Below are 68,732 nucleotides of genomic sequence, written 5' to 3' on the forward strand. Positions count from 1 at the left end.
TATACCTTTTCCAAACTGCACCCATTAAACTAAATAGGACCTTTTTCAAAAACCTACACACAAAAATTCGCAAATTCATATGGACAAAAAAAAAGGCCAGGATAAAACTTAAGGACCTACAAGACCATAGGTCAAGGGGTGGTTTTGGGTTACCAAACAATGGAACTATACTACCATGCCTCAATTGTAAACCTACTGAAAGAATGGATAATACTTAAAAATTCTAGAATATTAACACTTGAAGGCTATGACCTTCAATCCGGATGGCACAAGTTTCTGATGACAGACATAGATAAAATACCAACATATTTCAGATCACACTACATCCGAAAAACCTTAATTAACACCTGGCACTTCATTAAAAAAAACCACTACCTCTGCATCCCAAAATGGATTTCACCAACAGAAGCCATTATATACCGAATGCATTAACCCCTGATAAAATTATAACATACGACCAACTACTAAACGAAAATAATGAGCTAATTCCCTAAGCAAAAACTCACGGAAAAAGGTATTAAAGTAGATTGGTTACACTACCTACAAATAAAATCAAAATATAATGAAGATAAGAACAAATCAGACTTCCAAAAAAATAACCCCCTCGATAAAATAATTTTTGGTCCACAAAAAAAGCAAATATCAAATATATACAATATCCTCCTTCAACACGATACTGTTGAAGAAATAGTTAAAGGATCTATGATAGCGTGGTCACAAAACTTTGGGTACACAATTTATTAAACGAATGGGAAAAAATTTGGACTGCTAACTATAAACTAACGATGGCAACCTCATATAAGGAAAAACCATTATAAAATGTTCTACAGATGGCACTTGCACCTGCCAGACTTGCAAAAATGTATCCAAATCTATCACCATTATGTTGGAAATGCAGAGAAAAAACCAGGTACATATTACCACATCTGGTGGACATGTGAAACCACCCAAAAATATTGGGGAAAAATTAAAACTATACTAGAACAAATTACCTCTCAGACTATCCATGCGAAACCCGAACTATTTCTACTAGGAATCACAAGACAAAATTTTAGTAAAGAAAACAGATATATTATAATCCATATTATTACAGCCGCACGGATTTTATATGCACAATTTTGGAAGCAAGAAAAAACCCCAACTACTCTATCACTCTTGATTAAAATAATGGAATGCGCAGAAATGTCCAAACTAACAATGGAACTGCAAAACAAGGATGAGACAGATTTCTACAAAGCTTGGGATAAATGGTACCTCTGGTTAAAAAAAAGGAATTATCTAAAAATTACCCATCAAGAAAAATATCCAACAAAAACAACTTGAAAAAATAGCAATTTACATCACAAATCATAACATCAAACTGAAACAACAAACTGTAAACATCGATCGACACGAACTCCAACTTTACAAAGAAAATAAACCCCTAAATGAATTATATATATTGGCACTAAAAACTACATTCAAAACATATCAATAAAGCCTTAGGGTAAAACACACCAACTACGAACTCAAACTACAGGCCGCAAACCATGAAGACCCAGCTCTAACGCTGGTTTTCGCCTCTCTATCCCCCCCTCCTTCTTCTCCCTATCCTCCTTCCTTCTATATCTACTTCCATCCCTTCTCCCACTCCCCAATTACTACATAAGTAGAGTGTAAAAAATGTACAATATGCATATCTCTTTTGTCTTTCTGTATCTGGTTTTTATTGTATATATTTAATAAATTTATTTTCAAAAAAAAAAAAAAAAAAAACTCATGTTATGTCAAACTATGACTAAAGTGGACCAGATTTTAACATTGGCAAAGAGGGACACCATTGACGGGGGTAGGGGACACCTTGATTAAAATTTTGGTCTAAACAGAGCAAAAAAAAATCTTTTTCTTTTTCTTTCTATCTCTCTTCCTCCTTTTCTCTCGCTTTCTCCCCCTCCCTTTTTCTTTCTCTTTTCCTTCTCTTTTTCTCTTTCCCTTCCTCCATCTCTTTCTCTCTCCCTCCTTCCCCTCCCTCTCACTCTCTTTCTATCTCTTCCTCCCTCCCTATTTTTTCTCTCCCTCTCTCCCCTTTTTCTCTCTTCCCCCTTTTCTTTCTCTCTTCCTCCCCTCCTTTCTCTCTATTTCTCTTTCTCTCCCTCCCACCTTTCCTCTTTCTTTCTTTTTTTCTTTCTTTCCCTTCCTTTTTTCTCTTTCTCCCTATTTTTCTTTCTTTCTCTCCCTTCCTTCCCTCCCTCTCATTTTCCCTTCTTTCTTTTCCTTTTCTCTCCTTCTCTCTTTCTTTCTGTCTCTCTCGCTCCTTCCCTTCCCTCTCTCCTTCCCTCTTTCTCTCTCCCTTTCTATTTCTCTCTCCTTCTCACTCCTCCCTTTCTTTCTTTCTCTCTCCCTCCCTACCCTCTCTCTCCTTTCCTTCCTTCCTTCCTCTCTTTTTTTCTCTCTCTGCAACTTTTCCACTCCTTCCCCCTTCTAGCTACTGCGAGGTTGGCGGCCCTGAAACTGCTACCTTTCGGCTGCTGCCTCCTTGCAAAAGAAACGTCCCGCGCCGCACCCACCCCCACCCCCCCGCACAGTCTTCAGCCTCAACAAAATTGGTGGCCGTCACTCTCGTCATCCCACTGCCCCTCCCCCTGCCGTTTCCTTCCCTCGCTGAAAATGAAGTCTGGGGGGGGGGAGGCAAGCTACGAGAGACCGACCGTTGTAGAAAGTTCCCTCGAGCCACCCAAACGAAGCAACAGAGCGCAAGCGCAGGGCACGTCAGGTGGGCGGGGGGGGGAAGAGAGGCTCGAGGCCATGAAGGGGGAGGGCTTCAAGACTCTCCAGAACAGCAGAGGCTGAGGTGGGAGGGTGGGCAGAGGTTGAGCAAAGGCCAAAGAGGAGCCAGGTTTCCTCAGACTGGCGTCCCATCCCCTCCCCTCCCCCGTCTTGAGAGGGTGGGAGGAAACGCAGGCAGACCCAAAGCCAAAGGAGAAAAATAATTGCCCTTTCCTGGTTACCTCAGGAAAACATACGTAAAGGGTCTGAACCCGAGGGCCTCTCCAGAGCTCAGCGCTGTGGACGCCGGCTGCTACGGTGGCCCCTGAGCACCATGCGGGCTCGCGCTCTGCAGAATACCCCACCCCCCAAGCGCTGCCTTTGACCCAGTGTTTCCCAACCTTGGTAACTTGAAGAACGCTGGCTGGGGAATTCTGGGAGTTGAAGTCCAAATATCTTCAAGTTGCCAAGGTTGGGAAACACTGCTTTAACCAACCAAGTCACGGTCAGCATGGCTTGCTGGGGGCAGGAAAAAGACCTCGCTACCGAGGAGGAGGAGGGAAGAGGGGAAGAATTGAAAACACGCCCCTTCCCTCCTGCTCTCCCCCCTCCCGACGCTGGCTCTCCCCCTCTTCCATTCCAAAATTGGGACATTTTGGAACCCCGCGGGACAAATGATTGGAAAGCGTGTCTGGTCACCTTAACTATAACCAATATAAAATATTTGTGGTGGGGGGGGAGGAATGTCGAGAATTTAATATCAAATTCTGGAAGAAAAGGTGGGGTTGCTATCTAAAAGTTCTCAGTCTTTGTTCCAAATTTTTGCAGAGCTCTTCCTTTTATACAATTAGCTGGAGATTTTTCTGTTGTGTTTCTGTCAATTATGAAGAACAGATAGAAATTAGACTCATTGGCCTTTTTTACTTGAAACTCTTAGATTAAATAATATTAAATATAATTTCATGTCTTTGTGTGTAGCTGTGCAGATAAAAATCCAATATTGCTATTTCTGCCATAACAATCAGAACTTCTCCTTACAGGAAAAAGAGGTGCAATCATTTATCAGGTATATTAGAAATGCTCAGGGAAACCGACAGATCAGGAAATGTTTACACGGCCATGTTCCTCTACTTTTTGATTGTTATTTTTCCACCTAAAAGATTTCAAATAGAGTTTCAGTAAATTGAATAGCTTACTTATTGTACTAAAGGTGGAGGAAAAAATGATTTATTTTTGTTTGATTTTTAAAAAATTGCATCTCAGAAACATCTCTGCAGACTTTCTATGTCCACCACGAAGGAAGTCCCTTGACTTGCAACCATAGTGGAGCCGAAATTATCTATTGCTAAGCAAGACCATTGTTGAGCGAATTTTGCCCCATTGTATGACCTTTCCTGTCACAGTTGTTGAGTGAGGCCTTTAAATCATAACCAGCCTCCTTAGGCAGTGAGTTGGACAACTAAAGCTGGCAAAGACCCATCTGGTTTTCTTTAGGCCCATTCTCACAAGGCCTTTTGAATATGTTTGTTTGAAGATAAATAAATATTGGATTGTGCAGATGTGGTCACATGTAAAACTACATCACCCAGAGTGCAATTTCACTACATTTCCCCTAATGAAAATGTCTTTAAGAAACATGTCTCAATACAATCTGACTATTTCTGCCTGTGGTGACTTTTTGGGGTCCGAGGATGGCCACAGATGATTGTGGGGGAAAGGAGGCCTTTCCCCCCTCCTGCCTGCCTCCCTCCCCCTCCCTCTGGGAAGCATCTTGAAGGGCTTTGGGCCTTTTGCGGCCCCTGTGAGGAAAAGGCCTTTCCATCTAGAGGCGCCTTGGGAGCATAAATACAGGCAACCCTCAAGTGACGACGGTTCCTTTAGAGATTGTTTGTAGAAAGAAGGGACTCAGGACCATTTTCCACCCTTGTGACCCTTGCAGCACCCCCAGGGTCACGTGAATGACTTTCTGATGCTGACTCACATTTCTGATGGTGACAGTGTCTGGGAGTCATATGATCCCCTTTTGGGACTTCCTGACAAGCAAAGTCAATGAGAAAGCCAGGTTCATGTCACATCCCATGAGTGCTGACTGGAATTCTGAGAATTGAAGTCCACTCATCTTCAGGTTGATAAGCTAGCCAGTTTTTTTTTCTAACTTCTCTCTGGGGGGTTTTTTGTCTGTGTGTCTATTTGTGTGTGTGTGTGTGTCTGTGTGTGTATGTGTGAGAGAGAGAGATAAAGGTTTTTTTAACTGCAAAGTTCTGCCAACTAGGTTTTCACTAAAGTTGCATCAGCCCTTTTGTGTGGAGCCTTTGACCTTTAACGTTCAAAATAAAGTTAAATACATGTTGGCTTTAACTCAGCAGGCAGTTATTTCAGATCTGTGAGATGCTCTGGCATTAACTGGCCCCTGGGATTTTGTCTTCATGCCAACAACTCTCAGATTTATTTGTTTCTTCAGCCACAGTTGCCGTGTATTCCCTCCGGGGTCAGTTTCAAGCGTGGAGCTTCCAAACCTCTCAATTCTAGATGACCGATTTAATTCCATCTCTGCCCCTGCCATTATGAGCCATATGGGGATTATTTCCCTTTCATTTCTCTCCAGAGAATTCCCCAAAGTTGAATCATCCAGGGATCTCTCCTGAGAGGGAAAATTATGATCAAAGTTTCAGCTCTGCCCTTTGGCTGAATCCTCCAGGGGAGACTTTGGGCAGAGAAATATGGAGTTTGGGGACAGGCAGAGTCTGTGCTCTTCCATGTACATCTCCCTCCTTTCCACACCAAGCTGTGTTTCAATCAGGAAAGCAACTAGATCATATTCCACCTTGTGAGAATTTTCTGAGTTCTTCTAATTCTTCTTTAGGATCAGGAAGGAGATTGATTGAGTCAGCCCATGAATTATGGACCTCCTGCTTCTGCTACTGATGCTGCTTTTGTCCCATCCAGTCTCTGGGAAGCTGAGAAGGAAATGCCCACTGAGTTTGGAGCACCAGGATGGAAAACAACCACAGAGCTTTTACAGCCCAGGAGACCATCTCATTGGCATAGTCATCAATGAAAAGGAAACATTGCATGTAAAGTTGCTTTTCAACGTGGCTCCTTCTCTTCAGTTTGTTTTCCGTGATCCGTAAGTCATTCAGAGTGATGGAGTTGCACTCACTCTGTTCTAACATTCTCCTTCTTTTTTGTCCCCCCCCCCCCATTTATTCCTCTATTGGGGAATATGTCTAATTTCCTGAATGATTTTGATTTCCACGGCTTCTGTCTCTTGTCTGATTTTGTGAACAAAACTCAAAAAGTGGTCTAAGAAAGAGAAAAGCTAAAAGGGCTGCAGATTATTTTCCTCTCTCTGTTCAATCCTTAATTTATCCCTTGAATAATGAATTTTATTTAAAGTAGTGCTGGAATCAGTTGTAGTTGCCGTATCTCAGCCAATTTCAATATTTGAGTAACTAATCATTGCTTTTGGTTCAATGTTGCCTTAAGGCTCAGTAGGCATGTGGAAGAGTATACACTGTTCAAAAAAATAGAAAAGAAAAGTGAACACTTAAACAACAGAATATAACTCCAAATAAATCAAACTTCTGTGAAATCAAACGGTCCATTTAGGAAGCAACACTGATCGTGTTGCTTTTCACATGCTGTTGTCAGCACATTCAACTTTGTACCAAACAAAGTATTCAATGAGAATATTTCATTCATTCTAGGATATGTGAGTGTTCCCTTTATTTTTTTGAGTAGTATATATTAAAACAAGTACCAGTATTTGTTGTTGCTGTTGATTATAATAGCATTTTTTTATTTGTGTAACTGATCATTGTTCTTGGTTCAATGCTGGCTTTTTTGCTCAAAAAAATAATAAAGGGAACACTTAAACAACAGAATATAACTCCAAATAAATCAAACTTCTGTGAAATCAAACTGTCCACTTAGGAAGCAACATTGATTGTGTTGCTTTTTACATGCTGTTGTTAGCACATTCAACTTTGTGTAGAACAAAATATTCAATGAGGATATTTCATTCATTCAGATCTAGGATGGGTTCTTTGAGTGTTCCCTTTATTTTTTTAAGTAGTATATGAAAGCCTTCCGCCCTCCCCCGGTGGGTCGCCCTCTAGGGAGGCACAGCAGGCCATGACTGCCACATCAGAATGAAATGACAGAGAGAAAGTTTTCTCAGAGGACGACCCAGAATGGATCCAGGTGTCTCCTATTTATTGTGTATTGACAGTTCTGACATGTGGTACAGAATAACCAATTCGCGAACATCACATACATTAAACCAGCACCATATAAAGCAAACTTCTCTTATGGCTTCTCTATTGATAATTAACCAAAGCTACAATCTTTGCCCTTTTCCTTGAATGTGTTTTTAACAGTGATTATCAAAGGAATGTGCAAGGCATATATTTCTTTATCATGATTCTGCAGGATGCTTGCTCAGCCTGGACTTTGGTGCCTGCCTTTCCATAGAGGAAGAATAAAGGTCTTATTCAGCACATAATTCAGGCCTAGAATATCACTTTCCAGTAACATTTTATTCCCAAATTCCAGTGCTTATAAACCTATGATTACAACAAGTATATATTAAAAGAAATATTTGTTGTTGCTGTTGATTATAATGACATTTTTTTACAATAGGGATGTTTATGAATTTTTCTCTGGCTTAGCATTAATTTTCAACATTCAACTGATCAACAAGAATTCCCAGTTCATGCACAACCTTACACTGGGCTACAATATCCAGAACAACTATATGAGCACTTTCCACACTTCAGATGCCTTGCTAGACATTCTCTCCACTGGAGAAGCCAATGTCCCCAACTACAGTTGTGGAAGAAAGGACAACCTTCTGACTCTTCTTGATAGAGCTAAAAGGGAAATCTCCATCCAGATGTCAACATTAGGAGGCACCTACAAAGTCCCACAGGTTTGTGTGTTTTTTTCTCCATTTAGTAAAGTGAGTGGTGGGTGAGCAATAGATGCAATCATGTCTTCTCTATGAAATTCAGGAGCTGCTTTTCTCCATATTAGCAAAAATCTCAATATTTTATCCCATTATATTCATGTTGAGATTAATCATAAAAGGTCTAAAATGCAAGCTGTACAGTCCCTGGAGAAGACATTCTACCAACTATTTCATCAAAATTCATCCCTGGTTGTTGGGGCTTCTATTGACATCTTCATATTCACATACAAATAAGACTCGCCCTATCCACCTGGATTGAAGTGGGCAATGGTAGCATTTTATTTATCTAAAATGAGGAATAAAAAGGACTCTAGCAATTATAGACCAAATGGACTAGCAGATATTGTTTGTTTGTTTGTTAGATTTCTATGCTGCCCTTCTCCTTGGACTCAAGGCAGCGCACAGCAAATTGTGGCTAAAATTTATGCCATGATCCTCTTTGTTAAACTCAAGAGAAATGCATTTGTTGCAGAAGAACCAGAATGTTACAGGTAGAGTTAAAAGCTATATAGATTTTATAATAAATAATGCATGTTATTAATCATATATTGGCTTAAATAGCTGCTGGGTATGGCCATGGCTATACCTGAGGCTTTATTCGTTGTTCCTTGTTTGCTTTTAATAAAGAGAGTTGCCTGTTCCCTTGCATCAGCTTCCTTACTGAGAGGACCAAACAGTTACTGGGAGGGGTAGTTGTATGAGAGGGAAAGTTACTAGCCACAACAAATTCCTTTCTCAGAGTCCAAGGTCATCCTTTCTTCTGCATCGGTGGATGTAAGGAGGAGGTCAGTGGAACCAAACTGGTCCTCATGATGAACTTGTGGGTGTGGGGACGAGGGGTGAACCTTAACCTGGGTAGGTACTGGAAGGAAGTTAGTATCGGGATGGCTAGAGTGTAACTAACATGGCTCAGTTAATAAATTGAACCTTGGATGAGAGAATTGGACTGGAATCTGATTTATTTCTCAGATGCTATTTGGGGCACTGACATCAAGGAGAGAAGCAACTTAGAACTAAGGAGACCTTTCCTGACACTTAGAATAATTAATCGGTGGAATAACTTGTCTCCAGAAGTTGTGAGTGCTCCGACCCTGGAGATTTTAAAAAAGAGACTAGACAGTTACTTGTCTGGAATACTATATTTATTTATTTATTTATTCATTTATTTATTTAATCATTTTTTTTAATGCCGCCCTTCTTCTTAGACTCAGGGCAGCTTACAACATGTTAGCAAAAGTATTGTATCGTATCATATAGTATAGTATCGTATAGTATAGTATCATATAATATAGTATAGTGTCCCCTAATTGAGGAGGAGGTTAGACTGGAAAACCTCCAAGGTCCCTTCCAATTCTTTTATTCTATTTTAAGTTCTTTTATAGGTACATATTTCAACTAGATAAATACCTATTGGAACACACTAAATTTACACTAACAAAATGATATTAGCATACTTACACATTGGATTGTATATCCTGTGAATAAGACTTGGATTCTTCTCTCATAATAATTATTTGATAATTAATCAATCAAGTGGAAAAGTTACAGTCTTTGGGAAATGACATGGTAGCCAACTTCCTGTTCAGCCAATAGAGCGTGTAACACCTTTCCTTACCTGGGGTTTTTTCTCTGAATCTGAATCTGGGACTCTCATCATCAAAGGAGCTCAGTGAGAGAAAGGCATGAGTAAAAGTGGTGCTTAAATGAAAACCTCATAACTTTCCAACTTCCTCAGCCCCAATTATCGAAGTATAAGAGGCCATCCGATGTTTGGGGCATCAGAGAGAAATCACTAGCAGAACCAACCCAATCACAGTCTCTGAGGAGTATCTTGGGGTGGGTAAAAGGACTCCAGCTTACGCAATTTCTGCTTTCTCTAAATTCAGAAAATATGGATATTGGCATAAAATGTAATCTATGGAAACTGTCAGTCTCTGAAAAGAGAGAAAAGTTCAATTAAAGAGAAATCTTGGATTATACAACTGACAAATTGTATTAGGAACTGAGGTCTCCCTGTTTCTTGTATAACTGGAGAAGAAACTAAAAAGAATCTTCCAGAAAAAATCTGGGATCCAGAAATAGAAAAAGATGCACCAATCCTCAAAAATTATAACAGGCCTTTTATTGGAATATAATACTTCAGTCAGTATTTCAGTGTGTTAATCTAATTGTGGTAAATTGTAGAGGTGATACAGTAATATTATTCACATTGTTTTTAGTTTTTAAAATCGATTATTTCCCATTTTTATTAGACACTCTTGCTAATATTGTGTCAATATTTCAATAATGTCTAACTACAAATTGTTCTAATACATTCATGAGAAGAAGGCTGGATTTATTAAAATCTAATATTTTGGATTTGATCTGACCCCAAATATAACACAACATTCTTCATTGCTTTTTCAGATCAATTATGGAATTGCTTCGGAGGCTCTGAGTGATAAAAGCAAATTCCCCTTTTTCCACCAGATGTTTCCCAAAGAAGGGATCCAGTACCCAGCCATTGTCCAACTGCTCCTCCATTTCAGATGGACCCTGATTGGCCTCTTTGCTTCAGACACAGAGAAGGGAGAGAATTTCATGAGGACTTTCCCTCCTGTGCTTGTCAGGAATGGAATTTGTGTGATTCTATCACAACAATTCTCAACAACTGAACCTACAGCCTCCCTCAGGGATGCCCTCTCTAAGTGGAGACAAGTCAATGTCTTTTTTCACTTCATGGAATTTGATTCTATTTGGGACAGAATTCTTCCTTTCCATGAAACATTTCTACGCTTGCCGGGACTCATTGAAGAGAAAGTCTGGATCATCACAAGTTTTGCATTGCATAAAATAAACAAGCGCAGACTTCTCAAATACATCCACAGTATTTTGATGTTTGGTTATCTGTTCAAAGAAAGGCCCAAAGATGAAGCCTTTGAACCCCTTTTATTTGTGGAAGAAAAGTTTCAAGATCTTTATTTTCTCTGTTCTCTTTCAAAGAACGTCTTTTCTGTCAAAGGCCGCAGGAGATGCACCCAGAAAGCCCCACTGGAGACCCTGGAGAAAAGGAACAGAAGAGGAATCAGAAATGACTATTCATATTACAGCCTCATGAAGACTCTGGCCCATGTCTTGAATGCTGCCTATTCCCCCAGATGGAGGAGGAGAAGGACGGAGGGAGAAAAGAGGTCGGGGTCTCCAAGGCTGCAGCCATGGCAGGTAGGGGGTCCCGATATGGATCCATGAATCTCAGATCCTTTGGAGGAGGAATCCAGAGGAGAAGGAGGGGAACCACCTCAACAGATCTGCCCTATTTAATTACTCAGGGAATAATGGTTCCAAAGCGGTGGGGGGGGGGAGTGTTTTCTAATTTTTTTACTACCACTCTGTGGGCGTGGCTTATTTTGTGGATGTGGCTTGATCGTCATGTGACCGGGTGGGAGTGGATTACAAGCCATGTAACCAAGTGGGCGTGGCTTGGCAGTTGTGACTGGATGGGAGTGGCTTTATGGTCATGTGATTCAGCAGGCGAGGCTTGGTGGTCATGTGACTGGGTGGGCGTGGCCAACTCAACTTCACTCACATCAAGGGGTGCCTCGCCTGGCCCCTCCCCTCCTAGCCTTTCCTTCTCACCCTCACCCTCAATGGATCTACAGTTCTGCAACAATGTTGTTTGCCTTTTTTCCAAGTTTACATACTCTAGATCAGTGTTTCCCAACCACTTTTGAGCCAGGGGACATTATTCATATTTTCAAAATCCTGGGGAACATAGAGCTGGGGGGCGTGCTAAAAAAAAGTTTAGACAAAAAAATATATATATCTTCCTCCCTTTCGCTCTATTTCTCTCTCCCTCCCTCTTTCTCTCTTCCTTCCTTCCCTTCTTTCTCTCTCTCCATCCCTCTTTCTTTCTCTCTTCCTTCCTCTCTTTTTTGCTCTCTCTCTCCCTCCTTCCCTCCCTCTATGTCTTTCTCTCTCCCTCCTTCCCCCCTCTCTTGCTCTCTCTCTTGCTTTCTTTCTCTCTCTCTTTCTCTCTCTCTCTCTTTCTCTGTCCCTCTTGCTATCTCTCTTTCTTTCTTTCTCTGTCTCTTGCTATCTCTCTCTTTCTTTCTTTCTCTCTCTCTCTCTGCCTCTCTTGCTATCTCTCTCTCTTTCTTTTTCTCTCTCTCTCTTTCTGTCTCTCTTTCTATCTCTCTCTTTCTCTCTGTCTGTCTCTCTTGCTATCTTTCTCTTTCTCTCTCTCTTTCTGTCTCTCTTTCTCTCTCTCTCTTTCTCTCTCTCTTTCTCTCTCTTGCTATCTCTTTCTTTCTCTTTCTCTCTCTCTTTTGCTTTCTCTCTTTCTCTTTCCTCCTCTCTTTCTCTTGCTATCTCTTTCTCTTGCTATCTCTCTCTCTTTTGCTTTCTCTCTCTTTCTCTCTCTCTCTTTTGCTTTCTCTCTTTATCTCTCTCTTTTTTGCTTTCTCTCTCTTTCTCTCTCCCCTCTCTCTCCCTCTCTTTCTCTCTCGCCCTCTCTTGCTATCTCTTTCTCTCTCTTCTCTCTCTTTCTTTCTTTCTCTCTCTCTTTCTCACACACCACGCCGCACCAGCGGCATGGGGCAGTAGCCGTGGGGTGGCGGCAGGGTGGTCAGCTGTGAGGTGGAGCTCCAGAACGGAGGAACTGATGGCGGTGGCTGGACGTGTTGCTAGATGCTGTACATGCTGGCGTTGCGCTGGGTATGGCCGTGGGGCTGGAGCCTCCGTCCCGGCCCAGCCAGCAGGCAAGTGCCAGTCACGCAATGCCAGCATGTATGGCGTACAGCAACATGTCCAGCCGCCGTCGGTGCCTCCGTTCTGGAGCTCCGCCTCACAGCTGATCACCCTGCCGCCGCCCCATGGCTACTGCCTGGTGCTGCTGCCACCGCCCTCCTACCAGGCCCCAAAGCTCACCTGCTGCCGCCGCCAGGGAAGCTCCAGCCGGGCGGGGCGCTGCAGTTGCCGGAAAACTTGGAAGGCGCAAAGAAGGAAGCTCAGCTTCCGGTCTCACAACTTTTTGCTCTTCGCACTCTCAGCAAAAAGTTGCAGGACCATAAGCTGAGCTTCCTTCTTCACAGCACACCTGACCATGTCTCACGGCACACTGGTGTGCTGCGGCACACCGGTTGGGAAACACTGCTCTAGATGTCCTTTCATGGACCCCTGAAAGGAGGAAATGGCCCCCATGCTTTGCCCAGGAGTGTGAGAGGCAAAAGGCCCTTAAGGGGCTGCCAGAAAGAAGGGGGGGGCAATGTATTTTCCAAAGCACCAGAAGGCAAAACAAGAAGCAATGGACAGAAACTGAAGAAAGAGAGAAACCACCTAAAACTAAGGAAACGTTTCCTGACAGTGAGAACCAATAGAGGTGCAGAAATATTTCAGTCATAATTTCACATATAAATAGCCTTAACCCTCCCCCTCCGTGCCCTGTTTTGGGCCTAGGAAGCCTTCCTACATCCCCCTGGGAGCCAAAAGGGGCAGGGGGGGACTGTGGAAGCAGGGGTGGGTTGTGATTTACCTTGCTACCAGTTTGCTTCCTCCTGCACAGTGTGGCAAAAAAAAAAAAAAAGCCGAAAAACAGATGGCAGCCATAGGTAAGTTCTGGAACTCAGCTTCTGCACATGCTCAGAAGGAGAAAAAATTAAAAGAAATTAAAAACCCGCCCAAAACAAAAGGGTGATGCTTGCACACTGCTGATTCTACACATGCTCAGGAGAAGAAAAAATAAAGAAATCCCTCCAAAATTGAAAACTTTTCAAAAAAAATTGGCGGCCTTTAAGGACTGGTTTCAGGTGGGATGACATCATCATCAGGCTGCTACCGATGCTCCCGGACCAGACCGGTAGGACCCACCCCTGTCAAAGACTAGATCCCATGGCATTTCGATATTAAACACTGTTAATTGAAAATACTGCATTCTTTTTCAAAAGCAAATCCTGTACGTATAGGTTTGTGATGAGTGTTGTGGAATTTTACCTTTATAAATTTGAAGGGGACCCTGAGACCATCTAGCCCACCCCCTCCTCTCTGCAGGAATCCCAGTTAAAGCTTGGTGCCTGCGAGGGGACCTTTTCCTTGAGTTGGGGTCTCCCCAAGCCAGAACGTCCACTTCCTGAGATTGTTATGGCTGCATTTGCCTTCTTTCCAAGAACATCTACCTCCTGACCCAGATAACTATGATTTTGAGGTCTTTTTAACAAACATGCATATCAAGTTTGGTGTCCCTCATCCTTCTTCTAGTCCATCACTAATGTTCTTATGTGAGATTTTCTTGTTACTCAAGTCCTAGTTGCTTAAAAAAACAGATGTTTTTCTACTGCTTTTTACTCCTCCACCCTTCTCTCTGTGGAAATCATAAATATTTTTTCTGCAAATATTCCTCTCATTAAATTTTATCTTATTCAAAAAAGGTAAAAAACAAGTTTCAAAAATGGAAACATTTAAAAATCCATATTTTTTTTGCCTTTCTCCTTCCTAAGCTGTACTAGCTCATTCCAAGGAATCTATTTATTTAATAAGACCCCTCCCCAAAGTGAAAAAGAGCCCAAACTTCCTTGCCACTTGCCTAACTTAATTACAACAGCAGCTTCAGGCTCCTCAAAATAGGCCATTAAAAAAAGAATGAAAGAAACAGGATTTCCTTCAAAATAACTTCTGATCAGAGGGCACAGAAGTTGTGAGAGGCTGAGAGAGGCTGTCAATCAAGGCCCCTCCCTTCTCCTCTCTAGGGGCCCACATGGGTCCTTCCCCTTCGGTTCCTACCAAAGGCTTCTGGCTTTGCAGAGCTGTGAGTGCCTGCCAGCAGGGGAAGCGGCCAGGGGAGGGAGGGGAGACCAGCCTCCTTCTTTTAGTTAGTTGGGATTTTAAGCCGGAAGGAGAATTCAAACTGATTTGCTTCTGGCCACACTTGTGCATTTGTATCCACACACATGAAAGCTATCAAAATTGTCCAGAAACCAATTGGGTGGATGTACTTTATATATGGAAAGAACCAAAGCAGTGGGTGAGTTCTCCTCCAGGCTTTATACTGCGGTTGCATTTGAATGAGTGTTAGCCAACTTCAGCTGATTTGGAAAAAGCTAGGAGACATGGAGACATGTCCCCCACCCACCCACCCACCCACTTTTAAAGGGCTACTTTTCAAAGCAGCCCCTCCCCTACTCCCCCCCCCCCCCCCGGCAGCAGCTGTGTCATCAGAAGGGCAGCTCAACCAGTGACAGAAGTGCCACTGGAGTAGATGCTCCCGGGAAGATAAGGCCAATGGTGAGGGGTGGGGCAAAGGGAGGGGCTTAATTCCACTACTCCGTGCACTGGATACTTTGCATTGGTGGGCCATATCCATCCCTTGGACTGTAGTTTGAGGGTCCCTGTATTAGAACATAGAATAATAGAGTTGGAAGGGACCTTGGAGGTCTTCTAGTCCAACCACCTCCCTAGGCAGGAAACCAAACACCACTTCAGACAAATGGTTACCCAACATCTTTAAACCTTCGAGGGTTGGAGCATTTGCAACTTCTGGAGGCAAACTGTTCCACTGATTAATTGTTCTGTCAGGAATTTTCTCCTTAGTTCTAAGTTGCTTCTATCCTTATTTAGTTTCCACCCATTGTTTCTTGTCCTGCCCTCAGGTGTTTTGACTCCCTCTTCTCTGTGGCAACCCCTGAGATATTGGAACACTGCTATCCTGTCTCCCCTGGTCCTTCTTTTCATTAAACTAGCCATGCCCAGTTCCTGCAACCATTATTCATATGTTTTAGCCTCCAGTCCCCTAATCCTCTTTGTTGCTCTTCTCTGCACTCTTTCTAGAATCTCCAGATCTATTTTACATTCTGGCAACCAAAACCGAATGCAGTATTCCAGGTTTGGCCTTAAACAGTCATTATAAAGGGGTATTAACATTTCAGGTGATCTTGATTCTATCCCTCTGTTTATGCAGCCTAGAACTGTGTTGGGTTTGTTTGGCAGTACTGCACACAACTGGCTCATATTTAAATGGTTGTCCACTAGGATTCCAAAGATCCTAGTGATAATAGAGACATGCATGGGTTTTAAAACTGTTTTAAATTGTTTTTAGGGTTTTTTACATTTTACATTGGTTACAGGAGTTTCTTATCTACCATAGGCTACAATCATTATCTCTGATCCATCCAGAATCTGATCCATCCATTGATTAAATTTCTTTGTTACATTCTTAATATTAATAGATGCCCTTCAAATTTTAATTAGGATCTTTTCCAACAACTACATTCCACTCCCCAAAGTCATAGGAGTTCCTGTAAATTGAAACATGGCAACTCTTAAGATTTGTTTTCCAGTTAAATATGAGAATTCCATTCACCCATCTCCCTCGATCTTCTTGAAAGGATTCATTTCATCAGTCATCAGTTCACTTTGAATCTTCAGGATCCACAGCCTCTCCAGCCATCTCCAAGCAGCCTGCCTTCAAAGCAGATTCCTTTTTCAGGGATGCCAGCAGCAAATTAAGTTCCAGTTCATTTGACCATCCACCCATCCATCCAATCTATCCGATTGAACAAATGTTGCTTGCTTCTAATTATCATATTTAAAGTGATTTAAAACAATTGTTATTATATAAAACTTTTAAAGTGAAGTTTCAAATAAGGCTTGCAAATTGAGACTTATATTTTAAAATCACATCAAATTAGCTTTTAAAAATTGACGACCAATAGCAAATTGTTATTTATAACTTTCAGTTTCATAGGAAAAGTTAAGAAAGATTAAACATCAGTTCAGCATTATTTTGAAGACAATTTTTTGTCCACTTAGTTATCATACCATCCAACCCTCAGGTTTCTAATCACATCACATAATTGTTTGTGAGTCCTTTACTGAAATCCAGTTCTATCACCAGAGTTCCCATAATCTAGTGTATTTTTTGCACAAGATTTCAAAGAGGTAAATAAGGAAAAAAAGGTTTTGTCGTCTGCCAGCCCTCAGGAGCACTCTGCAGACCTCCCAAACCCTCTGCACATCTGTTTTCATGTGGGAGGTCAAAAATGGCTGCATTTGGTGTATGTGATGCACCAACATTTCCACCTCTTTTTTGGTGGGGGGAGGAAGTGCATCATACTCTGAAAAATATGGTGTTTAGGAAGTGTAATGATAGCTGAGAATGACTTTAGGGATGAGGAGACAAGAGGCTGCTTAGGGAAGGATCGGATCAGAGGGGAGAATCCTGCAGCTGCATAATGGGAGAGAAGGAAACTCAGAAAGGATCCTGGCTAACTTTTCAGGCAGAGAAAAGAATTGGTGGGAAATTTGTTCTTTCAGACTTGCAACATTTTGTTAATGGCACATTCCAATCAAGTAGAATTAGCACATCTGAAGGTGTTTTCCATCAGGATGTCCAGGGAGAAGATTAGCCTGACACCTTTCTTCTTGATAAAGCCCCATGCTTTCTGGGAATCTACCTGTGGTTTCTAAAGAGTTTATGAATCATCTTTTTTTCCCCTCTGTGTTGATTTTATTTGTCATCTGCTCTCAAAAGTTCCCTATAAGTGACCAATTGTGTAAATAGTGGCAGTATTATTTAATCATACTTGGAGATTAGACAATTGTAGAAAGAAGGTTAAATATGGGCTAAGAAACAATGTTGTCTGTATTTCAAATTCCTGGATGTTTCCATTCTAGTTTCATCCCTTTCTGGAGAAGAATGAATATTGGAATATTTCACACTTTAAACTGTACTTGGACCAAAATGGAGAGATAAAAGCTGATCTGATCATTGTCTACTACTTGGTTCTCCCCAAGGAGGATCCCAGGAAAAAGAATCTGGCATATTTTATAAAAGAGAGATTTTCTATTGAACAAAATGCTCTTTCACGGCTAAAGTTGCTTAATAAGGTGGGAGAAATTTTGCTGTCTTTTCTCTGTTTTCCAAAGCCTGAGGTCCCATTTCAAGTGGGGAAAGCCTAGAGTCTCCAGGGTGGTTGGCCTTCCATGTCAGTTGGTGTCATCTAATGGAAGTTCTTCAATAGACAGGACCTAAGTGGAGCAGCTTTGCCATGTTTTATGGAAATCTTTCAAGATCTTACTGGTCAGAGGTGTCTTTTTTCCTCATAGTTTTCTTCCACATTAAATAACCTGAATGAAATAAAAGTTTCCTAAATCTTTTACAGTAAAGTTTTAATATGAATATACCATCATACTTAAATCTTTTTTTTTTTTGCAATTCCATCTCTTCAGACTTTATTAAATATAAAAATACTTTATGGTAATGTTAAATTCCAAAAGCAAACGGGAGGAATTAAATGAAGAATCTGCCAGTTGTTATACCTCTTGCATCTGTTTAGAAGAAGTCAGAGATTTCGTATTAACCTCAGGGAAGACCAGAGGCTAATTGTCTCTATCCATTTTTACCTACGATTTCTATAGATCGAGAGTCCTAACATATTTCCTAACACATTCTCTTTTTTCTGCTCAGTCCCTGCCTGAGTCCAAATGTGTGGAAAGGTGTCATCCTGGATTTGTCAAGAGGGCTCGAGAAGGAGAGCCAGTTTGCTGCTACGACTGCATTCCTTGTCCGGAGGGGACCGTCTCCACTCAGGAAGGTGGGTGACACTGAGGAAAATGGGAAGATTTGTGGAACTGGATCCATCCAGAACATTTTCATGAAAGTACAAGTACAAGAAGATTGAAGCAAACCTGGTTTTTAAATTTTAACGTGCACCATTTCTTATCTAAAATGCAGTAAATCAAAAAGACTTTGAAGGAGGCTGAGAAGAGATGGGAGGAGGGGGTGGCAGACTGGGCAAGCTTTACTAACAGCACAGGAAATGCCACATTTTTCAGTGTATAGGACGCATCTTTTTACCTCAAAAAATGTGTCAAAAATTGGGTGTCTTATATGCTTGGCGGGAGGCTGGTGGCTCGGTTCTGGGCATGCCCCCAAAAGCAGGAGATTGGGGTGGGGGCTGATGGAGCTGAGCCCCCTCCCACTGGACAATCCTGTGCTGCCTGGATGTGCCAAGGGGATGCCCTGCCCCCTTCTCAGCAGCTGCATGTGGGGAATCCTCCTTGGGAGGGGCTCCCGGAGGCTCCACTCCACACCAGGTTAAGACCCAGCAGCAAAGCATTTATTTATTTATTTATTTATTTGATTTTTATGCCGTCCTTCTCCTTAGACTCAGGGCAGCTTACGACACGTTAGCAATAGCACTTTTTAAAAGCAGAGCCAGCACATTGCCCCCACAATCTGGGTCTTCATTTTACCCACCTCAGAAGGATGGAAGGCTGAGTCAACCTTGAGTCGGTGATGAGATTTGAACCGCTGACCTTCAGATCTACAGTCAGCTTCAGTGGCCTGCAGTACAGCACTCTACCTGCTGCGCCACCCCGGCTCATTCCAGGTGGCTGCCCGGGGCCTCTGGCTGGCAGAGACAAGGCAGGTGCGTCTCCTGAGTTAGATGGTCGCAGAGGAACAGCAGCACTGGGAATGTCTAGGCCCTCAACAGTCAGGATTCAGGCCCAGCTACAGCATGAAAACTGCTTTGGTCGCGCTGATGGATGATCTCTAGTGGGCCCTGGATAGGGGTTTATCCTCTATCTTGGTGCTCCTTGACCTCTCAGCGGCTTTCGATACCATCGACCATGGTATCCTTCTGCGCTGACTGGAGGGGTTGGGAGTGGAGGGCATCATTTTACGATGGTTCTCCTCCTACCTCTCCAGTCAGTCACAGTCGGTGTTAGTAGGGGGTCAGAGGTCGACCTCTAGGTCTCTCCCTTGTGGGGTATCTCAGGGGTCGGTCCTCTCTCCCTTGCTGTTTAATATATACATGAAACCGCTGGGTGAGATCATCCAAGGGCACGGGGTGAGTTACCATCAGTACACTGATGATACTCAACTGTACATCTCCACCCCGTGTCCACCCAGTGAAGCAGTGGAAGTGATGTGCCAGTGGCTGCTGATTGGTTTCCAGACACAATTCAAAGCATTGGCGATGATCTTCTAAGCCCTACATGGCATTGGACCAGATTACTTATGGGACCGCCTTCTCCTGCATAAATCCCTGCTGCCGGTTTGATCCCACAGAGTTGGCCTTCTCTGGGTACCATCAACCAGACAATGTTGTTTGGCAGGGCCTAGAAGAAGAGCCTTTTCTGTGGGGTGCCGGCCCTCTGGAATCAGCTCCCCTCAGAGATTCGTACTGCCCTCCACTCTCCTCGCCTTCTGCAAGGGCCTCAAGACTCACCTATGTTGCCATGCTTGGGGCAATTGGACCTTACCCTTCTAACCAATAAATGTGATGCCTGGTGTGATTGGACTGCATGATTGTGTATTACACAGGGTTTTTAGACATACTTTTTAATATATTAGATTTGTTCTATATGCTTGTTTTGTATTTATTCTGTGAGCCACCCTGAGTCTTCGGAGAAGGGCAGCATACACAATTGAATTGAATGTCACATCTATGCCCACCGCCGCCACCGCCTCTCTTTCTTTTGGCTGTTTTTTGGACCATTTCTCAGGCCATTTTCAGGCTGTTTCCCAGTGGTCCAGTGCCTGCAAAGACTGGCATGTGCACTGGAAACCAGAAGATAAGCTGGCAATAGCACACATGCCCACAGTGAGAGCTCTGCCTGCCACCTCTGGCACCCATGCCATAGTTTGCCATCACAGACCTATACCATTTCAGAGAAGTAACTGTCCAGTCTCTTCTTTAAAACCTCCAACATTGAAATACACAAAACTCTGGAGGCCAGCTGTTCCACTGGTTAATTGTTCTCACTGTTAGGAAGTTTCTCCTTGATTTCATATTGCTTCCAGATATTATAGGATACTCTAGGCATCCTCAAAGTCCCATATATTAACTGCCTATAATAAAATAGGTTACTATGAAGATTCTACACATTACACAGAAAATAATTAACATCCTAGGACTCCCCTCAACTTCATATACGTGGCTAGATTTTTAAAAAAATATCCTTCTTGGTTCTTTTTAATGGAATTGTTTAGAAATATGTCTTGGAAAATGTCCCTGGAATTAGGTGTAGTCGAAAAACTGTATTTCTTGAAATGTAAAAAACCAAAATATTAAAGAAAATATTGCATTTTATTTTTTAGATACTGAAAAATGCACCAAGTGTCCAGATGATAAATATCCTAATGAGCACAGAGTCCAATGTATCCCCAAAGTTATAACCTTCCTATCTTATGAAGACTTTCTGGGCATTATCCTGGTTACCTTTGCCCTACTTTTGTTCCTAAGCACAGGCCTTGTTTTAATCATCTTCATTCAGTACCGAGAAACCCCCATTGTGAAAGCCAACAACCGGGACCTCTCCTACATCCTCCTGGTCTCCCTCCTGCTTTGCTTCTTGTCTTCTTTTTTCTTCATTGGTCAACCAAAGAAAGCCACCTGCCTTATCCGACAAACAGTTTTCAGCATCATCTTCTCAGTTGCTATTTCTTCTCTCTTGGCCAAAACCATTATGGTGGTGCTGGCTTTCCTGGCCACAAAACCAGGAAACCAAATGAAGAGATGGTTGGGGAAGAGTTTGGCCAATTCCATCATCCTTTCTTCTTCTGCTGTCCAAATTGTCATCTGCTCCATCTGGTTGGCAGTTTCTCCCCCCTTCCCTGAATCTGACCTCCACTCCCAGCATGGAGAGATCATCCTGCAATGCAACGAAGGGGCTGTTGTCATGTTCTACATCACCCTCAGCTACATGGGCTTCCTGGCTGCCATCTGCTTCACAGTGGCTTTCCTGGCCAGGAATCTGCCTGGGACCTTCAACGAAGCCCAGCTGATCACCTTCAGCATGCTGGTCTTCTGCAGTGTCTGGGTGACTTTTGTGCCCACCTACCTGAGCACCAAAGGGAAATACATGGTGGCTGTTCAGGTCTTTTCCATCCTGGCCTCCAGTGCTGGTCTGCTGGGCTGCATCTTCATCCCCAAGTGCTACATTATCCTTCTGAGGCCAGACCTGAACACAAAGGAGCATCTCACAGCCAGAACAAATGTAAAAACATGATATATAACATCAGTCTGTTATTGGAAATATGCTTAATGTGACTTTTATTTGATTTCCATTTAGATAGTATGCAGGAGTCAAAGAAAACCATATCTATATGTTTCAAAATTGGAAATTGTTGAACAATGGGTATTCTTGCAGCTCCGTCCCCTTTCAATAAATCTTGCAAAAGAGATCTCTGTAAACTTCAGAGGAATTCGGCTGTTGAACAACACTACTGAATGTGAAAGCTTATAGAAAATAATGAGTAGGAAAAGAGGTCAGGAGGAAGCTGTTGGGTACAAGTACCAGCCTGGTTGTCTGATCCTCTCTGTGAGAATGCCAGAATGATGTGAAATGTCAGGTTTGATCTGTTCTCAGCTTGGAATGGAAATCTTGATCCTTCTTATAGAATTCTTTCCTTTTAAAAAGTTTTTTTTAATTTTATATAATTCTTTATTGATTTCCTGATAAAACCTCCTTTGCAGAAAGTGTTCAGCAGAACAGCTGTTTGTGATTTCAGTTTAAGATTATTATTATTTTGTTTCTGTACTTCGCACCAAAATAAAAAAAGTAAATTAAAAAATAAAGTTTCTCATGAAATTTCCACTGAATTTTTTCTTTCAAGCAGAGAAATAAAATAGCAGTACAGTAGATATTTTTTCGAAAAGGGCAGGGAAACTGTTTGTTATTTTAATTTCTGCCTTGCTTCTAATCAAATTAAAATATAAAGCTCCCGCTGCTCCTTCTCCTAAAAACACACACGCAGGCAGAGTGGAAGGGGATGAAAAGGAACGAATCCTCTGATTGGCTGACACGAAAGTGTCCCCTGCGTTCAAAAGGCCAGGGCAAGAGTGCTTTTGAGCCCCTTCCATAAAAGGGCCAGGAAGAAAAGGCAGCACCGAATGGCTGGGGGGCAGAATGGGGGGCGGAAGGCTGGGGACGAAAGAGGCTCGGAGAAGTGGAGGAGGCAAAAAGTCCCATTCCAGCTCCAGCTACCCTCCTGATCAAGTTAGTGGAACTGCAGATGTCACCTCTGTACAGACTATGGGAAAAGGTGCTGTGTCTGTTTAAATGCTGGCCTTTTCTAGCTAAATCCCTTTCACCTGCATTTAAGTAAAGTTTGCTGTCTCTACCTTGTTGCTCTTTTCCCCCCCCTTCTCTTCTCCTCCTTATTGCATACACGCAGGGTCGCTGATAGGGCGGTACTACTGGGAGTGGCGTCACGGGCCCGGCCAAATTGAACAATGAGGGGGCCCCGGTTTTGCCCGCCGGCCTCCTGACGCCTACAGTAATTTGTGCCCAGTGAGCAGCTCCTCGCACATGCACAGTACCGGCCCTCTCTTGCTGGCCGCCTGCCTCACCAACGAAAAAGGCGGGCCCTCTGGCCCTCGTGAGGCAGGACTCGAAGCCCCAATGGAGCCTTTGGCAGCGCGGTCCTCCAGTCCCAGAATAAAGCGTGCGGCGAATTTAGGAGCCCCTTCGGGGTGGTGGTTGCGCTTGTGTTAGTTGGGCTTGTGTTAAATTTTTTTTTCCTAAGCAGCCTTCTGTGTAAAAAAATCCATTTGGGAATTTATTTATTTTTATTATTTATTTTATTACTTAGATTTGTATGCCGCCCCTCTCCGAAGACTCGGGGCGGCTCACAACATGTAAAAACAAATCATAAGTAAACAGACAGTTTAAAAAATATTTAAATATTTTAAAAAGCCCCATATGCTAACAGACACACACACAGACATACCATGCATAAATTAAACATGCCCAGGGGGAGATGTTTCAGTTCCCCCATGCCTGACGGCAAAGGTGGGTTTTAAGGAGTTTACGGAAGGCAGGAAGAGTAGGGGCAGTCCTAATCTCCGGGGGGAGTTGGTTCCAGAGGGCCGGTGCCGCCACAGAGAAGGCTCTTCCCCTGGGGCCCGCCAACCGACATTGTTTAGTTGACGGGACCCGGAGAAGGCCCACTCTGTGGGACCTAATCGGTCGCTGGGATTCGTGCGGCAGAAGGCGGTCTCGGAGATATTCTGGTCCAATGCCATGAAGGGCTTTAAAGGTCATGACCAACACTTTGAATTGTGACCGGAAACTGATCGGCAACCAATGCAGACTGCGGAGTGATGATGAAATATGGGCATACCTAGGTAAGCCCATGACTGCTCTCGCAGCTGCATTCTGCACGATCTGAAGTTTCCGAACACTTTTCAAAGGTAGTCCCATGTAGAGAGCATTACAGTAGTCGAACCTCGAGGTGATGAGGGCATGAGTGACTGTGAGCAATGAGTCCCGGTCCAGATAGGGCCGCAACTGGTGCACCAGGCGAACCTGGGCAAACGCCCCCCTCGCCACAGCTGAGAGATGTTGTTCTAATGTGAGCTGTGGATCGAGGAGGACGCCCAAGTTGCGGACCCTCTCTGAGGGGGTCAATAATTTCCCCCCCAGGGTAATGGATGGACAGATGGGGTTGTCCTTGGGAGGCAAAACCCACAGCCACTCCGTCTTATCCGGGTTGAGCTTGAGTCTGTTGACACCCATCCAGACCCCGACAGCCTCCAGGCACCGGCACATCACTTCCACCACTTCGTTGACTGGGCATGGGGTGGAGATGTAAAGCTGGGTATCATCCGCATATTGATGATACCTCACCCCATGTCCTTGGATGATCTTGCCCAGCGGTTTCATGTAGATGTTAAATAGCAGGGGGGAGAGGACCGACCCCTGAGGCACCCCACAAGGGAGAGACCTAGGAGTCGACCTCTGACCCCCCACTAACACCGACTGCGACCGGCCAGAGAGGTAGGAGGAGAACCACTGCAGAACAGTGCCTCCCACCCCCAGCCCCTCCAGCCGGTGCAGAAGGATACCATGGTCGATGGTATCGAAAGCCGCTGAGAGGTCAAGGAGCACCAGGACAGAGGATAAACCCCTGTCCCGGGCCCGCCAGAGATCATCCATCAACGCGACCAAAGCGGTTTCCGTGCTGTAACCGGGCCTGAAACCCGACTGCCGGGGACCTAGATAATCGGCTTCTTCCAAGGACCGTTGGAGCTGGAGCGCCACCACCTTCTCAACAACCTTCCCCATAAAGGGAAGGTTGGAGACTGGACGATAGTTATTAAGGACAGCTGGGTCCAGGGAGGGCTTCTTGAGGAGGGGGCGCACAAGCGCTTCTTTATAGAGTGATGGAAAAACTCCCTTCCCCAAGGAAGCATTGGTAATCTCCTGGGCCCAGCTCCGTGTCACCTCCCTGCTGGCCGAAACCAACCAGGAGGGACACGGATCCAGTAAACAGGTGGCGGAACTCACAGCTCCAATGGCCTTGTCCACTTCATCAGGTGTCACCAGATCAAACTCTTCCCAGACAGGTGGACAAGTACGTGCCCCAGTCACCTCGACTGACTCGTTGTCAGTCGACTCTGTTGTACAATTGGAGTCGAGGTCGGCCCGAATCCGAGCGACTTTATCAGCGAAAAACGTGTTAAAATCCTCGGCACTACTCTGCAAGGGCTCCCCAACTCCCCCCTGATTAAGAAGGGAGCGGGTCACCCTAAACAGAGCGGCCGGGCGGGATTCCACTGATGCAATCAAGGCGGCATGGTACGCGCATCTTGCCGCCTTGAGCGCCACTTTGTAAGTCTTAATAAAAGCTCTTACAAGTGTTCGATCGGATTCAGACCTACTCTTCCTCCATCGCTTCTCTAGACGTCTCTTTTGGCGTTTCAACTCCCGGAGCTCCTCGTTGAACCATGGGGCTCTACGGGGTCTGACGCCTCGGAGAGGTCGCAAAGGCGCAATCCGGTCAAGAGCCCCCGCTGCAGCCGTGTTCCAGGCCTCCGCGAGAGACTCCGCCGAACTGTGGACGAGTGCCTCTGGAATAACCCCAAGCGCCGTCTGAAAGCCCTCTGGGTCCATCAGGCGTCTGGGGCGGAACATCTTCATTGGTTCCGCCTCCCTGCGGGGGAGGATTGGAGTCAGGAAGTCAAGCCGTAGTAGAAAATGGTCTGACCATGACAAAGGCAATACTTCTAAGCCCCTTAGTCTCAGACCATTACTCAATTGCTCGGAAAGGAATACCATGTCAGGTGCGTGCCCTCCCTCGTGAGTCGGACCCTGTATTACTTGAGTCAGGTCCACGGCTGTCATGGTGGCCATGAACTCCTGTGCCAACCCAGAGGTTTCGCCGAGTGATGGCAGGTTGAAGTCCCCCAGGACGATGAGTCCGGGGAACTCCACCGCCAACCCGGCTACCTCCTCGAGTAGCACAGGCAGGGCTTTTGACATGCAGCTGGGAGGCAGGTACGTGAGAAATAAGCCCACCTGAACCCCTAAGTCCAACTTCATCAAGAGAGACTCGCAACCCGCAATTTCTGGAGCAATGAGTCTACGCAGGCAAAGGCTCTCCCTGGCTACAATAGCCACTCCTGCCCCCCTTCCCTGGGGTCGAGGTTGATGCCATATCTGAAACCCGGCTGGGCAAATTTCAGAGAGAGGAACACCTCCCTCCGGGCCCAGCCAGGTTTCAGTAATACATGCCAGGTCGGCCTCCCCATCCAGGATCAAATCCCGGATGAGGAGAGCTTTATTTACTACCGACCTGGCATTCAGCAGCAGCAACCTGAGTCCAGGGCCAGAGTTACACTCACCACCAGTACCCAAGATTGGGCTCACAGAGCCAGAACAAGGGACCGTTATTAGGCAACGATCCCTCGTTCCCCTGGAACGGCTAACTCTGTGGCCCCCGCCATATCTGCCTCTCCCCAGCAACACAGGGATATTCCGACCCTCTGGCCCCCCAGAGATCGGCGACCCCCCCTCTCCTGCCTCCCGGGCGTCAGGTGGGCCAGACCTATCATTCACACTACTATCAGTAAATTCATCCATACCGCCCACACCCCCACCCCCACCCACCCAATCAAACCGGTCGTTCCATTCATAACCACAAGCAAATTTATCCCAATCATCCATTACTTAGAACCCTAATTATGTTAAAAATCAATTAAATTAATGATAGTATAAAATGGCAGTTAATAACACTTTAAAAACACTAAAAGCCGTTAAAATATCACTATATACAATATACACTAAATTATAAGTTAATATAAATTAATGTAAAATTAATTTCGTTGATGGTATGAACAAATCTTAAAAATGAGTCGTTCCCAAATGGATTTTTTTACACAGAAGGCTGCTTAGGAAAGAAACAAAATTTAACACAAGCGCAAGTTGTAGGCTTCGCACGCGTGCGCCAGCATCCCCCAAAAGGCCCCCCGTGAACCCATTTCCAAGGGCGCGCACGAAGCTGCGGCCACCCCCGCCCCCTGCACCTCTAGCCCCCTCGCGCCCCCTGGCTACTCGCCGCTGCCCTCGCCCGCCCGCCCGCTCCGCCTCTCTTTCTTCTCTGCAGGCATTTTCATAGCGGGGGCCGCCGGCCGGCGAAGGCGATTTTCAATGTCGGGCGTGCGGGCTGACACGCTCTCTCTCCATCTCCCTGCCAGGCTGCCCGGAACATTCAAAGTAAGAGCGAAGGTTTTTCTTACTTTGAATTTTCCGGGTTGGGCTGGCAGCAGGGGGATGAGGAGAGCGCGCGTCAGCCCGCACGCCCGACATTGAAAATTACTTTCGCCAGCCTCCAGAGAACGAGAGAGAGTGAGAGCGACGACAGAACAAGATAGAGAGAAAGTGAGAGAGAGAGAGAGAGAGAAATAGGGGGAGAGAAAGAGATAGAAAGAGAAAGAGAACGAGAGAGAGAAAGAGTGTGAGAGAGAAAGCAAGAGAGAGAAAGAAAACAAGAGAGGGAAAGTGAGAAAAAGAGAGAGAGAGAAAGAGGGGGAGAGATAGAGAAAGAGAAAGAAAAGAGAGAGAGATGTGAGAGGAAGGAAGAGTGAGAGAGAGGAAGAAAGCAAGATAGAGAAAGAGAGAGAGAAAGAAAGTAAGAGATGAGAGAGGAAGGAAGAGAGTCAGAGAGAGGAAGAAAGCAAGATAGAGAAAGAGAGAGAGAGAAAGAAAGAAAGAGAGGGGGGGGAAGAAAGCAAGATAGAGAAAGAAAGAGAGAGAAATGAGAGAGGAAGGAAGAGAGTGAGAGAAAGAGAAAGAAAGCAAGAGAGAGAAAGAGAAAGAAAGAAAGAGATGAGAGAGGAAGGAAGAGAGTGAAAGAGAAGAAGAAAGAGAGGGAAGAGTGGAAGGAAGAGAGAGAAATGATAGAAAAAAGGGGAGAAAAAAAGAGAAATGAGAAAATGATTGAGGCAGAGAATGACAGAGAGAAGTGATTCTTGATTTAAAGCATATGGTAAACGCACTTAAATAATAACAGAGAAAAAAACCCAGCCCTCACCTGTTTTTATTAATAGTTTTGCTGGTTGTTTTAGTTTTAATAGTAATAGATTTTGGTTTTTTTAAATTATTATTGACAAAATTGAACGGGTCCAAAGACGGGCTACAAGAATGGTGGAAGGTCTTAAGCATAAAATGTATCAGGAAAGACTTCATGAACTCAATCTGTATAGTCTGGAGGACAGAAGGAAAAGGGGGGACATGATCGAAACATTTAAATATGTTAAAGGGTTAAATAAGGTCCAGGAGAGAAGTGTTTTTAATAGGAAAGTGAACACAAGAACAAGGGGACACAATCTGAAGTTAGTTGGGGGAAAGATCAAAAGCAACCTGAGAAAACATTATTTCACTGAAAGAGTAGTAGATGCTTGGAACAAACTTCCAGCAGAGGTGGTTGGTAAATCCACAGTAACTGAATTTAAACATGCCTGGGATAAACATATATCCATCCTAAGATAAAATACAGGAAATAGTATAAGGGCAGACTAGATTGACCATGAGGTCTTTTTCTGCCATCAGTCTTCTATGTTTCTATGTTTCTATTAATTTCTTTTAATAAAAAAGAAGGGATTTATTTATTTATTTATTTTTTATTTATTTCTATGCCGCCCAGTCCCAAGTTTTTCCTTATTTCCAGATTGCATTTCTTCTTGGTGAGGTTCCGCCCATTGCTTCTTGTACTACCTTCAGGTGGCATGGAGAATAAATAGATGCCATCTACTCTGTGGCAGCCCTTTAAGGATTGGGAAACTACTATTATATTCCCCTTCAGTTTTCTATTTATTGAGCTAAACATACTCATTCTCTTAGCCCTTGGTCATAGGATTTAGCCTCTAGGCCAGCGGCGTCAAACTCAATTTCATCAGGGCTGTGTTTGACCTCAGAGGGCCGGGGGAGGGCTTGCCCAGGGTGTGTGGCCATGGTGGGCATGGCATGGGATTTGGGGGGCAGTAGTTTTTAAATGGCCAGGGGGGGGGCAGACACTTAGGCTGTATGGGGCCCCAAAATTCCTGATGGTGGCCCTGGGTCAAAGGCCACACTTGGGGGTGGGGTATTCTGCAGAGCGCGAGCCCGCATGGTGCTCAGGGGCCACCGTAGCAGCTGGCACCGCGGCGCTGAGCTCTGGAGAGGCCCTCGGGTTCAGACCCTTTACGTATGTTTTCCTGAGGTAACCAGGAAAGGGCAATTGTTTTTCTCCTTTGGCTTTTTGTCTGCCTGCGTTTCCTCCCACTCTCTCAAGGCGGGGGAGGGGAGGGTATGGACGGCCAGTTTGAGGAAATCTGGCTCCTCTTTGGCCTTTGCTCAACCTCGCCCCCCTCCCACCTCGGCTGTTCTGGAGAATCTTGAAGCCGTCCCCCTTCATGGCCTCGAGCCTCTCTTCCCCCCCCCCCCCGCCTGACGTGCCCTGTGCTTGCGCTCTGTTGCTCCGTTTGAGTGGCTCGAGGGAACTTTCTACAACAGTCGGTCTCTCGTAGCTTGCCTCTCCCCCCCCCCCCAGACTTCATTTTCAGTCAGGGAAGGAAACGTGGGGGGGAGCGGCAGTGGGAGGACGAGGGTGACGGCCACCAATTTTGTTGAGGCTGAAGACATGCGCGGGGGGTGGGTGGGCGTTAAGCGCGGGACATTTCTTTTGCAAGGCAGCCGAAGCCGAAAGGTAGCAGTTTCAGGGCCGGCAACCTCGCAGTAGCTAGAAGGGGAAGGAATGGACAAGCTGCAGAGAGAGAAAAAAAGAGAGGAAGGAAGGAAGGAAAGGCGAGAGGTAGGGAGGGAGAGGTAGGGAGGGAGAGAGAAAGGGAGGAGTGAGAAGGAGAGAAATAGAAAGGGAAGGAGAGGGAAGGAAGGAGCGAGAGAGACAGAAAGGAAGAGAGAAGGAGAGAAAAGGAAAAGAAAGAAGGGAAAGAGGGAGGGAAGGAGGGGAGAAAGAAAGAGAAATAGAGAGAGAGAAAAAAGAGAGGAAGGGAAAGAAAGAAAGGAAAGGTGGGAGGGAGAGAAAGAGAAAGAGAGAAAGGAGGGAGGGAGGAAGATAAAGAAAAGAGGGAAGAGAGAGAAAGAGAGGGGGAGAGAGAGAAAGAAAATTAGGGAGAGAGGAAGAGAGATAGAAAGAGCTAGGGGAAGGGAAGGAGGGAGAAAGAGAGGGAGGAAGGGAAACAGAAAAAGAGGAAGGAAAAGAGAAAGAGGGAGGGGGAGAAAGAAAGAGAAAAGAAGGGAGGAAGAGAGATAGAAAGAAAAAGAAAAATTTTTTTTTTTGCTCCATATAGACCAAATTTATAATCAAGTTCCCCCCCACCCCGGTTAATGGTGTCCCAGTTTGCCAGAGTTAAAATCTGGTCACTTTAGTCATAGTTTGACATAACATGAGTTTTTATGGATCAGCTCTTGGACCACATCAAAATGCAAAGTTCCAGAAACAAATAATTATTAAAATTTGATAAAACAGTTGAAAATTGAATTTAATATAATACAATTTAAAATGAAATTGGAATACGATACGATTTAAAATGAAATTGGAATACAAGATGATTTAAAATGAAATCGAAATACAATATGACATAAAATGAAGTTGGAATAAAATACATTCTAAAATTAAATTTAAAAAAATACAATAATTTAGATACAGATAAAACATGATAATATTGTACTTTGGTGTTTACATAAATAAATAGAGAAGTGGTGCGGCCATCCAGTGAGAGCCCACCCAAGTTCCTTGGAGACCCTGGAAAGTGACATTGTTCGTCTTTGGGGTCTGTGTATTGTTTGACCTCTAAGTTCAGGGTGTTGTGTCACCAGAACCACCAGCTGAAGATGAGGAGGCGGCCTCCATCACTGTGGAATCCACATAAAGCAATCCATCAATTCCCACATCACCATAATTGATGAAAGAGGATGTCAAACCTTCAGGCCTGGTCCACAATGTGATGGTTGCAGCAATTTGTCCTTGGGCAAAAGAAGCACAGATTGAACATTTTAATAATAATGAAATAGTAAGCAAGAAACAAAACAATGGATAAAACCGAGCAACCAAATTAACATTAAAGGATTCTAGTTTTCTTTCCTGTTAACTTCCATAGTCCAAGCAACCCTACCGAAAATGCCAAAGCAAGAAATTCAAAACCGCAAAACGTATTAAGAATTAAATAAGAGCAAAAACAATAACTTGGGTTATATTTTACGATTGGGTAGAATTTTTTTTTTAAAAAGTAAAATTAAAGAATTAATAAATGTCAGATAATTTGGAGAGTAAATGTCACAAAAGAATAAGATCTTTGCTAAAACTTGATGTATATTATGTAAATATACTGCTCAAAAAAATAAAGGGAACAAACAACACAATACAGTATAACTCCAAGTAAATCAAACTTTTGTGAAATCAAACTGCCTACTTAGGAAACAACACTGATTAACAATAAATTTCACATGTCAGCACATTCAACTTTGTACAGAACAAAGTATTGAATGAGAATATTTCATTCATTCAGATATAGGATGTGTTCTTTGAGTATTCCCTTTATTTTTTTGCGCAGTGTATAATCCGTGTAGTAGTAAATAAACTGTTAGAATTGTATTACAGGCATGTCACAAATTGTCCAACATTTATTTTAATGTTGAGGGGTTTTTTCTGTGTGTGTTTTATTTTTTGTACTTTGTCTGTTATAAATAGTTTATTTTTAATTAAAAAAACCAATAATAGAATATATTTAAAAAAGAAAAATAGACAACCAAAATAGTTCAAACACTTACCAAACATTACATTGTCATGCAAAGCAGAAGGTCTGGCATCCATCGTTCATCAGTTATGGTGATGTTGGGGTTGATGGATTCGGGGATGTAGGGTTCCACAGTGATTATGGCAGCCTCCACATCTTCCCTTCGTGGCTCTGGTGACACTTGCAGACACCAATTTCTGTGGATTGAAGAAAAAAATGAATTAACTATAACTGACTTGTTTTCTTAACAATGCTAATAAAGCTTATTCTTAAAAGGGGATCCATTGCTGGAGCTTTTAAAGAAAAGATTGTGGGTTAGACTAGAAGACCTTCAAGGTCCCTTCTAACTCTGTTATATTCTGTTAAATTCTGCCTACTTGAAACTGCCAGCAACCAGCCGTGGCAGGCAAAGCACAGATCTTACCCCAACTCAGGGATGGAAGGCTAAGAATAAGCCACCTTTGGTGTTCTTGCCTGGGTCACGAAGCAGAGCCCAGAATGTGGACCCTAGGATGGCCAGGTTGTGTGGGGCTTTCCCAGAAGTGACCATCTAAACCTTGGTTCAACCCCACCTGTGTCCATGGACTCGGCCATCAAATAATATCCATCACCCACGGCAGAAACCTAATTCCCCCAAAACAGGCCTGGCAGGTTCACTGCCTATTTGCCAAGGGAACCTCAGGCACAAGACCCAAGGTGCAGCCTAAAAGAAAGGCTCTTCCACTTCATCCCTTTGCCTTGTTCAGGGACGGAAAAGACTCCGAAAGCCCCATCCCTCCTAGGGGCCTCTTCAGCGCAGATCCCAAAGGAGCTTTTCAAAAGACAGGCGGGATTTCTTGGGTTTTTCTCCTTGAAAACGTTTCGCTTCCCATGCCAGAAGCTTCTTCAGTTCTTTAAAAAAAATATTGGCTTTTTAAAGACAAAAATAAAATACAATGACAACAAAAAACAAAAAATAATATGCAGCAAGAACATTAAGTTTGAGAATATATTTACAATTACATTTCTGTTTCTTTGGTTTCCCCATTTTTTGGACCAATTTATACTTAACTTATTTCTCACTTTCCCTCAATCCAATTATAAAGTTTATCCCACACAGTGTAATATTCTTCTTCCTGTTTATTCTGGAACTCTAGAGTAAGTCTACTCCATTTTGCGCATTGTAGTATTTTTTTAAATTACCATATCCTTGGTTGGTACGTTCCCCCCCCTCCCCCAGTTCTGTGCAAAGATCAGTCGGGCCGCCATTAATACATGTACTGTACTACCAAATAATAGTTAGCTTTTTCATGTTGTCCTCTGATTATTCCTAGTAAATATATCTCGGGTTTAAATTCTAATTTTAACTTTAATATCTCTTTTACCATATTTTGAACCATAATCCAGAATTTCCTTGTTTCTGGGCATAACAAACACATGTGGTAGTAAGTACATTGCATTGACTTACATTTCCAGCAATCACTTTTACTTTTGGGTAAATTTTGGCTAACTTTGCTGGGGCATGGGCCATTGGTAAATTCTCTCTGTATGGACCTGAGATTGTTAATTTGAAATTAACTTTCCAGATCTTTTCCCAATCTTCTAGTTGAACAGTGTAGCCAAAGTTGGTCATCCAGGCAATCATGTTTTCCTTTACCACTTCTTCTACTTTTTCATAATTTAACAAAAAAATATACATCTTGATAATAAAATGGTTATAAACACAAGTAAAAATATCACTAAAATCACTATATAATTTAAAAAAACCATAAATACTAACAATCGTTCTTAATTCCAGGCCTTCTTCTATCTTCTTTCCTTTCTTTTCCCTTTCCAGCCCCAGAGGAAGAATCCGTGGTTCTGCATTGGAGGTGGGAGGGGCCAGAACGAGGGACAGCACCAATGGGAATTCTCCCTGATTGAGCGTCATCGGTTTCTAAGCAGAGTCCTTTGTGGCTTCACCTGAAGGAGGAGAGAGAGAAGTGGGGAGAGTGGGAGGGAGGAGGGAGGGGGATCTTAGCCTGAAGAACCAACTGAAGCTTCTTCTCTGGACGGAACTCTCTCCTCCAGGGAGTGAAGTCAAGGTAGAGTCTACATAGGATGGAACTCCCAACCTCCTGAACCAGGAAGAGCCAGCTAAATCCCACGACTCCTCCCTTCCCTGTATTTTCTCTTTCCTCCTCCCTCTTCCTCTCTCTCTCTCCTTCTCTCGCCCTCCCCAAGTCATTTAGCCCAAAATCTTTCCAAGACCTTTCACTCCCCGTTTTTTCTATTCATTCCACAGACTTTAATTTTTTTTTTAAAAAAATCTAAAATAAAATTTTAACCTATGAAGATCTATTAGATAGAAAAGGATATCTCAAGACCAGGAAAAAAAATTAAAAATGAAGGGAAATAAATTGATTGGTTAGTACTATCAAATACAGAGTAGATATAAAAAAAACTTGGTAGAATTTGGAATTAGTAAAAAAATTATATAATAGACAAATTTTTATTAGGTTCAGAAAGGAAATTTATTACCAAGCTGTATAATTTTTTGTTAAATTATGAAAACTCAGAAGAAATGGCAAAGGAAAACATAATTGCCTGGATGACCAACTTTGGCTACACTATTCAACTAGAAGATTGGGAAAAGATCTGGAAAGTTAATTTTAGCCCAGAAAGAGGTGATGTAATTTTTTTTAAAAAATATTCAGGTTAAAAAGTTATTTTAAAAATTATCCTAAATCTTATTCCAAGATTCCTTTGATTCCTATTTTATTTCATTATCAAATTTTAATGTCTATCATGAAATTATTTATGTCATGTTATCTGTCATATTACCTTTTAGAATTCTAAATCCTAGAGTCAGCCACGGAAGCTAACAAGCAAACACATAAAACTGAAGATCTCTTACCTCAAATATGGCATTTCCTACATAATAGAGGAAAGTATCCATGATGGAAATAAAGTAAACCCTAACTAAGCGAAACTACTGTTTAATATATTAAACAAATATAATATACGAAATATATGGAAACAAATATAAATATATATTTATTATATATTTATAATATATATATGAAGTAAATAGATGAATAAGTAAACAAATAAATTTTGAAAAATAGAACAAACCTAAACTACATCAATAAAATTAAATAAAAACTGAAGCAACTCAACCAACCAATCCTCAGTAACTAAGTAAAGCACCCACACAGAGATAAAAGCTCAGGTGAATAATACCTTTCATTCAGCCCACCCAAAGGTTTCATTTACTTCTCCTTTGTGAGCTCATGCACCTGTCAGAAGGATTATGAGGCATGACCTCATGAGGGAAAAGCCAAGCAAACTGAATAGCTGAATTAATGCTACTCAGTGTTTTATCTATTTTTCAATTTTGGTAGAAAAATAAATACCAAATCCTGCTGATGCGTTTGGTGGAACAAGAGGCTGAAGTAACAAGAAAAATGCAACAGAAAAATTAGTGTCCCTGAAGAAAGCAGGGAGATGTCTGGAGAAATACGCACCGTTAAGAGTGTAAAAGTGGTAAAAGAGCAGGAGTTATTTATGTCTGTGGGAGAGCAAATTACGCTGTGGACGTTGCTCCTACAAACTTCAAGAAATACACAGTATTTTAACTTAACCATTCAGAGCGTCCCTTTATTTTCGGGCCTGAGCTGATGAATTACATAGAGATAGTCCTCAATTTACGACCACAATTAAGCCCAAAATTTATGTTGCTTTGTGAAAAATTTGTTGAGTGAATTTTGCTCCATTTTAGGAGTTTTCTTTCTACACTTGTTAAGAGAATCACTAAAGTTGTTAAATTAGTAACATGGTTTGTTAAGTGAATCTGGAAGGTAAAATGGAAAGAGAAAGGGAAAGGAGTGGAGTGGAAGGGCTGAAAAGCCAAGTCTCAGGATCTCATGGATCCCTTTGGCTCAGGCAGTGGGATTCCTCGCAGGTTTCCCCTCTGCACAAAGCGAAGGGGTCGTGGAGAGGCTGCCCAGCCCAGAATGGGGCTTCAGGCGACGCCCGGCCGCAGAAATGCCGGAGGGGACGAGAAAGGCCGCCTACAACCAGCCAAGCCCGTTGTGCGAGGAACCCCGGAAGCCCCTGCGGCTCTTTCGGGAGGGATGGAGAGGATGCGGCCGCTCAGCCCCAAATAGGGGGGGCTGCATTGTTGGGGAAGCATCTGCCTGGAACTTGGAAGAGGGAGGGCCCAGAAAAGCGGGAGGGCCAATGGGAATCCCCCTTTCTTCAGCGTCATCGGTCTCCGGGCAGAGTCTCCCTGGACTTCACCTGAGAGAGTCGAGTTCAGGGGCAGAGAGAGAAGTGGAGGGAGGGGGAGGGAGGGAGGGGGGATATTCTCAGTCCTGGGGGGCTCCAGCTCAAGGGGGGGTCATGGCAGCCCTGGAGGGAGAGTGGACTTCCTCCTGCCCTCCCCCCATCCATCCATCATGCAGTGGGGCTGCAGGGGGTGACTGAAGGGGAGACTCAGCCCCACAGCCAGGGAGGACTTGGGGGTCTCAGAGGGCGGACTGAGGAGTCCCTGGCAGTGGTGGGATTCAAAGAATTGAACAACCGGTTCTGTGCCCTAATGAGGATTTTAACCCTCCCTCCCTCCATCCCTCCCACAGCTGCCTGCCATCTGGTGGGACCCCCTTCCTGGGGATGTTCCTCCCGGCCCTTCCCTCCCTATTTTGAAACAGACAAATCAATAACAAATAAAAATAATGAAAAACAATCAATCAATCAAACAAACAACAACAAAAGAAATTATAATATCAGCAAACCTTCAGTATTTCTGCATTGATACATCGGATATTTCATGAAATCCTATAATAATATACATATTAATTAATTACGGTAATATTCATATGATTTCATACAATCACAAAATCCCTATTCAAATCATTCATCAATCACAGGTGATTTAGCGCTTCGGATGATAATGAGTCTCTTATTACTTTTATTCATTTTTCAACACTACATAGTTGCCCTGCCTGGTTGATGCTCTCGGGACGAACTATATAAAATAAACACCATCCTCATTCTGATGCTCTTAAATCTGCTCTTCTCTATAATCCACTTTTCTCTCTGCCCCTGAACTCGACTCCCTCGGGTGAAGACCAGGGAGTCTCTGCCCGGAGACCGATGACGCTAAAGAAAAATGAATTCCCATTGGTCCTTCCGATTTTCTGGGCCCTCCCTATTGCGAACTTCCAGGCAAACGCTCGGTCTCTGGAGCTGAGTGGCCGCATCCTCTCCCTCTCTCCCGAAAGAGCCGCCGGGGCTTCGGGGGTTCCTCGCACAACTGACCTCGCTGGTTGTAGGCGGCGTTTCTCGGCCCCTCCGGCGTTTCTCCGGCCGGGCGTCGCCTGAAGCCCCATTCTGGGCTGGGCAGCCTCTCCGCCATCCCTTCGCTTGGCACAGAGGGGGAACCCGCGGGGAATCCCACTGCCTGAGCCAAAGGGATCCCGGAGATCCTGAGACTTGGCTTTTCAGTCCTTCCCTTCCTCTCCCTTTCTGTCCTTTCTCTATCTATCTTCCTTTCCCTTTCCCTCCCCTTCCTTTCTCTTTCCCTTTATTTTCCCTTTCGTTTCCTTTCCTTTCTCTTTCTTTTCCTTTCTTTTTATGTCCTTCTTCTATCTTCCTTTCATTTCAATTTCTTTTTCATTTCTTTCTTATCTATCTATCTATCTATCTATCTATCTATCTATCTATCTATCTAATCTATTATTTCATTTATATGCTGCTCACTCCAAAAGGGACTCTGAGCGGCTAACAATGGTTATAAACACAAGTAAAAACAGTAAAAATATCACTAAAATCACATACATAATTTAAAAAAAGATAAACACTAACAATCGATCTTAATTCCAGGCCTTCTTCTATCTTCTTTCCTTTCCCTTTCTTTTTCCTTTCCAGCCCCAGAGGAAGAATCCGCGGTTCTGCAAGGGGAGGGGGTCGCGAAGAAGCGTTTATCTCGGCCGTTGGAGGTGGGAGGGGCCAGCACGAGGCACAGCACCAATGGGAATTCTCCCTGCTCGAGCGTCTTCGGTTTCTAGGCAGAGTCCTTTGTGGCTTCACCTGAAGAATATGAGAGAGAGAAGCGGGGAAAGTGGGAGGGGGGAGGGAGGGGGATCTTGGCTTATTCTCAGGGCGGAACTCTCCTCCAGTGGGTGAAGTCAAGGGAGACTCTGCCCGGAGACCGATGACGCGGCAGAAGGGAGAATTCTCATTGGTCCTCCTTTCTGGATGCTCCCAATTCCTAATTTTGAGGAAGCCCCATTCTGGACTCCGCAGCGTTTCCACGATTCCTTGGTGCAGAGAAGGAACCGGCGGGGAATCCCACTGCCTAATCCAAAGGGACCCACGGGATCTTGAGACAGGTCCTTTTCTGGGGGGCGGGGGGGCTCAGGAGGGGAGGGATAAGGCAGGACGGGGTCATGCAAGGGAGCCCAGAAGGAGGGGACAGACCAGGCAATTCAGCTGGTTCAGATGAACACAAAAACAGAGTTGAAAGGGACCTTGCAGGTCATCTAGTCCAAACCTCTGTCCAAGCAGGAGACCCTACATCTGGCTCTATCTAGGATCGAACTCCCAACCTCCTGAACCAGGGAGGACCATCTAAATCCCACCACTCCTCCATTCCCTGTATTTTCTCTTCCCTCCCTCCTTCCCTCCTTCCTCCTCCTCTCTCTCTCCTTCTCTCTCCAAGTCATTTAGCCCCAGATCTTTCCAAGGTCTGTCACTCCTTGCTTTTTCTTTTCATTCCACAGACTGTTTTAAAAAATAAAAGCTAATTTTAATTTAACAGTTTTAAAAACATATAAATACCTATGGATAAAACCAACTTTCAAAAGACACCACATAACATTACATAACACAACAAGATCTAAACAGTAAAAATTAATATTCATTTAGCAATGTTGCATATCAGTATATCTTCTGTGTATCTATAACACTTATTCATTAACTTATCTATATTCACATAATTCATTAAAATCCAACCCATTACAATTATCTCTATCTCATAACATCTACATCTATTCATCTTCCACCTTATTTCCTTTGTTATTACTAATTATTTAACTTTGTGTCTTTATTCCAAGCAATTATACCAATTATTCCACATTTTATAAATTTCTGTTTCCTCGTTAACATGAATTTCTATGGCTAATTTGCACATTTCCAAGCATTTTAAAATTCTAACATCTGAATGTCTGACATCATTCATCAATTATGGTAATGTGGGAATTGATGGATTGCTGTATGGGGGTTCCGCAGTGATGGAAGCCACCTCCTCATCTTCAGATGGTGGTTCTGGTGATGCAACACCCTGAATACAGAGACCAAGCCATACATAGACCCCCAAAGATGAACAAGGTCACTTTCCAGGGTCTCCAAAGAACTTTGGTGGGCTCTCAGTGGATGGCCGCACCAGTTCTCTATTTACTTATGTAAAGATCAAATTATAATTTTATCATCTCTTATCTATATCTTAAATTATTGTATTTTGTTCAATTTAATTTTAGAATTGTATTTTATTCCAACTTCATTTTAAATCGTATTGTATTCCAGTTTCATTTTAAATTATATTATATTAAATTCAATTTTAAATTGTTTTATCAAATTTTAATAATTATTGGTTTCTGGAACTTTGCACTTTGATATGGCTCAAGAGCTAATCAATAAAAACTCATATTATGTCAAACTATGTCAGTGTAGAATATTAGTTTGGGGGTGGGTGGGGAAACTGTCGAGAATTTAATATGAAATTCTGGGGGGAAAGGCAGGGTTGCTATCTAAAAGTTCTCAATCTTTATTCCAAATTTTTGCAGAGCTCTTTATTTTGTGCAATTAGTTGGAGATTTCTCTGTTGTGTTCCTGTCAATTATGAAGAACAGAGAGAAATTAGACTCATTGGGCTTTTTTACTTGAAACTCTTAAATAATATTACATGGAATTTCATGTATTTGTGTGTAGTTGTGCATATAAAAATCAAACTTTCCTATTTCTGCTATGACAATCAGAAGGTGTCTGGCTGACCAGCTGTCTTTCTTTCTTTCTTTCTTTCTTTCCTTCTTTCCTTCCTTCCTCCTTCCTTCCTTCTTTCTTTCCTCCTTCCTTCTTTCTTTCCTTCCTTCCTCCTTCCTTCCTCCCTTCTTTCTTTCTTTCCTTCCTTCCTCCTTCCCCCTTCCTTCTTTCTCTTTCTTTCTTTCTTTCTTTCTTTCTAATTGTATTTACGGTATATGCTGCTCACTCCAAATAGGACTCAGAGCAGCTAACAATAATCATAAATACAACAACGATAAAAATACTGTATAGCAATAAAATCAGCAATGGAATAAAAACAATAATATCCTGCAAAACCATTCCTACTTGCAGTCAATCCTAATTCCAAGCCTGCCGGAAAAGTCAAGATTTAACGGCTTTCTGGAAGACATTCTACTTTCCCACATCCACCTTGCAACCAACCACACACAAGGATGAGGAACAAACTGATTTCATTGTGATTTGCAGATTGTGCTGTGTGTACACACTTCTGCCCTCAAACCTCCTAAACTTTACATGCAACAAATGTAAATTAATCCAACTAATTGAGGAAAAAAATAGAAAACCTAGAGAAAAACCTAAAAAGTCTGAAACACAAACATCAAAATGAGAAAGTCCAACAAACTCCTAGTAGAGCCAACACCTCAGAGGAGCAAAACAGAATCAACCCCCCAGAGCAGTGATGGCAAAACCTTTTTTCCTTGGGTACCAAAAAAGCATTGCTTGCTTGCGCGAGTGCCCACACCCATAATTCAATGCCTGGGGAGGGCAAAAACAACTCCCCCCCGGAGACCCTCTGGAGGCTGGAAACGGCCTGTTTCCCAAATTCTGGAAGCAAAAAAAATCCCCTCCCAGAGCTTCTATGTGAGCCAAAAACCAGCTGGCCGGCACACATATGCATGTTGGAGCTGAGCGAGGGCAACAGTTCATGTGCCAGTAGATGTGGCTCCACCTGCCACCTGTGGCCCCCGTGCTATAGATTCGCCATCTCTGCCCCAGAGGATGAAAACGAATGGACACATGTCAAACCAGGAAGGAAAAACAAGCCAAATACAAAACCACTACCAATTCCAACACCCCCCCTCCCAAACCCACTGCCTACAAGCAACAAATACCTGGGACTCCTCACACAAGAGAACCCACAGATAATTGACAAAGAATCACCAGAAAGAAAGCACAATAAACAGCGCCACCAGACACTACTGCAACAAAGAATAAGACCCCCCTTCCAGTGGTTCTCAACCTTTCTAATGCTGCGACCCCTTAATACAGTTCCTCATGTGGTGGAGACCCCCAACCATGTCCAGTGCCAATTCTCCCAAGAGCTTGAAGCTGATTGGCAGGAAGGTCAGAGGGACACCCCTACTGTAAATGCCTGATTGGTCGGATTGTAAAAATATGTTCCAAGGCGCCAGAATAGAAGCTTTAGTTCCTAACACCAGGGGAAATTTGTCTTTTTCTATGATCTTAGGCGACCCCTGCGAAATGGTCGTTCAACCCCCAAAGGGGTCCCGACCAATGTTCCCTCTAATTTTTTTTCGGTGTGGGCGGAAAAGTATAGTGTCTGAGCGATAAATAAATAAATAAATAAATAAATAAATAAATATTCAATTTTTTAATTAAAAGAAATTAATAATAAAACAAAACCAAAATCTATTACTATTATTATCTTCTCTTTTTCCATCCCTGTCTCCTCCCCCCTTGTGTGTGTGTGTGTGTGTGTGAACTCCTGAACCATTTCCAATTTGAGGTGAGCTATTGGAAATGGTTCAAGAGTTCACACACACACACACACACACACAAACACAAACACAAACGGCTGGGGGTTTTTTTCTCTGTTATTTTTGGGTGCTTTTTACCATATGCTTTAAATCAAGAGTTCTCTCTCTTTCTCTCTCCCCCTCTTTCTCTCTCTCTCTCTTTCTCTCTCTCTCTCTCTATTGCTTTCTTTCACTCTCACTCTTTCTTTCTTTCTATCTCTCTTTCTCTTCTCTCTCTTGCTATCTCTCTCTCCCCCCTTTCTCTCTCTCTCTTAGCAGCGGCATTGGGCAATAGCCATGGTGTGGGGTGGCAGCAGGGTGATCAGCTGTGAGGCGGAGCTCCGGAACTGAGGCACCGATGGCGAGGGGCCTGCGAGAGCGCTTTCTCCCAGCCCCCTCACCGTCGGTGCCTCAGTTCCGGAGCTCCACCTCACAGCTGATCACCCTGCCCTTCGGGAATGCCTGTCCTGCCTCTACTGCAGCCCCCTTGCTGGAAGTCTGGGATGAAAGCGCTCCCAGCGAAGGGGCTGTGAGAGGGGCGGGGCGGGCATTCCCGAAGCCCGCGGAGAAAGCACTCTCTCGCAGCCCCCTGGCTGGCAGCGCTTTCGTCTCGCAGCCGCCGCCGCAGGAGAAGTTGCGCGCGAAGGCAGGAGGCGGAGGAGGAGGAGAGGGGGTGGATTGGGCGAGCACGGGGCTGGGCCGAGAAGCCAGGGGCGCGAGGGGGCCGGAGGCACGGTGGGGAGGCAGGGGCGGCCGCAGCTCCCTTTCCTTTTACTGCCGGTGCCTCCCCCCCCGTGGGCTGGCAGGGGGATGGGGAGCGCTCGCCCATGGAAAAGGGTGCGCGCAGGGGTATTTGGGGGTGCGCACCTGCTCACGGGTGCAGCTTACGGGGAACGGTGGTCCCGACCCCTAGGTTGAGAACCACTGCCCCACACCAACCCAATAAAAAGGAAAGGGAGAAAGCTGCTGATGGGTGACTCAATTCTCAGGGGAACTGAACCTGCCATCTGGAGACCGGACAACCAAACCAGGAGCCGGGGTGGCGCAGCAGGTAGAGAGCTGTACTGCAGGCCACTGAAGCTGACTGTAGATCTGTAGGTCAGTGGTTCAAATCTCACCACCGGCTCAAGGTTGACTCAGCCTTCCATCCTTCTGAGGTGGGTAAAATGAGGACCCTGATTGTTGGGGGCAATATGCTGGCTCTGTTAAAAAGTGCTATTGCTAACATGTTGTAAGCCGCCCTGAGTCTAAAGAGAAGGGCGGCATAAAAATCGAATAAATAAAACAAAATAAATAAAATAAACCAGAGAGGTGTGCTGCCTCTCTGGAGCGAAAATCTCTGAGGTAACGGAAAACCTTACCAAAATAATAAAGCCCAATGACTACTGCCCCCTACTGGTGATCCATGGGGGAACAAATGACACAGGGAAAGACCTGAATCAAATAATGAAAGACTATGACCACTTGGGCAACACAGTCCAAAAGATAGGTGCACAGGTGTTTTTTTCTTCCCTTCTACCCACAAGAGGATGACATCCGGCCAGAAAACACACAATCCCACAAATAAATCATTGGCTAAAAGACTGGTGTTTCTTCAAATAAAGATGTTCAGAAGTCCTTGTGAGAATGGGCCTAAAAAAACAACAACAGATGGGTCTTTGCCAGCTTTAGTTGTCCTACTCACTGCCTGAGGAGGCCAGTTAGAATTTAAAGGCCAGAGCACAGATTGCACTGTACAGGCAGCAAGAGGAACAGCTAAAGCATGGAAAGGCCCAGGGGAGGAAGGTCCCTGAGTGCTGACAGAGGAATTCTGGGGGTGGAAGTCCACAGTTCTTCAGGTTGCTAAGCTAGCCAGTTTTTTTCTAACTTCTCTCTGATTTTTGTGCATGTCTTTATGTGTGTGTATGTGAGAGACACAGAGAGAAATGTTTCTTTTAAAACTCGGCAAAGTTTTTAAAAAGTTCACTAAAGTTGCATCAGCCCTTTTGTGTGTGTGTATGTGAGAGACAGAAAGTTTTTTTTAACTCTGCAAAGTTCTGGTAACTAGTGTTTCACTAAAGTTACATCAGCCATTTTGTGTGGAGCCTTTGAGCTTTAACTTTCAAAATAAAGTTAAATACATATTGGCTTTAACTCAGCAGGCAGCTATTTCAGACCTGTGAGATGCTCTGACATTAACTGGCCCCTGGGAGTTTGTCTCTGTGCCCACAAATGTCAGATTTATTTATTTCTTCGGCCACAGTTGCCATGTATTCCCTCCGGGGTAAGTTTCCAGCATGGAGTTCCCAAACCTCTCAATTCTAGATGACCCATTTAATTCCATCTCTGCCCCTGCAATTAGGTGCCATAGGGGGATTATTTCCCTTTCATTCCTCTCCAGAGAATTCTCCAAAGTGGAATCATCCAGGGATCTCTCCTGAGAGGGAGAATTATTACGATCAACGTTTCAGCTCTGCTCCTGGGCTGAATCCTCCAAGGGAAACTTTGGACAGAGAAATAGGGAGTTTGGGGACAGGCAGAGTCTCTTGCATGTACGTCTCTCTCCTTTCCAGGTGAAGCTGTGTTTCAATCAGGAAAGGAACTGCATCATTTCCCACCTTGTGAAAATCCTTTGAATTCTTCTGTAGGAACAGGAAGGAGATTGATTGAGTCTCCCCATGGATGATGGACCTCCTGCTTCTGGTTGTGGTGCTGCTTGTGTTCCATCCTGTCTCTGGGAAGCTGAGAAGGAAATGCCCACTGAGTTTGGAGCACCAGGATGGAAAACAGCCACATAGCTTTTACAGCCCAGGAGACCATCTCATTGGTATAGTCTTCTCTGGACTTGGAACACTGCATACAAAGTTTCTTTTCAACGTGGCTCCTTCTCTTCCTGATCCGTAAGTCATTCAGGGTGATGGAGTTTCACTCCCTCTGTTCTAACACTCAAATTATTTTATGTTTTTTCCTCATTTATTCCTATTTTGTGAATATGTCTAATTTCCTGAATGATTTTGATTTCCACGGCTTCTTGTTTTTGTCTGATTTTGTGAAAGACTTAAAAAGGGGTCTGAGAAAAAGCTGAAAGGGCTGCAGATTATTTTCCCCTCTCTCTTCAATCCTTAATTCATCATTTGAATAATGAATTTTATTTGAAGTAATTGGAGAATCAGTTGTAGTTGCCGTACCTCAAGCGATTTCCATATTTGTGTAACTGATCGTTGATTTTGGTTCACTAGGCACGTGGAAGATTATACACTGCTCAAAAAAATAAAGGGGACACTTAAACAACAGAATATAACTCCAAGTCAATCAAACTTCTGTGAAATCAAACTGTCCACTTAGGAAGCAACAGTGATTGTGTTGCTTTTCACATGCTGTTGTCAGCACATTCAACTTTGTACAGAACAAAGTGTTCAATGAGGATATTTCATTCATTCAGATCTAGGATGGGTTCTTTGAGTGTTCCCTTTATTTTTTTGAGTAGTATATATTAAAAGAAGTATTTGTTGTTGCTGTTGATTATAATAACATATTTTCTTACAATAGGGATATTTATTATTCTGCATATGCCTTAATATTCATTTTCAACATTCAACTGATCAACAAGAATTCCCAGTTCATGCACAACCTCACACTTGGCTACAATATCCATAACAACTATGTGAGCACTTTCCACACTTCAGATGGCTTGCTGGACATTCTCTCCACTGGAGAAGCCAATGTCCCCAACTACGGCTGTGGAAGGAAGGACAACCTTCTGGCTCTTCTTGATATAGCTCAAAAGGAAATCTCCATCCAGATGTCAACAATAGGAGGCACCTACAAAGTCCCACAGGTTTGTGTGCATTATTCTCCATCTGGTAAAAGTAAGTGGTGGGTGATGGTAGATGAGAAATAGATACAATCATGTTTTCTGCATGGAATTCAGGAACTGATTTCCTCCATATTAGCCAAAATGTCAATGTTCTACCCCATTATGTCCATGTTGAGATTAATCATAAAAGGCCTGAGATGCAAGCAATACCTTCCCTGGAGAAGACATTCTACGAACTAGTTATTTGATCCAAGAATATCTCTAGTTGTTGGGGCCCCTATTGGCATCTTCATTTTAGAAGACAAGACCTGCCCTATCCACTCAGATTGAAGTTGACAATAGTTGCATTTTATGTAAATAGAATATGGAATAAAAAGGACTCTAGCAATGATAGACCAAATGGACTAGCGGATATTGTGGCTACAATTTATGCCATTGTTCTCTTAGTTAAACTTGAGAAAAATGCATTCCTTGCAGAAGAACCAAAAGGTTTTAAGTAGAGTTAAAAGCTATGTAGATTTTATAGAAATAATGCATAAGTTAATGATCATCTATTGGCTCAAATTGGTCGTGAAATATCTAATCTATATCAGTGAGGAAAAACAAGGTTTACAGGCTTTCTAGATGTTAGTGCAACATTTGACTCAATGAACAGAGAAATAGGATGGAGAAAATGGATTGCCCTCCAAATGGAGCTCAGCCTGTTGGCCCTGATCCAAGCCCTTGTTGAAGAGGGAGGTTTGGGCTCAATGGGGCCATGAAAAGAAGGACCTATGCTTACCAATAGATATGAATGACTTACTAGGACTAAAACAGATCATAAGTAAATGTTATTTCATTTACTAAACTAGTGGACCAGTGAAAGGCAGAGCACATAGTATACAGCACGTGGATTTCAGAAAGGCTTTGACAAGGTCAACCACAACCTATTTCTCAGTAAGCTAAAACTATGTGAGATAGGCAGCCTGATGCCCAGATGGAGTCAGCCATTGGTCCTCAATGGAACTACGTCTGCCTGGAGGGAAACCAGCAGTGGGGGACCCCCAGGTTCCATTTTAGGCCCAGGACTCTTCAACAAATTCATGAATGATTTGGATGAGGGGAAAATGGGGAAATCATCAAATCTGAAGACAACACTAAAGTGGCAGGAATAGCCAGCACCCCAGAAGATAAGGTGAAGATCCAGATGGAGCTAGATAGACTTGAACCCCAACAAGATGAAATTCAATGGAGAGAAATGTAAGGTTTTACACTTTGCCTAGAGAAACCAAATGTCCACTTACAGATTAGGTGAGATCTGCCTCAATTGTAGTAACTGTGAGAGGGATCTTGGAGTGTTAGTGGAGAATCACTTAAAAATGGACCAACAATGTTTGGCACCAGCCAAAAAACCCCAAAACATTTGCATCAACAGATGGATAAAATCATGTGAAGTATTAGTATCGCTTTATAATGCCTTGGGAAGATCACGCTTGGAATACTGCATCCAATTTTGATCACAATATTATTTTAAAAATGTAGAGACTAAGATGATTAAGGGTCTGGAGACTAAAACATATGAAGAACAGTTGCAGGAATTGAATATGTCTAGTTGAATGAAAAGGACTTTGAGTGACTGAGAGGAAAATGTAAAGATGGTTTCTTTTGTGTAAAGAAGGGAACCAAAGTGGAGCCATATTTTGATATCAAGTTGTCTTTTATACTCAAATGACCTTTCCTCTGTACCATTATATAACCATGTGTGTGAAGCAGTATTATGAACAAATATTGTATTTTTAGCTCATTGTGTGAAAAACAGGATATGAAACTGGGGCTAGTCCCTAAGAAAGAGGAAAAGCCAGATAAAGAACATATGTCATTGCTGACATCATGACTTATGGGAGTGTTCGGTATACTGGGAGTCACGTATGAATTGTCGATTTGGTATAAAAATGGAGGTGTGAAGGTGTCAATTGCCTTCTTCAGGGGTGATTCTCTACCTGAGTTGGCCTTGCCTTGATTAAGGAGATAGGAAACATCTGTTCCTGTTCACATGGCTCCTGTGTCATTATTTTTCCTTTTCTCACAGTGACCTATTAACTTGTCCCCAGAAGTTGTGCGTGCTCCAACACTGGAGAGTTTTAAAAAGAGACCACACAGCTACTTGTTTGGAAGAATATACAGTCCCCTGATTGAGGAGGAGGTTAGACTAGAAGACCTCCAAGGTCCCTTCCAATTCTTTTATTCTGTTTTAAGGTCTGTTATAGGTACACATGTTGAGCATGCTAAATACCTATTGGAACTCACTAATTTACACGAACAAAATGATATTATCATACTTACACATTGGATTGTATACTCTGTGAACAAGACTTGGATTCTTTTGTCATAATAATTATCTGATAATTAATCAATCCAGTTCAAAAGCTACGATCTTTGGGAAGTGACAGAGTTGGTCAGCCAGTGGAGCATGTAACCCCTTTCCTTACCTGGGGTTGTTTTCTCTGAGACTGAATCTGGGACCCTCATCATCAAAGGAGCTCAGTCAGAGAAAGGGCTTGAGTGAGAGTGGTGCTTAAATGAAAGACCTCATAGCTCTCCATCTTCCTTTCCCTCAACTATCAATGTATAAGAGGCCAAGGTTTCCCCCATGTTCTTCACCCCTCTGATGTTTGGGGCTTCAGAAAGGGGGATGGGACTTTTTGGCTACACCAGTTGGACAAAGCTCTTTCTTCTGCCGCAGCTGATCGGCCGCTGCCTTCTCTCCCTCACCCAAAGGCCCCTAGCTATTGGCCCGAGCCCTTTCGTCACAAAAATCCACCTTCAGCCACAGCCTTTTGGCCACATGGGACACTTTGCCAACATCCAATCAGAACGGTTCTTGCAAAATGCTACATTTGGAAGGAAAGAATGGGACAGTTTGCTCTTTCATACTCACACACACTAGTTGAATGATAGAGAGGGAAGGGACCTCAGTGGCCATCTATCTGACTCCCCCTCTCATTCAGGAGACTTACAGAATGATGGAGAGGGAAGGGACCTCCTGAATGAGGGGGGTCAGCCTAGATGGCCACTGAGGTCCCTTCCCTCTCTATCATTCTGTAAATCTCCTGAATGAGAAAGGGGGTCAGAGTAGATGACCACCGAGGTCCCTTTTCTCTCTATCATTTTGTAAGTCTCCTGAGTGAGAAGGGGGTCAGACTAGATGGTCACTGAAGTCCCCTCCAGTCTCCTGCTTCAGCTGGCGGTCAGCCTAGATGGCCACTGAGGTCCCTTCCCTGTCTATCATTCTGTAAGTCTCCTGAAGGAGAAGGGGGGTCAGCCAAGATGGCCACTGAGGTCCCCTCCATTCTCCTGCTTGAGCTGGGACTCAGCCTAGATGGCCACTGATGTCCCTTCCATCTCTATCATTCTGTAAGTCTCCTGAATGAGAAGGGGGTCAGACTAGATGGCCACTGAGGTCCCTTCCTTCTCTATCATTCTGTAAGTCTCCTGAATGAGAAGGGGGGTTAACCTAGATGGCCACTGAGGTCCCGTCCCTCTCTATCATTCTATAGGTCTCCTGAATGAGAAGGGGGGTCAGCCTAGATGGCCACTGTGGTCCTTTCCCTCTCTATCATCCTATAAGTCTCCTGAATGAGAAGGGGGGCAGCCTAGATGGCCACTGAGATCCCTTCCCTCTCTATCATTCTGTAAGTTTCCTGATTGAGAAGGGAATCAGCCTAGATGGCCACTGTGGTCCCTTCCCTCTCTATCATTCTATAAGTCTCCTGAATGAGAAGGGGGGTCAGCCTAGATGGCCACTGAGGTCCCTTCCCTCTGTATCATTCTGTAAATCTCCTGAATGAGAAGGGGGGTCAGACTAGATGGCCACTGAGGTCCCTTCCCTCTGTATCATTCTGTAAATCTCCTGATTGAGAAGAGGGGTCAGACTAGATGGCTACTGAGGTCTCTTCCCTCTGTATCATTCTGTAAGTCTCCTGAATGAGAAGGGGGGTCAGCATAGATGGCCACTGAGGTCCCTTCCCTCTTTATCATTCTGTAATTCTCCTGATTGAGAAGGGGGGTCAGCCTAGATGGCCACTGAGGTCCCTTCCCTCTGTATCATTCTGTAAGTCTCCTGAATGAGAAGGGGGTCAGCCTAGATGGCCACTGAGGTCCCTTCCCTCTGTATCATTCTGTAAGTCTCCTGAGTGAGAAGGGGGGTCAGACTAGATGGCCGCTGAGGTCCCTTCCCTCTCTATCATTCTGTAAGTCTCCTGAAGGAGAAAGGGTGTCGGAGTAGATGGCCACTGAGGTCCCTTCCCTCTCTATCATTCTGTAAGTCTCTTGAATGAGAAGTGGGGGTCAGACAAGATGGCCACTGAGGTCCCTTCCCTCTCTATCATTCTGTAAGTCTCCTGAATGAGAAGGCGGGTCAGACTAGATGGCCACTGAGGTCCCTTCCCTCTCTATCATTCTGTAAGTCTCCTGAATGAGAAGGGGGGTCAGACTAGATGGACACTGAGGTCGCTTTCCTATCTATCATTCTGTAAGTCTCCTGAATGAGAAGGGGGGTCAGACTAGATGGACACTGAGGTCCCTTCCCTCTCTGTCATTCTGTAAGTCTCCTGAATGAGAAGGGGGGGTCAGCCTAGATGGCCACTGAGGTCCCTTTTCTCTCTATCATTCTGTAAGTCTCCTGAATGAGAAGGCGGGCCAGACTAGATGGCCACTGAGGTCCCTTTTCTCTCTATCATTCTGTAAGTCTCCTGAATGAGAAGGCGGGTCAGACTAGATGGCCACTGAGGTCCCTTTTCTCTCTGTCATTCTGTAAGTCTCCTGAATGAGAAGGCGGGTCAGACTAGATGGCCACTGAGGTCCCTTTTCTCTCTATCATTCTGTAAGTCTCCTGAAGGAGAAAGGGTGTCGGAGTAGATGGCCACTGAGGTCCCTTCCCTCTCTATCATTCTGTAAGTCTCCTGAATGAGAAGTGGGGGTCAGACAAGATGGCCACTGAGGTCCCTTTTCTCTCTATCATTCTGTAAGTCTCCTGAATGAGAAGGCGGGTCAGACTAGATGGCCACTGAGGTCCCTTTTCTCTCTATCATTCTGTAAGTCTCCTGAAGGAGAAGGGGGGTCAGACTAGATGGCCACTGAGGTCCCTTTTCTCTCTATCATTCTGTAAGTCTCCTGAATGAGAAGGCGGGTCAGACTAGATGACCACTGAGGTCCCTTTTCTCTCTATCATTCTGTAAGTCTCCAGAATGAGAAGGGGGTCAGACTAGATGGCCACTGAGGTCCCTTTTCTCTCTATCATTCTGTAAGTCTCCTGAATGAGAAGGCGGGTCAGACTAGATGACCACTGAGGTCCCTTTTCTCTCTATCATTCTGTAAGTCTCCTGAATGAGAAGGGGGTCAGACTAGATGGCCACTGAGGTCCCTTCCCTCTGTATCATTCTGTAAGTCTCCTGATTGAGAAGGGGGTCAGACTAGATGGCTACTGAGGTCTCTTCCCTCTGTATCATTCTGTAAGTCTCCTGAATGAGAAGGGGGGTCAGCATAGATGGCCACTGAGGTCCCTTCCCTCTTTATCATTCTGTAAGTCTCCTGATTGAGAAGGGGGGTCAGCCTAGATGGCCACTGAGGTCCCTTCCCTCTGTATCATTCTGTAAGTCTCCTGAATGAGAAGGGGGTCAGCCTAGATGGCCACTGAGGTCCCTTCCCTCTGTATCATTCTGTAAGTCTCCTGAGTGAGAAGGGGGGTCAGACTAGATGGCCGCTGAGGTCCCTTCCCTCTCTATCATTCTGTAAGTTTCCTGAAGGAGAAAGGGTGTCGGAGTAGATGGCCACTGAGGTCCCTTCCCTCTCTATCATTCTGTAAGTCTCTTGAATGAGAAGTGGGGGTCAGACAAGATGGCCACTGAGGTCCCTTCCCTCTCTATCATTCTGTAAGTCTCCTGAATGAGAAGGCGGGTCAGACTAGATGGCCACTGAGGTCCCTTTTCTCTCTATCATTCTGTAAGTCTCCTGAATGAGAAGGCGGGTCAGACTAGATGGCCACTGAGGTCCCTTCCCTCTCTATCATTCTGTAAGTCTGAATGAGAAGGCGGGTCAGACTAGATGGCCACTGAGGTCCCTTCCCTCTCTATCATTCTGTAAGTCTCCTGAATGAGAAGGGGGGTCAGACTAGATGGACACTGAGGTCGCTTTCCTATCTATCATTCTGTAAGTCTCCTGAATGAGAAGGGGGGTCAGACTAGATGGACACTGAGGTCCCTTCCCTCTCTGTCATTCTGTAAGTCTCCTGAATGAGAAGGGGGGTCAGCCAAGATGGCCACTGAGGTCCCTTTTCTCTCTATCATTCTGTAAGTCTCCTGAATGAGAAGGCGGGTCAGACTAGATGGCCACTGAGGTCCCTTTTCTCTCTATCATTCTGTAAGTCTCCTGAATGAGAAGGCGGGTCAGACTAGATGGCCACTGAGGTCCCTTTTCTCTCTGTCATTCTGTAAGTCTCCTGAATGAGAAGGTGGGTCAGACTAGATGGCCACTGAGGTCCCTTTTCTCTCTATCATTCTGTAAGTCTCCTGAAGGAGAAAGGGTGTCGGAGTAGATGGCCACTGAGGTCCCTTCCCTCTCTATCATTCTGTAAGTCTCCTGAATGAGAAGTGGGGGTCAGACAAGATGGCCACTGAGGTCCCTTTTCTCTCTATCATTCTGTAAGTCTCCTGAATGAGAAGGCGGGTCAGACTAGATGGCCACTGAGGTCCCTTTTCTCTCTATCATTCTGTAAGTCTCCTGAAGGAGAAGGGGGGTCAGACTAGATGGCCACTGAGGTCCCTTTTCTCTCTATCATTCTGTAAGTCTCCTGAATGAGAAGGCGGGTCAGACTAGATGACCACTGAGGTCCCTTTTCTCTCTATCATTCTGTAAGTCTCCTGAATGAGAAGGGGGTCAGACTAGATGGCCACTGAGGTCCCTTCCCTCTGTATCATTCTGTAAGTCTCTTGATTGAGAAGGGGGTCAGACTAGATGGCCACTGAGGTCCCTTCCCTCTCTGTCATTCTGTAAGTCTCCTGAATGAGAAGGCGGGTCAGACTAGATGACCACTGAGGTCCCTTTTCTCTCTATCATTCTGTAAGTCTCCTGAATGAGAAGGCGGGTCAGACTAGATGGCCACTGAGGTCCCTTTTCTCTCTATCATTCTGTAAGTCTCCTGAATGAGAAGGCGGGTCAGAATAGATGGCCACTGAGGTCCCTTTTCTCTCTATCATTCTGTAAGTCTCCTGAGTGAGAAGGCGGGTCAGACTAGATGGCCACTGAGGTCCCTTCCCTCTCTATCATTCTGTAAGTCTCCTGAATGAGAAGGGGGGTCAGACTAGATGGCCACTGAGGTCCCTTTTCTCTCTATCATTCTGTAAGTCTCCTGAATGAGAAGGCGGGTCAGACTAGATGACCACTGAGGTCCCTTTTCTCTCTATCATTCTGTAAGTCTCCTGAATGAGAAGGGGGTCAGACTAGATGGCCACTGAGGTCCCTTCCCTCTGTATCATTCTGTAAGTCTCCTGATTGAGAAGGGGGTCAGACTAGATGGCTACTGAGGTCTCTTCCCTCTGTATCATTCTGTAAGTCTCCTGAATGAGAAGGGGGGTCAGCATAGATGGCCACTGAGGTCCCTTCCCTCTTTATCATTCTGTAAGTCTCCTGATTGAGAAGGGGGGTCAGCCTAGATGGCCACTGAGGTCCCTTCCCTCTGTATCATTCTGTAAGTCTCCTGAATGAGAAGGGGGTCAGCCTAGATGGCCACTGAGGTCCCTTCCCTCTGTATCATTCTGTAAGTCTCCTGAGTGAGAAGGGGGGTCAGACTAGATGGCCGCTGAGGTCCCTTCCCTCTCTATCATTCTGTAAGTTTCCTGAAGGAGAAAGGGTGTCGGAGTAGATGGCCACTGAGGTCCCTTCCCTCTCTATCATTCTGTAAGTCTCTTGAATGAGAAGTGGGGGTCAGACAAGATGGCCACTGAAGTCCCTTCCCTCTCTATCATTCTGTAAGTCTCCTGAATGAGAAGGCGGGTCAGACTAGATGGCCACTGAGGTCCCTTTTCTCTCTATCATTCTGTAAGTCTCCTGAATGAGAAGGCGGGTCAGACTAGATGGCCACTGAGGTCCCTTCCCTCTCTATCATTCTGTAAGTCTGAATGAGAAGGCGGGTCAGACTAGATGGCCACTGAGGTCCCTTCCCTCTCTATCATTCTGTAAGTCTCCTGAATGAGAAGGGGGGTCAGACTCGATGGACACTGAGGTCGCTTTCCTATCTATCATTCTGTAAGTCTCCTGAATGAGAAGGGGGGTCAGACTAGATGGACACTGAGGTCCCTTCCCTCTCTGTCATTCTGTAAGTCTCCTGAATGAGAAGGGGGGTCAGCCAAGATGGCCACTGAGGTCCCTTTTCTCTCTATCATTCTGTAAGTCTCCTGAATGAGAAGGCGGGTCAGACTAGATGGCCACTGAGGTCCCTTTTCTCTCTATCATTCTGTAAGTCTCCTGAATGAGAAGGCGGGTCAGACTAGATGGCCACTGAGGTCCCTTTTCTCTCTGTCATTCTGTAAGTCTCCTGAATGAGAAGGCGGGTCAGACTAGATGGCCACTGAGGTCCCTTTTCTCTCTATCATTCTGTAAGTCTCCTGAAGGAGAAAGGGTGTCGGAGTAGATGGCCACTGAGGTCCCTTCCCTCTCTATCATTCTGTAAGTCTCCTGAATGAGAAGTGGGGGTCAGACAAGATGGCCACTGAGGTCCCTTTTCTCTCTATCATTCTGTAAGTCTCCTGAATGAGAAGGCGGGTCAGACTAGATGGCCACTGAGGTCCCTTTTCTCTCTATCATTCTGTAAGTCTCCTGAAGGAGAAGGGGGGTCAGACTAGATGGCCACTGAGGTCCCTTTTCTCTCTATCATTCTGTAAGTCTCCTGAATGAGAAGGCGGGTCAGACTAGATGACCACTGAGGTCCCTTTTCTCTCTATCATTCTGTAAGTCTCCTGAATGAGAAGGGGGTCAGACTAGATGGCCACTGAGGTCCCTTCCCTCTGTATCATTCTGTAAGTCTCCTGATTGAGAAGGGGGTCAGACTAGATGGCCACTGAGGTCCCTTCCCTCTCTGTCATTCTGTAAGTCTCCTGAATGAGAAGGCGGGTCAGACTAGATGACCACTGAGGTCCCTTTTCTCTCTATCATTCTGTAAGTCTCCTGAATGAGAAGGCGGGTCAGACTAGATGGCCACTGAGGTCCCTTTTCTCTCTATCATTCTGTAAGTCTCCTGAATGAGAAGGCGGGTCAGAATAGATGGCCACTGAGGTCCCTTTTCTCTCTATCATTCTGTAAGTCTCCTGAGTGAGAAGGCGGGTCAGACTAGATGGCCACTGAGGTCCCTTCCCTCTCTATCATTCTGTAAGTCTCCTGAATGAGAAGGGGGGTCAGACTAGATGGCCACTGAGGTCCCTTCCCTCTGTATCATTCTGTAAGTCTCCTGATTGAGAAGGGGGGTCAGCCTAGATGGCCACTGATGTCCCTTCCCCCTGAATCATTCTGTAAGTCTCCTGAATGAGAAGGGGGTCAGCCTAGATGGCCACTGAGGTCCCTTCCCTCTGTATCATTCTGTAAGTCTCCTGAATGAGAAGGGGGTCAGCCTAGATGGCCACTGAGGTCCCTTCCCTCTGTATCATTCTGTAAGTCTCCTGAGTGAGAAGGGGGGTCAGACTAGATGGCCACTGAGGTCCCTTCCCTCTCTATCATTCTGTAAGTCTCCTGAATGAGAAGGGGGTCAGACAAGATGGCCACTGAGGTCCCTTTTCTCTCTATCATTCTGTAAGTCTCCTGAAGGAGAAGGGGGTCAGACTAGATGGCCACTGATGTCCCTTTTCTCTGTATCATTCTGTAAGTCTCCTGATTGAGAAGGGGGGTCAGCCTAGATGGCCACTGAGGTCCCTTCCCTCTGTATCATTCTGTAAGTCTCCTGAATGAGAAGGGGGTCAGCCTAGATGGCCACTGAGGTCCCTTCCCTCTGTATCATTCTGTAAGTCTCCTGAGTGAGAAGGGGGGTCAGACTAGATGGCCGCTGAGGTCCCTTCCCTCTCTATCATTCTGTAAGTCTCCTGAAGGAGAAAGGGTGTCGGAATAGATGGCCACTGAGGTCCCTTCCCTCTCTATCATTCTGTAAGTCTCTTGAATGAGAAGTGGGGGTCAGACTAGATGGCCACTGAGGTCCCTTTTCTCTCTATCATTCTGTAAGTCTCCTGAATGAGAAGGCGGGTCAGACTAGATGGCCACTGAGGTCCCTTCCCTCTCTATCATTCTGTAAGTCTCTTGAATGAGAAGTGGGGGTCAGACAAGATGGCCACTGAGGTCCCTTCCCTCTCTATCATTCTGTAAGTCTCCTGAATGAGAAGGCGGGTCAGACTAGATGGCCACTGAGGTCCCTTTTCTCTCTATCATTCTGTAAGTCTCCTGAATGAGAAGGCGGGTCAGACTAGATGGCCACTGAGGTCCCTTCCCTCTCTATCATTCTGTAAGTCTGAATGAGAAGGCGGGTCAGACTAGATGGCCACTGAGGTCCCTTCCCTCTCTATCATTCTGTAAGTCTCCTGAATGAGAAGGGGGGTCAGACTAGATGGACACTGAGGTCGCTTTCCTATCTATCATTCTGTAAGTCTCCTGAATGAGAAGGGGGGTCAGACTAGATGGACACTGAGGTCCCTTCCCTCTCTGTCATTCTGTAAGTCTCCTGAATGAGAAGGGGGGTCAGCCTAGATGGCCACTGAGGTCCCTTTTCTCTCTATCATTCTGTAAGTCTCCTGAATGAGAAGGCGGGCCAGACTAGATGGCCACTGAGGTCCCTTTTCTCTCTATCATTCTGTAAGTCTCCTGAATGAGAAGGCGGGTCAGACTAGATGGCCACTGAGGTCCCTTTTCTCTCTGTCATTCTGTAAGTCTCCTGAATGAGAAGGCGGGTCAGACTAGATGGCCACTGAGGTCCCTTTTCTCTCTATCATTCTGTAAGTCTCCTGAAGGAGAAAGGGTGTCGGAGTAGATGGCCACTGAGGTCCCTTCCCTCTCTATCATTCTGTAAGTCTCCTGAATGAGAAGTGGGGGTCAGACAAGATGGCCACTGAGGTCGCTTTTCTCTCTATCATTCTGTAAGTCTCCTGAATGAGAAGGCGGGTCAGACTAGATGGCCACTGAGGTCCCTTTTCTCTCTATCATTCTGTAAGTCTCCTGAAGGAGAAGGGGGGTCAGACTAGATGGCCACTGAGGTCCCTTTTCTCTCTATCATTCTGTAAGTCTCCTGAATGAGAAGGCGGGTCAGACTAGATGACCACTGAGGTCCCTTTTCTCTCTATCATTCTGTAAGTCTCCTGAATGAGAAGGGGGTCAGACTAGATGGCCACTGAGGTCCCTTCCCTCTGTATCATTCTGCAAGTCTCCTGATTGAGAAGGGGGTCAGACTAGATGGCTACTGAGGTCTCTTCCCTCTGTATCATTCTGTAAGTCTCCTGAATGAGAAGGGGGGTCAGCATAGATGGCCACTGAGGTCCCTTCCCTCTTTATCATTCTGTAAGTCTCCTGATTGAGAAGGGGGGTCAGCCTAGATGGCCACTGAGGTCCCTTCCCTCTGTATCATTCTGTAAGTCTCCTGAATGAGAAGGGGGTCAGCCTAGATGGCCACTGAGGTCCCTTCCCTCTGTATCATTCTGTAAGTCTCCTGAGTGAGAAGGGGGGTCAGACTAGATGGCCGCTGAGGTCCCTTCCCTCTCTATCATTCTGTAAGTCTCCTGAAGGAGAAAGGGTGTCGGAGTAGATGGCCACTGAGGTCCCTTCCCTCTCTATCATTCTGTAAGTTTCCTGAAGGAGAAAGGGTGTCGGAGTAGATGGCCACTGAGGTCCCTTCCCTCTCTATCATTCTGTAAGTCTCTTGAATGAGAAGTGGGGGTCAGACAAGATGGCCACTGAGGTCCCTTCCCTCTCTATCATTCTGTAAGTCTCCTGAATGAGAAGGCGGGTCAGACTAGATGGCCACTGAGGTCCCTTTTCTCTCTATCATTCTGTAAGTCTCCTGAATGAGAAGGCGGGTCAGACTAGATGGCCACTGGGGTCCCTTCCCTCTCTATCATTCTGTAAGTCTGAATGAGAAGGCGGGTCAGACTAGATGGCCACTGAGGTCCCTTCCCTCTCTATCATTCTGTAAGTCTCCTGACTGAGAAGGGGGGTCAGACTAGATGGACACTGAGGTCGCTTTCCTATCTATCATTCTGTAAGTCTCCTGAATGAGAAGGGGGGTCAGACTAGATGGACACTGAGGTCCCTTCCCTCTCTGTCATTCTGTAAGTCTCCTGAATGAGAAGGGGGGTCAGCCTAGATGGCCACTGAGGTCCCTTTTCTCTCTATCATTCTGTAAGTCTCCTGAATGAGAAGGCGGGTCAGACTAGATGGCCACTGAGGTCCCTTTTCTCTCTATCATTCTGTAAGTCTCCTGAATGAGAAGGCGGGTCAGACTAGATGGCCACTGAGGTCCCTTTTCTCTCTGTCATTCTGTAAGCCTCCTTAATGAGAAGGCGGGTCAGACTAGATGGCCACTGAGGTCCCTTTTCTCTCTATCATTCTGTAAGTCTCCTGAAGGAGAAAGGGTGTCGGAGTAGATGGCCACTGAGGTCCCTTCCCTCTCTATCATTCTGTAAGTCTCCTGAATGAGAAGTGGGGGTCAGACAAGATGGCCACTGAGGTCCCTTTTCTCTCTATCATTCTGTAAGTCTCCTGAATGAGAAGGCGGGTCAGACTAGATGGCCACTGAGGTCCCTTTTCTCTCTATCATTCTGTAAGTCTCCTGAAGGAGAAGGGGGGTCAGACTAGATGGCCACTGAGGTCCCTTTTCTCTCTATCATTCTGTAAGTCTCCTGAATGAGAAGGCGGGTCAGACTAGATGACCACTGAGGTCCCTTTTCTCTCTATCATTCTGTAAGTCTCCTGAATGAGAAGGGGGTCAGACTAGATGGCCACTGAGGTCCCTTCCCTCTGTATCATTCTGTAAGTCTCCTGATTGAGAAGGGGGTCAGACTAGATGGCCACTGAGGTCCCTTCCCTCTCTGTCATTCTGTAAGTCTCCTGAATGAGAAGGCGGGTCAGACTAGATGGCCACTGAGGTCCCTTTTCTCTCTATCATTCTGTAAGTCTCCTGAATGAGAAGGCGGGTCAGACTAGATGGCCACTGAGGTCCCTTTTCTCTCTGTCATTCTGTAAGTCTCCTGAATGAGAAGTGGGGGTCAGACTAGATGGCCACTGAGGTCCCTTTTCTCTCTATCATTCTGTAAGTCTCCTGAAGGAGAAGGGGGTCAAACTTGATGGCCACTGAGGTCCATTCCCTCTCTATCATTCTGTAAGTCTCCTGAATGAGAAGTGGGGGTCAGACAAGATGGCCACTGAGGTCCCTTTTCTCTCTATCATTCTGTAAGTCTCCTGAATGAGAAGGGGGGTCAGACTAGATGGCCACTGAGGTCCCTTTTCTCTCTATCATTCTGTAAGTCTCCTGAATGAGAAGGCGGGTCAGACTAGATGACCACTGAGGTCCCTTTTCTCTCTATCATTCTGTAAGTCTCCTGAATGAGAAGGCGGGTCAGACTAGATGGCCACTGAGGTCCCTTTTCTCTCTATCATTCTGTAAGTCTCCTGAATGAGAAGGGGGGTCAGACTAGATGGCCACTGAGGTCCCTTCCCTCTGTATCATTCTGTAAGTCTCCTGATTGAGAAGGGGGGTCAGCCTAGATGGCCACTGATGTCCCTTCCCCCTGAATCATTCTGTAAGTCTCCTGAATGAGAAGGGGGTCAGCCTAGATGGCCACTGAGGTCCCTTCCCTCTGTATCATTCTGTAAGTCTCCTGAATGAGAAGGGGGTCAGCCTAGATGGCCACTGAGGTCCCTTCCCTCTGTATCATTCTGTAAGTCTCCTGAGTGAGAAGGGGGGTCAGACTAGATGGCCACTGAGGTCCCTTCCCTCTCTATCATTCTGTAAGTCTCCTGAATGAGAAGGGGGTCAGACAAGATGGCCACTGAGGTCCCTTTTCTCTCTATCATTCTGTGTCTCCTGAAGGAGAAGGGGGTCAGACTAGATGGCCACTGATGTCCCTTTTCTCTGTATCATTCTGTAAGTCTCCTGATTGAGAAGGGGGGTCAGCCTAGATGGCCACTGAGGTCCCTTCCCTCTGTATCATTCTGTAAGTCTCCTGAATGAGAAGGGGGTCAGCCTAGATGGCCACTGAGGTCCCTTCCCTCTGTATCATTCTGTAAGTCTCCTGAGTGAGAAGGGGGGTCAGACTAGATGGCCGCTGAGGTCCCTTCCCTCTCTATCATTCTGTAAGTCTCCTGAAGGAGAAAGGGTGTCGGAGTAGATGGCCACTGAGGTCCCTTCCCTCTCTATCATTCTGTAAGTCTCTTGAATGAGAAGTGGGGGTCAGACTAGATGGCCACTGAGGTCCCTTTTCTCTCTATCATTCTGTAAGTCTCCTGAATGAGAAGGCGGGTCAGACTAGATGGCCACTGAGGTCCCTTCCCTCTCTATCATTCTGTAAGTCTGAATGAGAAGGCGGGTCAGACTAGATGGCCACTGAGGTCCCTTCCCTCTCTATCATTCTGTAAGTCTCCTGAATGAGAAGGGGGGTCAGACTAGATGGACACTGAGGTCCCTTCCCTCTCTGTCATTCTGTAAGTCTCCTGAATGAGAAGGGGGGTCAGCCTAGATGGCCACTGAGGTCCCTTTTCTCTCTATCATTCTGTAAGTCTCCTGAATGAGAAGGCGGGTCAGACTAGATTGCCACTGAGGTCCCTTTTCTCTCTATCATTCTGTAAGTCTCCTGAATGAGAAGGCGGGTCAGACTAGATGGCCACTGAGGTCCCTTTTCTCTCTGTCATTCTGTAAGTCTCCTGAATGAGAAGGCGGGTCAGACTAGATGGCCACTGAGGTCCCTTTTCTCTCTATCATTCTGTAAGTCTCCTGAATGAGAAAGGGTGTCGGAGTAGATGGCCACTGAGGTCCCTTTTCTCTCTATCATTCTGTAAGTCTCCTGAATGAGAAGGCGGTAAGTCTCCTGAATGAGAAGGCGGGTCAGACTAGATGGCCACTGAGGTCCCTTTTCTCTCTTCCTCCCTTTTGCTCTATTTCTCTCTCCCTCTTTCTCTTCCTTCCTTCCTCTCTTTTTTGCTCTTTCTCTCTCCCTCCCCACCTCCCTCTATGTCTTTCTCTCTCTCTCCTTCCCTCCCTCTCTCTCTCTCTCTTGCTTTCTTTCTCTTTCTCTCTTTCTTTCTCTTGTTCTCTTCCCTCTCTATCATTCAACTGGTGTGTGTGTGTATGAAAGAGCAAACTGTCCCCTTCTTTCCTTCCAAATGTAGCATTTTGCAAGAACCGTTCCTATTGGATGGTGGTGAAGTGTCACATGTGGCCAAAGGCTGTCCCTGAAGTTGGATTTGTGTGACCAAAGGGCTGGGGCCAAGAGCTAGGGGCCTTTGGGCGAGGGAGAGAAGGTAGTGGCCGATCAGCTGCTGTGGAAGAAAGATCTTCGTCCAACTGGCGGAGGCAAAATGTCCTAAACCCTCAGAGAGAAATCTCTAGCAGAACCAACCCCATCACGGCCTCTGAGGTCTTGGGGTGAGTAAAAGGACTCCAGCTGCTGCCCTCACAGTTGTATTGGGAATTTATACAATTTCTGCTATGTCTAAATTCAGAAAATATGGATATCGGCATAAATTTTAATCTATGAAAACTGACAGGCTCCGAAAACAGACAAAAGTTCAATGAATGAGAAATCTTGGATTATACAACTGACAAATCGTATTAGGAACTGAGGTCTCCCTGTTTCTTGTATAACTGGAGAAGAAGCTGAAAAAAGTCCTCCAGAAAAAATCTGGGATACAGAAACAGAAAGAGATGCTCCAATCCTCAAAAATTATAATAGGCCCTTTATTGGAATATAATACTTCAGTTGGCATTTCAATGTGTTAATCTAATTATGGTAAACTGTAGAGGTTGTACAGTAATATTATTCACAATGTTTATAGTTTTTAAAATTTATTCTTTTTCATTTCTATAATACAATCTTGCTAATATTCTGTCTTTAATATTTCAAACAATGTCTAACTACAAATTGTTCCAATACATTCACGAGAAGCAGGCTGGATTTATTAAAATGTAATATTTTGGATTTGATCTGACCCCAAATATGACACAGCATTTTCATTGCTTTTTCAGATCAGACATGGAATTGTTTCAGAGGCTCTGAGTGATAAAAGCAAATTCCCCTTTTTCCACCACACCCATCAGAAAGAAGGGATCCTCTACCCAGCCATTGTCCAACTGCTCCTCCATTTCAGATGGAGCCTGATTGGCCTCTTTGCTTCAGACTCAGAGCAGGGAGAGAATTTCATGAGGACTTTCCCTCCTGTGCTTGTCAGGAATGGAATTTGTGTGGTTCTATCACAACAATTCTCAACAACAGGATATACAGCCTATCTCAGGGATGCCCTCTCTAAGTGGAGACAGGTCAATGTCTTTGTTCACTTCATGGAAGATGATTTCCTTTGGAGCAGAATTCTTCCTTTCCATTTAACATTTATGCGCTTTCCGGGACTCATTGAAGAGAAAGTCTGGATCTTCACAAGTTTTACAGACTATAGAATAAGCAAGCGCAGGTTTCTCAGATACATCCACAGTATTTTGAACTTTACTTATCTGGGCAAAGAAAGGCCAATGGATGAAGCCTATGAACCCCTTGTCTATCTGGAAGTAAACTTTCAAGATCTTTATTTTCTCTGTTCTCTTTCAAAGAACGTCTTTTCTGTCAAAGGCCGCAGGAGATGCACCCAGAAAGCCCCACTGGAGACCCAGAGGAAAGGGAACAGATTAGGGCTCCCAAATCACTATGAATATTACAGCCTCATGAAGACTCTGGCCCATGTCTTGAATGCCGCCTATTCCCGCAGATCGAGGAGGAGAACGATGGAGGGAAAAAAGAGGTCGGGGTCTCCAAGGCTGCTGCCGTGGCAGGTAGGGGGTCCTGATATTGATCCATGAACATCAGATCCTTTGGAGGAGGAATCCCGAGGAGAAGGAGGGGAACCATCTCAACAGATCTGCCCAATTTAATTACTCAGGGAATAATGGTTCCAAAGCTGTGTTTGTGTGTGTGTGTGTGTGTGTGTTTACCAAGTATTTTACTACCACTCTGTGGGTGTGGCTTATTTTGTGGCTATGGCTTGATGGTTATGTGATTGGGTGGGAGGGGCTTACTAGCCATGTGACCAGGTGGGGGTGGCTTCATGGTCATGTGATTCAGTAAGCGATACTTGGTGGTCATGTCACGGAACAATTAAACATAATAGGATTTTTATCTTTCTCTCTTTTTCTTTCTTTCTCATCTATTTCTTCCTTGTTTCCTTCCTTCCTTTCTTCCTCCCTCCTTTCTTTCTTTACCTCCCTACCTCCCACCTATCCACCCGACCAACCTTCGTCTTCACTTCTTCCTTTCTTTCTATTTCTCTTTCCCTCTTTCTTACTTTTCCTCCATCCTTCCTTCCTTCCCTCCTCCTTCCTTTCTGTCTCTTTTCCTCTTTCTTACTTTCCCTCCTTCCCTCGCATCCACCCATCCAACTTCCTCCATCCATGCTTCCTTTCTTCCTCCTTCCCTCCTTTCTTTCTTTCTTTCTTTCGTTCTTTCTTTCTTTCCCTCTTTCTTACTTTTCCTCTTTCCCACCCACCCATCCAATTTCCTTCATCCATCCTTCCTTCCTCTCTCTCTCTCTTCTTTCTTTCTTTCTTTTTTTCTTTCCCTCACTCCTGCCTACCCACCCAACTTTCCTCTTCCTTTCTCCCTTCCTTCCTTCCTCGCTCCTTTCTTTTTTTCTTTCTTTCTCTCTCTTTCACTTTCCTTCCCACTTACTTCCCCTCCCTCCCATCCAACTTCTTCCCTCCTTTCTTCCTTTCTTCCTTCTTTCGTCCAACCCTCCCTCACTTCTCTCTCCTTCTTTCTTTCATTCCTTTTCTTTCTTTCTCCCTCCTTTCTTTCTTTCTTTTTTTTTTCTTTCTTTCTTTCTTTCATCTTTCTTTTCACCTCTTTCTTTCTTTCCCTCCTTCTTTCCCACCCACCCACACAAACTTCCTCCTCAGTCCTTCCTTCCTTCTTCTCTCTTTTCTTTCTTTCTTTCTTTCCCTCCTTCTTTCCCACCCACCCACCCAAACTTCCTCCTCAGTCCTTCCTTCCTCCTCTCTCTCTCTCCCTCTTTCTTTCTTTCCCCCTCCATGCTCCCACCAACCCAACCACACAAACCTCCTCAGTGCTTCCTCCCTCCCTCCCTCATTTCTATTTCTTTCTTTTTTTCCTCCTTCCCACTCAATCTTCCTTCTCACTCTTTCCTTCCTTGCTCCCTCCCTCCCTCCCTCTTTCTTTCTTTCTCTTTCTCTCCCTCCCCCTCTTTTTCTTTCGCTCCATTCCTTCCACCCACCCACTCAACATCTCCTTCCTCCCTCCCTCCACTCCCTCCCCCATTCTTTCTTTCATTCTTTCTTTATCTTCCCCCCCCTCTTTCTTTCTTTCCCTCCTTGTGCTAAAAAAAAACCCCTAGATGATTTTTCTACTGCTTTTTACTCCTGCACCCTTCTCTCTGTGAAAATCATGCATATTTTTTCTGCAAATTTGATATTCCACTCATTAAATTTTCTCTTATTTAAAAAGGCAAAAAACCAAGCTTCCAAAAAATTGAACTATTACAAAGACAAAACAAAAGTAGTTGAAACATATTTTAATAAAGTGTATATTTAAAAACAGACAAACCCACATACATATACAGTGGTACCTTAAGATACGAACTTAATTGGTGCCGGGAGGAGGTTCGTAAGGTGAAAAGTTCGTAAGACGAAACATTGTTTCCCATAGGAATCAATGGAAAAGCAATTAATGCGTGCAAGCCCAAAACTCAGAAACCGGGAAGCCGGCCGCCACCACCAAAGGAGGCTTGAGCCTCCCTTTGCCCCACGCTGCTTCGCCCTGCCTGTTGTCCTGGGTGAAGTGCTGGGGGGAGGGAGTCAGGAAGGTCCTCCTGCTCCCCTCCCCAGCCAAAAACACAAAGACAGGCAGGGCGGAGCAGCGTGGAGCAAAGGGAGGCTGAAACCGCCGGCGGCTTCAGCTTCCCATTGCTCCGCAGGAGCGGCAGACCACCTTTGTATTTTTGGCTGGGGGGGAGAAAGCAGGAGGCACAGGATCGGGCCAGCGGCGGGCGCACCGCGAGGTAGCAGGTCAGCATCCTGGGCGGCTGGCCGGCGGGCGAGGAGGCGCGGCCGAGTGGACTTGGCTCCGGCTCCGGCTAGACCTCCAGCGAGGATGGGGCGGGCAGTGGGCGCGGCGGCAGCGGTAGCGGCGAGGGTGCGTCCGATTCGGGGCTGGCGGCCCCCGACGCAGTGGGGAACATCGGCGCGGGAGGCAGGAGAGGACCGGGCGACTGGAGCAGCAGCGCGGCTTCTTTTTGCCTGGGAGGGAAGGTGAAATGCCGGTGGCTCTAGCAGCTGCTACGAGCGGCATTTCACTTTCCCTCCCTTGCAAAAAGGCCGGCATTCTGAGATGATGGGGCCGGACTTCCCAGGCGGAAGGCGTGCCCCTCTCCCCGGCATCTTTTTGCCTGGGAGGGAAGGTGAAATGCCGGCGGCTCTAGCAGCTGCTACGAGAGGCATTTCACAGCCGGGCTGGGGGGCTTCCCAGCAACCTCCCAAACCCCGAACTTCCGGGTTCGGGGTTGGGGGGGTGCTGGGAAGCCCCCCAGCCTGGCTGTCACCTTTTAAAACAGCCGGGCGGCTTTCCAGGAGCCTCCCGCAGCCGAACGCCAAACCCGAACTTCCACGTTCGGCTTCGGGAGGCTCCTAGAAAGCCGCGCGGCTATTTTAAAAGGTGACAGCCGGGCTGGGGGGCTTCCCAGCACCCCCCGAACCCCGAACTTTTGCCGAACTTCTGGGTTCGGGGTTCCGGGGGGTGCTGGGAAGCCCCCCAGCCCGGCGGTCACCTTTTAAAACAGCCGGGCGGCTTCCCAGGAGCCTCCAAACGCCGAACCCGGAAGTTCGGGTTTGGCGTTCGTAACTCGAAAAACGTTCGTAAGAAGAGGCAAATTGTTTCTGAACCCCGGGTTCGTATCACGAGTTGTTCGTAAGACGAGGGGTTCGTATCTTGAGGTACCACTGTACTGTATATTGTCCCCCAGTTGAATACTATAACAGGGGTCCTCAAACATAGGTGGGCGATTCACAGTCCTTCAGATGGCTGGGGGGGCGGGACCAGGTGGGTGGTCATGTGACTGTGTGGGCGTGGCCAATTTAACAGCCCAATTTTTTTCTCTTTCTCCTTCCTGAGCTGTACTTGCTCACCCCAAGGAATCTATTTACTTAACAAGCCCCCCCCCCAAAAGGGAAAAAGAGCACAAACTTCCCTGCCACTTGCCTAACTTCATTACAACAACAGCTTCAGGCTCCTCAAAATAGGCCATTAAAAAAAAGAATGAAAGAAACAGGATTTCCTTCAAGATAACTCCTGATCACACAGCACAGAAGTGATGAGAGGCTGAAAGAAGCTGTCAATCAAGGCTCCTCCCTTCTCCTCTCTGGGGGCCCATGTGGGCCCTTCCCCTTCGGTTCTAGACAAAGGCTTCTGGCTTTGCAGAGCTGTGAGTGCCTGCCAGCAGGGGAGGGGGCCAGGGGAGGGAGGGGAGACCAGCCTCCTTTCGGTTAATTTGGGATTTTAAGCCGTAAGGAGAATTCAAACTGATTTGCTGTTTGCCACACTTGTGCATATGTATCCACACACAGGAAAGCTACCAAAACTGTTCAGCAACCAATTGGGTGGATGTACTTTATTTATGGCAAGAACCAAAACAGTGGGTGAATTCTCCTTCAGGCATTATACTACGGTTGCACTTGAATTACTGTTAGCCAACTTCAGATGATTTTGAAAAAACTAGGAGATATGGAGACATGTCCCCCTCCCACCCACCCACTTTTAAAGGTGAGTGAGTGACTTTTCAAAGCAGCCCCTCCCCTACTCGCCCACTGGCAGCAGCTTCTCCTCTGGCAATCTCACACTACTGACTAGAACCTACAAAACCTATGCCAGACCCATTCTCGAATACAGCTCATCTGTCTGGAACCCATACTACATCTCAGACATCAACACTCTCAAAAACGTCCAAAGATATTTCACCAGAAGAGCCCTTCACTCCTCCACTCGAAACAGAATATCCTACGAAAATCCTGGGTCTTGAAATCCTAGAACTGTGGCGCCTAAAACACGATTTAAGTATTGCCCATAAGATCATATGCTGCAACGTCCTTCCAGTCAACGACTAGTTCAGCTTCAACCGCAACAACACAAGAGCACACAACAGATTCAAACTTAATATTAACCGCTTCAAACTTGACTGTAAAAAATATGACTTTAACAATCGAGTTGTCGAAGCGTGGAACTCATTACCGGACTCAATAGTGTCAACTCCCAACCCCCAACACTTCTCCCTTAGACTCTCCACGATTGACCTCTCCAGGTTCCTAAGAGGCCAGTAAGGGGCGTATATAAGTGCACTGATGTGCCTATCGTCCCCTGTCCAATTGTCTTTCCTTATCAGAAGGGCAGCCCAAGCAGTGAAAGAAGCGCATTTGGAGTAGATGCTCGCAGGAAGATAAGGCCAACGATGAGGGGCGGGGCAAGGGGCGGGGTTTAATTCCACCACTCTGTAGACTGGATACTTTGCATTGGTGGGCCATATCCAGTCCACGTGCCGTAGTTTGAGGATCCCTGTATTAGAACATAGAATAACAGAGTTAGAAGGGACCTTGGAGGTCTTGCAGTCCAGGAAACCCTACACCACTTCAGATAGATGGTTATCCAACATCTTTAGAACTTCCAGTATAGACTATAAGATGCATCTGTGCATAAGTCACACCAAGATTTCCAAGAGGTAAATTTAAAAAAAAGATTTTGCCCTCCCTCAGCCTTCAGGATCTCTTTGCAGACCCTCTACAGCAGTGATTTTCAACCTTTTTTGAGCCGCGGCACATTTTTTATATTTACAAAATCCTGGGGCACACCACCAACCAAAATGACACAAATCTAATAAATAAATAAATAAATAAATAAATAAATAAATAAACAAACACACACACACACACACACACATACATACATAAATAACCCCCTCATATATACAATCCCATGTAACATCCCCTTATAAATACAGTCAATCATCAATCATCCCTCCTCAAATTTATACCGCTCTCTCATTTCTGGGTACTTCTCCTGTCTTTCCCCCTTTTCCCTCTCATGTTTCTCATTTCTCTCTCTTCCTCCCTTTTTCCCTCATTCCTTCTCCCTCTCACTTCTCCTCTTTTTCCATCCCTGTCTCTCTCCCCAAAACCAGTTGAGGGCTGGGTTTTTTTCCTCTTTTATTCTTTTCAAAAACAGGTGTGGGCTGGGGGTTTTTTCTTATTATTTGGGTGCTTTTTACCATATGCTTCAAGAAGCCCCCCTCTCTCTCTCTTTTGCTCTCTCTCATTCTCTCTCTTATTTTCTTTCTCTCTCATGCTTTCTCTCTCTTGTTCTCTGGCGGGATTAGTCATCTGTTGTCCTCTTGATGCTGCTGACGTGATGCCAGGGACAAAACGCCCACCCACTCCTGAGGGAAAAGACGGACTGTTTGGGATGGGAATTAGCATCTCTCCCGCCGCGTTAAGTAGGCAAGGCAAGGCAGAAACTCGCCGGACGCGGAGCCCAAAAAAAGCACCTCAGGAAGGCAGAAGCGAAGCGCCCCCACCGCCCGCTCGCTTTCCAACGCTGCGCCCGTTGCGCTGGGCTCTTTGCCTGAATCCGCCTCCTTTCTGAGGCTCGAGCGAGCCTCCTTCACCGGCAGCCGGGGGGTCGGCTTCGCCCCCTGCCCAGCCGAAAGTGTGCGTGTGAGGGGGGAGAGCTTGCTTCTGCAACCGCATGGCCAGAGAGAAGCGGGATAGCAAGGCGGCGGCATTCTTCTGCCTGGCCTGGGCACTCTGCTTGGCTCTCCCAGGCTTCCCGCAGCATGTAGGTGGCCGAAAAGACCGAGCGGGAAGCGCTCGGAGCGGCTAGCGGCCGGATCGCCAGTGCCGCTGCAGCCACAGCTGTGGGAGGAGCCCCAAGAAAGAAGCCCGGAGAGAAGGACGGATCGGGCGGGGACAGCCACAAGTGGAAGCCTCAGCCCTGGAGCTCCCACTTGCAGAAACCGCCCCTCCCCCGGCTATTGCCCACCGCTATTAGCGAGGAGAAGCCATGCGCGCGAGGGGGCCGACTTTCAAAACAACCTTTGCTGGCCTCCGCCTCACGGCACACCTGACCATGTCTCGCTGCACACCAGTGTGCCGCGGCACACCGGTTGGGAAACACTGCTCTACAGGGCTGTTT

The 68,732-nt window shown here is 45.2% G+C and overlaps 1 protein-coding gene and 1 long non-coding RNA gene across 2 annotated transcripts; both read left to right on the top strand.

Moving 5' to 3' along the window:
• Window positions 1-7,386: 7,386 nt before the first annotated feature.
• On the top strand, window positions 7,387-21,700 carry LOC139156047 (vomeronasal type-2 receptor 26-like; the record flags this gene model as incomplete). Its single annotated transcript, XM_070731392.1, has 3 exons — window positions 7,387-7,675; window positions 18,150-18,276; window positions 20,790-21,700. Coding segments are annotated over 3 exons (1,327 nt in total), but the record flags the coding sequence as incomplete, so codon positions are not given.
• A 7,355-nt stretch (window positions 21,701-29,055) lies between these two features.
• On the top strand, window positions 29,056-31,054 carry LOC139156046 (uncharacterized). The gene is made up of 2 exons (XR_011557192.1): window positions 29,056-29,174; window positions 30,794-31,054. It is a non-coding gene; the product is annotated as an uncharacterized lncRNA (long non-coding RNA).
• Window positions 31,055-68,732: the final 37,678 nt, after the last annotated feature.

This window comes from Erythrolamprus reginae, unplaced genomic scaffold, assembly GCF_031021105.1.
Source record: "Erythrolamprus reginae isolate rEryReg1 unplaced genomic scaffold, rEryReg1.hap1 scaffold_245, whole genome shotgun sequence".
Lineage (NCBI taxonomy): Eukaryota > Metazoa > Chordata > Lepidosauria > Squamata > Dipsadidae > Erythrolamprus > Erythrolamprus reginae.